The 72,089-nt window shown below is 37.2% G+C and overlaps 7 protein-coding genes across 7 annotated transcripts in view; 4 read left to right on the forward strand and 3 right to left on the reverse strand.

Moving 5' to 3' along the window:
- The first annotated feature begins 12,997 nt into the window (after positions 1 to 12,997).
- Positions 12,998 to 16,446, forward strand: LOC137713239 (quinolinate synthase, chloroplastic-like). The gene is made up of 5 exons (XM_068452523.1): positions 12,998 to 13,600; positions 13,731 to 14,150; positions 14,711 to 14,839; positions 15,156 to 15,440; positions 15,634 to 16,446. Exons 2-5 carry the CDS (start codon positions 14,148 to 14,150, stop codon positions 15,805 to 15,807), a joined length of 591 nt encoding a protein of 196 aa, XP_068308624.1. The 5' UTR covers positions 12,998 to 13,600; positions 13,731 to 14,147; the 3' UTR covers positions 15,808 to 16,446.
- Positions 16,447 to 16,578: 132 nt separating this feature from the next.
- LOC137713238 (phenylacetaldehyde oxime monooxygenase CYP71AN24-like) lies at positions 16,579 to 18,410 on the reverse strand. Its single transcript, XM_068452522.1, has 2 exons — positions 17,453 to 18,410; positions 16,579 to 17,332 (listed from the first exon to the last, which is right to left on the reverse strand). Exons 1-2 carry the CDS (start codon positions 18,383 to 18,385, stop codon positions 16,712 to 16,714), a joined length of 1,554 nt encoding a protein of 517 aa, XP_068308623.1. The 5' UTR covers positions 18,386 to 18,410; the 3' UTR covers positions 16,579 to 16,711.
- A 21,269-nt stretch (positions 18,411 to 39,679) lies between these two features.
- Positions 39,680 to 40,269, forward strand: LOC137712344 (uncharacterized). Its single transcript, XM_068451440.1, is given in 2 exon segments — positions 39,680 to 39,958; positions 39,961 to 40,269. Coding segments are annotated over 2 exon segments (588 nt in total).
- A 3,126-nt stretch (positions 40,270 to 43,395) lies between these two features.
- LOC137712788 (manganese-dependent ADP-ribose/CDP-alcohol diphosphatase) lies at positions 43,396 to 46,173 on the forward strand. Its single transcript, XM_068451950.1, has 2 exons — positions 43,396 to 43,556; positions 44,962 to 46,173. Exon 2 carries the CDS (start codon positions 44,981 to 44,983, stop codon positions 45,986 to 45,988), a length of 1,008 nt encoding a protein of 335 aa, XP_068308051.1. The 5' UTR covers positions 43,396 to 43,556; positions 44,962 to 44,980; the 3' UTR covers positions 45,989 to 46,173.
- Positions 46,174 to 46,316: 143 nt separating this feature from the next.
- LOC137713879 (high-affinity nitrate transporter 3.2-like) lies at positions 46,317 to 48,229 on the reverse strand. The gene is made up of 2 exons (XM_068453229.1): positions 48,002 to 48,229; positions 46,317 to 47,288 (listed from the first exon to the last, which is right to left on the reverse strand). The coding sequence occupies exons 1-2, from the start codon at positions 48,132 to 48,134 to the stop codon at positions 46,810 to 46,812; spliced, it is 612 nt and encodes a 203-aa protein (XP_068309330.1). The 5' UTR covers positions 48,135 to 48,229; the 3' UTR covers positions 46,317 to 46,809.
- A 16,872-nt stretch (positions 48,230 to 65,101) lies between these two features.
- Positions 65,102 to 66,106, reverse strand: LOC137712345 (uncharacterized). The gene has a single exon (XM_068451441.1). It carries the CDS (start codon positions 66,104 to 66,106, stop codon positions 65,102 to 65,104), a length of 1,005 nt encoding a protein of 334 aa, XP_068307542.1.
- A 4,227-nt stretch (positions 66,107 to 70,333) lies between these two features.
- LOC137713513 (uncharacterized) overlaps positions 70,334 to 72,089 on the forward strand; it is a 2,729-nt gene continuing 973 nt past the window's right edge. Inside the window, exons 1-4 of the mRNA XM_068452817.1 lie at positions 70,334 to 70,735; positions 71,359 to 71,598; positions 71,690 to 71,776; positions 71,892 to 72,025. Of these exons, the coding sequence (XP_068308918.1) occupies positions 70,496 to 70,735; positions 71,359 to 71,598; positions 71,690 to 71,776; positions 71,892 to 72,025 (701 nt within the window). The 5' untranslated portion in view covers positions 70,334 to 70,495. The remainder of the gene's footprint in view (positions 70,736 to 71,358; positions 71,599 to 71,689; positions 71,777 to 71,891; positions 72,026 to 72,089) is intronic.

Here is a 72,089-nt window from a genome sequence, read left to right on the forward strand (position 1 = left end):
CAATTACGCTAATGACCTTTTTGACATTTTAAATCAATCAAAACCTAAATTTCTGTTTTTTTTTTCATCAATTAAAACTGATTCAAATCTCAGCATAACTTTTGGTTGCATTTTCGATTTTTCTAAGACATACAATTAATTGAACTTTGCAAGTAACCCAGGTCTGATTGAAGAATCCCAACTGATTCGTATTGCACCATGGATTTGGAAGAAGAAGAGGGATTGTGGGCGTAAGATGATAATTAGATGACAATAATAGTAAGGACTACATACTTCTCTACTCTCTCCTTCGACAAGCCTTTTTTCAAAGAATCAGAGAGATGAGTTTGGCGAGCGAGAGGCAATGAGGGCGGAAGAAATCGAAACAGAGTTTTGGGTCCGCGTAAGAGACGAAGGAGAAAGAGGTCGACTGCCTCGTTTCAAGTTTATGAGATAAAACTTAAAATATAAACTTTAAAACCCCCTAAATCATCTTCAATCCTGGGCTAAAATAAGTCTTGGAGAGAAAATATATCTCTGAACTAGATTTCTCTTAGATTTAAGCCTTGGGCCAAATGTGAGTTTTAAAGCATATATTTTAAGCTTTATCCCCAAGAATTGGAGATGGTCTAAGGAGACCAAATTTTTTAAACTAAATTTGCAAACCAAATGTGATTAAAACTTAAACCTTTGGAGTAAAACTCAAAATTTTAAATTCTAAACCCACCCCAATGTGTTCCAACCCTTGAGCCAAATGTGAGTTTTAACCCAAAATTCATTTATGGTGCAAATTTTGGCTAGGATTCCACACTGGGTTAGTGGGCGGGCCCACCATCTATGAGTGAACGCTCCCAGTAGAAGGCCAGATGCAGAAGTTTAATGCTCCCCAACACCACAACGTGCCACAATAATGAGCTCAATGACTCTTTGGTTTAATTGGACGACGCAAATTCAAATGGGCCATTGGAAAACCAACGGTCCACATTCAAATTTATTTGCTTTTTAGTTTCATATTTATAAATTCATTAAATTCAATGATTGAGATCTAATATGATCAAATCTAACGATAAAAAAAGATCTAACAACCCAAAATTAAATCCAACAGCTAAAACAATTAAAAAAATTATTTAAATCAAAATTGACTTAAAAACTCTATAAAAACCTTTGTATTTAAATCAAAATTATTTAAATTAGAATTGACCCAAAATTGTTTAAATTATATGTATTTCGTGTGTTTGATGTGTTTTATATATGTTTAACGTGTTATGCATCTCTATCATGTGTTTCACATTCTTTCATGTGTTTCATATTCTTTCATAGTCTTCCATGAGTTTCATGGTGTCAGTTTAATGATTTTTTAATATTTATCGAAGTGTAAATATTTTTAGATTAAAATGTTCATAAAATTAAATTAGAATAGTCTACATTTCTAAAATGTTACTTTAAAGAAATTAACCTAAATTTAATTTTTAATAATTTAGGACTAAAAATTTAACCTAGAAGGGTTGGAGTAAAAAATTGTTCCTGTGTAAAAAATGTTAGGCTTTAATTCAAAGGTTGGAGATGATCTAAGGAGATTCTCTCAAAAGTGGGACTCTCCATGATCTCTCTACCACTTCATGTTAGCACAGGAATTAACATTAAGCTGTGAGGTGGCAGATAATTGATAGAGAGTTTCACTTTGAGATAGTCTTCTCAGCATTTCTCCATATTAAATCCAATTTTGCTGCACTATCTTGTATCAACAATTAGTATTAGTTGATCCCGTGAGTCCACACAGAGGAAATCCCAAGAGGATCTCAGTCGCGTGTGAACAAGTGTTCAAGAATTTTGGACTAGGCCTAGCAATTCCTGACACAACCCGATAACCTGACACGACATGACATGAAATTAACAGGTGTTCGGGTCGACACGATAACGAATCAAGTCATTATCCGGTAACCCGATAAACACCTATTAAGATAACAGGGTATACACGTGAGTAACACAATACATGATAAGCAAAATATTAATTTTATAATTTTATAATCCTAAAAAAATACTATAAAAATTATATATATTAATTTAACAATTTTATACCCCTAAAAACTATAATAATTATATATATATATATTAAATTAAATATTAAAAATTGATGACCATTGGATCGGCTTAAACATACATATCATTAAATTTCTTAAGTGTTATACGTACAAAATAAATTAATGTTAGTTTGAATTTAACTTCTTTTGGCATTCTGGGCATGTCGCTTAAGCAATGTTTTAAAGTTTGAGGTCTGATAAAATTATTATTCATGCCGCCTAATTGGTATTGTTGTTGTTAATTATATAAATTCTATGGTATATAGAAATCCCGTACTTGGATGTTATTTTATGTGCATGTTTCTATTAACTGCTTCTTTTATTGAAAAGATGGAGATTCTAGTTTCCATTAAGATGCAGTGATAATAAGTTTGATTATATGGCTGCTGTAATTATTATGAGATCCGTTTGAAGACCATGTTCAGTGTTTGTCTCCCTTGTATGAAGAAAGGTGTCGATTAAGGCCAAGCGAAATAGTAATAATTGTGAGAATATGAAGATAAAAAGAGCTCTAGATCGGTGAAAGGAGAAACATAATAAAGCTTATAAGGAATTGAGTTGTTCTTTATATTACCAATTGGTTATATGTTAAAATCCCATCTTTCTTGAATAGTCATATAAAAATTTTCATTATCTGCAAATCTAAAGGGGCCATAGTGTACTGGTTCGAGGACTGATGCAATGTTTCTTTCTTGGGAAAAAGAAGACCAATATTTTGATTGGGCATGAGGATGATTAATAGGTTTTGTTGAGAAAACCCTTATATTCATAAAGATGTCAACAAAAGCTCTTGATGAAGAGTGAATGCCCAAATAAAATGGGGTTGTTTTAAATTTGTATTGAAACAGTTGAAAAACTCTAGTAGAAGATATGAACCCAACTTCTGTGGTATCATGACTATAAGAGGAGTGCAGATTATTCATATTTAAGTGTCCATTCATGGAAAGAATGGAATACGTATGATGAAAATTGAACAATTACTCAGGCATATATATGTGAACACACGCAAAATTGGGTCGAGCCTTAAGTCATGGTCAGTCATGATAAGAATCCAGAAAGTGGATGAATTTGGCTTTGAGAAGCAACAAAAATAAAATGATAAACTGAACTCATTTTAGATGAGTTAAATATCAACACCGAATGATGCTCATTTAATTATAGGGGTAGAATTATCAAAGAGACGGGCCCTTGGCCCACTTCCAACAACACTAATATTGTCCCCAACTTGGTAATTACCACATGCACAATCCATCAGGTGGTGTTAGTTTGAGTGAGGTAATTTTATTTAAATTATTTTTCTCTTTTCCTTCTAGCCGATGTGGGATTCAACACTTCCTGCACTTGAGACCCCATTTTTATGGGTCACACGTTGAGACCCACACATCTACAACTGGTGTCAAGGGTACCCACCCAACACGTGACAGTACAGATCCACTCCTTGACTCTGATATTATGGAGAAGTTAAGGTTCCATCATAAAACCAATTAGCAATATGGGGGAGTAGCCCAACCTCTTCTAAGCCCATGCAATGTCCCTCTTCCTATCAATATGAGACTCATTCTCAACATAGGTCCAAAACTTATGTTGAACCAAATTTAAAAGACACTAAAGGTGTGGAGAATACTTTGCAATTTTAAGGGTTGCAAGTGAGATTCACAAGTCACATTGTAGAGTATATAGTCTGCATTGCTTCCTATTTAAAGTATGAAAAATGATCGATTGAGCGATAACATTAAAAGCAACCATAATTTTGAAAGAATTGATGGGGTAGATTAAAAGTAATTTGCTAAATGAAGGAGACAATAAGATGTCATCTCTTGTAATGACTGATTATTTAAGGTATATCAAGAATAGAGACATGCTTACAAATACCTTAAATGTGGGGGAAGTCTACTTCCTAGTATTAGCAAATTATTGTTTAAGTCCTAACATATGTTTCGAGGATTTAACATTGGAGAACAACTACTCTCATATGAAATAAAATTTCATAAAATGGATTGCGCACACCATTAAAGATAGTCAACCTAGTAGTGGATCCAATTATTAAAAGTTAGACTAGAGAGAACATGATATCAAGGGGAATGAGGCTAAAACCAACATAACTAATGAATCAGTCAGGCGAAAACCTAATTTAGTTGATTGGAGATCCCATGGTCTAAGTGCAATAGGCAAATTGGTTGGACATGATTCAAAGAAGTTAACACACTATATACCTCATTCTTATGGTGAAAAAAGTGTGTTGTCTGCGCTTCAATGAAAATGAGATGACTAAAATCTCTAAAGCTCTCATAAATTCGGGATTTGTTCAGGACCCAAATGAATACAACCGTATGAATCGTAACATATAAGGATTAGCGATGTATGTCGCTTATTATCTCGATTAACTGTTGTGGTAAATAGTTCAAGATCTTCCACATTCACTATATAATATCAAGTAAATCCGATAAGTATTCACTAGAGTAGGTTCAAATCTAAAATACACCTCTCCCGATGCATTTCTTGTCTTCCTGTACTCTCAAGTTCTTCCTAATTTTTCATTCATGTGGTGAAAAGTTCGAGGAGAAAAATTGTAATCTTGGGAGTACGGAGAACTCTTGAGGAAGGGTGATGAAATAACTTTCAGCTTTCAGTTTTGGAGATTATTTATCTGGGATGGATTGACCTCCTTACAGCATTAGTTTTGTGCCGGAAAGCAACCTTTGGAGCAGTCGATTCTCTTTTGAATCAGGTGCTTGAAGGACACATAGAAAGTCAGCAGTGAGAGTCTTTCAAGAATTTGAACTTGCTCAGGTAAACCTCAACGCAATCTTAATGGTCTCTCTTTCTCCATATAACAATGTTCTCTTGTCTCATATCTAGCACATCAGTTGTCAGATTGTCAATTTAGACTAAATACGAACAAAAATTCACACGATCAATCATCTAGATTCACATTTTAACAACATATTATGTTGACAAAACAACAAATGCAGGACTGGTGTTGGCGAGAAAGCCGAATGTGTCATTGAAGAGACTGCAAGACCACATCCACCAGCTCCTCTCCCTAGACAGTCATCCGTCTCTGCAAGGCTACGACATTGTTCCAAAAACAGAGTGTATGTGAATGCATGGGAAATCCACAGAGACCGCAAAATTTTGGGAGAGGCCAGAGGAGTTTCTAGCAGAGAGGCTTGTGGACAGCCTGATTGATTTCAAAAGCCAACACTATCAGTACAATGAATCACTTTTGGGATTGTTACTGTGGATATGTGATTGCCATTTGCCAACCTCTTATACTGGTCTGTGGAAGATGCAGATTCTGCATTTGAATTTTCCATATATTTTGTACGAGGCCTGATACTCACAAAGACAGACAAAGCCACACACATAGAAAACAAACGTCAAGATTACAAAACAACACAGTGACAACAATTCTAACTGAATCTGGTTTCTCATTCTTTTCACTAAATTACATAATGATATTACACTTCATAGATTTTCTGGTACGCATCAAAGAATAGTATGCATCGGGATCTCTGATTTTTGGATTTTTGTCACTAGATTCTTATCTGTACATCAAACTCTTCGTTGTTCGATGCATGTCATGTACCGAAACATGATAAAATTTTCAACACTTTAGATAAAATAAAGCTCATGAATCCCTACTATATGACAATGTTCCTTTCACTCAACTCATCAACGAGATTTGTCATTGGAAGACTGGCATATTATATACCGGTGGACCGCGGACAAAGCATTCCATAATTCATAACCAAATTAAATCATGCACAAGAAGAAATTGATAACTATGGCATTAAGCCATAAAATCTCCATCGAAGAGCAAGAACAAAGAACAATGAATATCAGAGTAGAGAGAAAGCAATATCTTGCAAATGTTGTTGTATTTACTGAATGAACACAATTGCTTACATTTTCAGTATATATACCTAACCAAACAAAACTTACAGCTGTCAAAACTTAATAACTAAGTTAGCTAAACACTTTAACTACCTAGCTAACTTATACAAAACTATGACTAAAATACCCATGTACATATACTCAGTTAATACTCCCCCTCAATCTCAACTGGGATATCCCAGTCTGAGATTCGTACAATGATGAATAAACAAAGGACTGTGTAAACCTTTGGTCAAGACATCGGCAACCTGAGCTTCTGTAGGAATATATTGAACCTCTAGATCTTCCTTTTGGACCCTTTCTCGAACAAAATGGAAGTCAGTATCCAAATGTTTAATCCGAGTATGAAAAACTGGATTAGAACATAAGGCTAACGTTGAAAGATTATCACAATGTAACAATGGTGCAGAGGGCAGAAAAACATGAAGATCTTTGAGAACTGATCTAACCCAAGCTACATCTGCAGCAGCATTAGCTAATGCCTTATACTCTGGCTCAGTGGAGCTGCGCGACACACTTCCTTGTTTCTTGGACTGTCATAAGACAGGATTTGAACCAATAAAGACAATGTATCCTGTGGTGGACCTTCTGGTATTTATATCAGCAGCCCAGTATGGATCACTATAAGCAAGGAGTTCCATTTTTCCCTGAGCAGAATAAGTCAACCCACACTGCAATGTACCTTTAAGATATCGAAGAATCCTTTTAATCAAACAAAAATGTTCTTCAGTCGGAGTTGTCATAAATTGGCATGCATAATTGACTGCATAGGCAATATCAGGCCTAGTGAAGGTCAGATACTGTAATGCACCAACCATACTTCTGTACACTGTTGGATCAGCCATTGGTTGTCCTTCATCCTTCAATAACTGAGTGTGTGGCTTGCTCGGAGTTGAACAGGGTCTACAATGCATCATACCCGCCTTATTGAGAAGATCAGTAACATACTTAGACTGATTAATGAAAATGTCTCCATTGTCCCGGTAGGCAATCTGCAAACCCAAAAAATAGGTTAACCTCCCCATATCTTTCATATCAAATACACTGGCTAAATCATCAATGACTTACTGTATTAATGTGGAAGAAGACCCTGTGATGATAATATCATCAACATACAATAGCAAGATCACTACATTAGAACCACTGATCTTCACAAACAAACTAGGATCAGAATGAGAAGATTGAAACCCCAAAGTAGGTAAATAGCTTGTAAACTTGGCATTCCATGCTCTGGGAGCCTGTTTAAGGCCATAGAGAGACTTAAGTAACTTGCAGACATGAGTAGGATATAGAGAATCTTGAAAACCTTGAGGTTGTTTCATAAACACCTCTTCTTGTAATTCCCCATGAAGAAAGGCATTCTTCACATCTAATTGCCTTAAATCCCATTTGTTCATTGCTGCAAGTGACAAGACTAGCCTTACTGTGGTGTGTCTGACCACTGGACTAAATGTTTCTGCATAGTCCAGACCATGTTCTTGGCTAAAACCTTGAGCTACAAACCTTGCCTTGTATCGAGACACCTTTCCATCTTGATCCTTCTTAAGCTTGTACACCCACTTGCTGCCTATAACATTTCTGTTTGGTGGAACTGGTTCTAATTCCCAAGTACCTTGTTTTTGCAAAGCTTCAAATTCTTCCTTCATTGCATTTCTCCAGTGCACAGAGGTAACAGCTTGCTTGTAATAAGTTGGTTCTGAAGACTCATGAATATCCAAAATAGTAGTAAAACCACTAAACATAATATCATCATCAGATGATAAAGAAGAACCAGGAGTCATGGATACAGAGGCACAATAACCAGAATAATCTTTCCTTTGTAAAGCTCCACTTTTTAACCTTGTAATCATATTATGCTCAGAAGGCACATTAATTACATCATTATGAATCACAGGATCATTTACATCATGAAAAGAAACTGAAGATGTACCAGCCACAACATCAGGAGAAACAGATGAAATATCAACCATATTGGCAGATGTAGAACAATTATTTGGGGATAGATCTTCAGAGTGAGAAGTTACCTGAATTTGGGAAGGGTTATGGACAGGCAACCTTGGAGAGGAAGGAGTTGGATGTAGAGTAGTAGCTTGTAATGGTAACAATCCTGAACCTGATGCTGTACCAGAAGACTGAGAAGAAACAGAATGCAGCTCCATGTTTGGATTATTGACCACATCATTCACCCCATGTTGCTCAGATTCATGGGACAATACAACCGAAACAACTCTGGGTAACTCTCCTTGTGTTGTTGAAGTAGACACAGATTGAGGAATATGTATGGATTGGGATGTCTTAAAAGGAAATACATGTTCATCATGAAGGACATGCCGAGACAACAATAACTTTTTCGTAGGTATATGAAAACACAATACTTCTTTGTAACCTACTGAATATCCCAAAAATACACATTCATCACTTCGTGCTTGTAGCTTATTAACATTATAGGGTCTCAAATAAGGAAAGACTGCAGAACCAAAGACCTTTAAAGACCCTAAAGAAGGTGATTGTCCAAACAACTTCATATAGGGGGATATCATGTCTAAATTCTGACTAGGCATTCTATTGACCAAGAATACTGCATGACTACACGCATGAAACCAGAACTGTTGAGGTAAAGAAGCTGCACTCAGTAATGTCACAGTAGTTTCAACAATATGTCTATTTTTCCTCTCAGCAAGACCATTTTGCTGAGGTGTATATGGACAAGAAACAAGATGCAAAATGCCATTGGTATCCAAGAAGGTCTGAAACACTTTACTCATGTACTCTCATCCTCCATCAGATTGTAAAGTCTTAATATTTGTTTTGAAATGATTCACAACAAAGGCATGAAATTTCACAAATACAGTGTACACATCAGACTTATTAACAAGTGGAAAGATCCAAGTAAACCTTGTGCATTCATCAACAAAAATTACATAATATCGGTAACCTTCCACAGAAACAGTAGGTGAAGGTCCCCAGACATCAGTATGCACTTTTTCAAAAGGAATACTTGACTTATTACACTTGGAAGTAAATGGTTGTCTAGACATCTTACCCCTAATACAAGCTAAGCACAACTGAGGACATTTATCTAAAGAAACAGAAATCTGAGAGTCTTGAAGCATTTTTAACTGCACCTCATTGGTGGGATGCCCAAGTCTATGATGCCAGATAGATGTCTTCACAAGTTGCCCCAACAAAGCTTGAGGTGTATTATTCATTAGCTGAGAATATTTGTAGAAGTGCTGCTGAGGAATGTAATACAAGCCACTACTACTACTCCTTCCTTTCATGAGGATTTTCTTGGTTGCCTTGTCCTGCACCCAAAAACCAAATTCATCAAGTATAACATAGCAATTATTATCCTTGCATAGTCTATAAACTGATAATAAACTAGCTGCTAACTGTGGAACATGTAACACCATTTGAAGAGTTAAAGATTTAGAAGAGGTTAAAAGAGAACCTAAACCAGTGTTAGCAACGGGAAGTCCCTCTCCATTGCCAACTGTAATCCTGTCATTGCCCTCAAAAGGTGTTACAAGTGTCAAGTTATCAAGGTCAGCAGTCATATGGTGAGTAGCTCCTGTATCTAACACCCAATTTGGCTGTGAAGAAGACACGAAATTCTGCTGAGCTTGGGCAGTAAGTGCAATCAAAGAAGAAGATGGTTGATCACCTTGATATGCATAATTGCCTCTGTGATAATAGTTGAGAGCAGTATGGCCTTTCTTTCCACAAATTTGACATGCCATAACTGGAGGAGCAGAACTGGAACTTGCATCATACCTTGAGTAACAATTAGGAGCAGTATGGCCTCGTTTATGACAAATCTGACATTCAGGAATCAGTGTTGGTTTGGAACCAGTATTGCCATTCCAATGCTGCCAAGTTGAACCACCTTTAGATCCAAAATTAGAGCTTCCATTATTATTTGTGCTTCCAGCAAAGAAATTTGAATTCCCTGAGAACCTGCCATTATTGGTCCCATTATACCTAGGCCTGTTGTTACCCCTTCCATTGTTACCTCCAAAATTCTGATAGCTCATGTTATTCTGAGAATTTGCATTATTTTGTTGATGAAACTGAGGAAGATAAGCCTGAGACACAAATTCTCCAGTTGACCTTTGAGTATTATTCTGAGAATTAGCATTAGCACCACTGACAAAACCATAACCACCAGAAAACTGTTGAGCCGATCTTTAACTCTCTGAAGAATTAGCATTTGAAGATTCACCATGGCAATACATGCCCGACATAGGAAAATTCATTGTAGATTGGGAATCTTCAGCAGTCCTATCTGCAGCCAATAATTGAGCTCGAAACTCTTTAAGAGAAATGGGAGTTTCACGAGCCACAATTACAGTACGGATCATGTTAAATTCTGCTGGCAATCCAGCTAAAGCAGCAACAATAAGATCATTTTCAGATACAACTTCTCCAGCAGCAAGAAGTTGATCCTTAAGAACTTTGATTCGCAACATGTATTTCTCAACACTATCCGAACCTTTCTTAATTGTCAGTAACTCAGTCTTGAGATGATTCACTCTTGCTCTCAAAACAGTAGCAAACCGATCTTGCAAATTCATCCAAGCTTCATGTGCAGTTCGACTACCAACAACGTATTCAACTGCTTCATCGCCCAAGGTAGCAAGTAATAAACTCACAAGAGCCCTATCTCTTTTAATCCACTCTTTATAAGCTGTTGTAACTTCAGTAGTGATACCACCGTCTGCAGTAAAGACAAACTTTGGTGGACAGACAGAGGTACCATCAAAATGATCAAACAAATCATTTCCTTCAAGAACAGATCTAAATTGAAATGACCACTTTACAAAATTATCCTCCTGAAGTCTAATGGTTAACATTCCAAGTAGACTTTCAACCTTCACCATATGCATCGCCATTACTCCACAAAATGAGTAGAACACAGTAATTTCAACGACAAAATCAATCCGCAACAATCAAGAAGCAACAAAGAGCTTCGTGCTCAAACCAATCACCAGTAATCAAGGAGCTTCGTGCTCAAGAAATAACCAATACTGTGCAATTTGATAAAATCAAACAATTATAGGCTTCGTGCCCTAGAGATCAACAATAATCAAGAAACAACAAGGAGCTTCGTGCTCAAATCAATCACCAGTAATCAAACAATGATAGGCTTCGTGCCCTAGAAATCAGCAACAATCAAGAAACAAGGCTTCGTGCCCTAGAAATCAGCAACAATCAAGAAACAACAAGGAGCTTCGTGCTCTAGAAATCATCACATCAAGCCACACATCCATAATTCTTCGTGACGGCGAAGTAAGAATGCCACAATTATACTAAGAAACATCGCAATTTTGAAGATCAAAACACACAGAAAAACCTGATATCGCAACAACGATCAAAGATCCCAATCTGAGCGCCGCAGAAAAAACCGTAAGCCTAATGAGCTAACCAGGATCCTCTTCATCGGTTTACTGAACCTCAGCTCTTGATACCATGATAACTATGGCATTAAGCCATAAAATCTCCATCGAAGAGCAAGAACAAAGAACAATGAATATCAGAGTAGAGAGAAAGCAATATCTTGCAAATGTTGTTGTATTTACTGAATGAACACAATTGCTTACATTTTCAGTATATATACCTAACCAAACAAAACTTACAGCTGTCAAAAGTTAATAACTAAGTTAGCTAAACACTTTAACTACCTAGCTAACTTATACAAAACTATGACTAAAATACCCATGTACATATACTCAGTTAATAGAAATCACCTGGACTTGGCTATCTCCATTGTTGCACACAAACATGGTTACATATCACTGTTGTACACGGTACGCCGCAGCCCAGCCCTATTGTGGGAGAACCGCTACAGTCGCTTACAAGACATCGTATAGAAGAATTTCTCCTACCATTTTTGCTTTTCTCTATTTTGTCCTTTAGACTAAAGATGGAAGAACCCAAATGGACCTCCACCACCGCTTACTTGTATGGAAGGGAAGAGGATCCTCTCCTGAGCTCAGGATAAGGATCTTCCTGACCACAAAATCCGGACCGTTCAATTTTAATCCAACGGCTCTAAACAGGAGGTCCCCTAAAAGTTATAATAATTGCAACTGTTGGATTAAAATTGAACGATTCGAATTTCGTGATCAGGAGGATCCCCATCCTATGCTCAGGAGAGGATCCTCTTCCGTATGGAAGGGGTAAGAAAAGTGCAATTAATGTGGGGCACAATGAGACTTTAGTTACTTGTCTATCAACTTTTATACTTCTTCCACCTTTGGCTACATGGCCACTTGGACACTACACTTTCCTTGTCTTGTGTGGAAAGAGCCAAGAAATTGCTTACAAGCCACACATTTCTTCCATTTTGTAGTGGAAGGAAGAATACTTGTCACAACAAAATTTCAAGTCTAAATTGTTTGGTGGAAATTATTCATGATTTCGTGGTCAATGATAGCAAAAGTTGCATCACCTACACCACTACAATTGTGAAAAAGTGCATCGCCCTTCTTATATTTATTATCTTCTTTTTCCATTTCAATTTTTCTCATTTTTTTTTTATGGCCATGGTTTCTTCTTATTTCTGTCATTCGATTTTTGTTTTTATAAACTCAATCTAAAACTATTCCCAAATATCGTTTTTAAATTTACTGTTACATAATATGTCGTGCAAATTATACAATGTCACATTAAAATAAATTACATGTGACACCGTGTTATTGGCAAGAAACCCTTCCGTTAGTAGCTCCTCCACTGGTGGGATACCCTGATTGGTCATCCTAAAACTGATGACCAATAGTTCAAAGGATGGGCTGCCATATCCTATTATTTTCCTTATTTTAATAAATTGGCGCCTAGTTTCATATATATTGGTTGGTTCTTGCCTTCTTGGTTGGCTAAATTCCCCTATTTACATAAAACTTTGGTCAAATCGGATTAATAGTTTCCGTGATGAGAAGGTATGCGAAGAATTGCCTATGTGGTAAAAAAAAATTAGAATTTAAAACCGTATGATGAAGGTTATTAACAAATTTAACCCAAATGTAAGATTTCTATTAAACTAGGGATAAAAATGTCCAACTACTCTTTTATTTCTGCTGGCCTTCTCTTCCTCTCTGTGTCCGTGTAACCTCCACGCGAGCTGATCGTCGAGGTCTTCCGGCGGCTTGACTCCAAGCCCAGCCGTGATGCCTGCTCCCTTGTCTGCAAGCGCTAGCTCGCCCTCGAGCGCCTAAGCAGCACCGCCCTCTGCATCGGCACCACCGGCAGCCCGGACCTCGTCGTCGGCCTCCTCGCCGCCAATTCCAAAACGTCCGCACCGTTCACATTGACGAGCGCCTTAACCTTTCATCGGTGAGGCTGCATTCTGCCAATGGCTCCGACGACAACGTGCTTGATTTGAACAGTTTATCGGACTCTCTCTCTCTTTTCGAACTCTCTGCCTTCTCACTAAAGCACCATAGCCAAAGAGACCTCCAGGCACTATCACCGCAAATTCCAATTAAATTGAGACCCCAAACCACCAAATACAAGACCTGCGCAACCTGGGGATCCTATGGTACCATGGCATGTTAAATTATGTAATGGGAAGTAGGAGAATCCAAGCAGCGGTTCTCGGTGAGAGTTGCTCTAATGGAATCGAGTTACAACCTTTGAAATTTGAGGTAAAATTAGCTTAGTTTATTTGTAATCTGTTGCTAGTAATGTCTTCACCCCAGCATGGGCAATTGGATATGAATTTAAACTTGCTCAAATTTGGGATTGAAGAAAATAATTTTGTGTTGTCTGTTCCAGACTCAGGGGGTTGAATGCTGTCGGTGATGGTGATGGTGATAATGCTCAAGGCACCTCAAAAGTTAGGAATGGGCGAGAGCAATTGGGCACCAAATTTGCTACTTTTCTTCGAGTCAAGGAGTCTACAAGGCAACGGAAGCGGAAGCGGAGGGAAATTACTGCTCAAGGCGGCACCTGGAAATTACTGCTCAAGGCGGCACCGATGAAACGTAGGTCGAGAGGGAAATTACTACTTCCGTAGAGGTCCAAGAGTGTAGGCACCGGGTCAAAGAGTATAGGCAGCATCTTGGATTAAATCTGGGTCTCTGACCTCTGTCATTATCTATTCTTCACCCCAGCATTCGAATAATGTTATTCCTACGTTTTTAAGATTACAGAGACAGAAAGAGTGAAGAGAGAGAAGGCTAAAAAGAAAGAATGGTTAGACACTTTTATCCCTACATTTAACTGAGGTTTAACAGTAATCTCATATTTAAGTTAAATTTGCTAATAATCTTCTCCACAAGAGTTTAAATCTTTATTTTTTTACCACAATAACTATTTTCCGAATACTTGTCACCACCACAGAGACCAATTTGGCCTGAAACTTTTTATGGCAAAGTTCATGGAAGCAGCAAAATCCATTTAACTCCCTCTCTCTCCCTCTCTCTCCTCCCCAATGGATGCTTCTTCTGCACCAACCATGGCGCTGAGAGTCTTCTCCTCCTCGTCTTCCTCCGCTTCTTTCAAGCCCAATAAGTCACTCCCTTTCAAGTTCACCACTTTCCGGCCTCCTCCCCAGCCCACCCTCTTCAAATCCCTCAAATGCATCCAAACGCCGCCGTCTTCCAATCCCAACCCATTAAAGCATCTGCCGCCGCCTCCCCCTTCTCCTGCTCCGCCCTCACCCTCTCACCGTCAAGACAGACGACTTGTCGTCGCTCAATGTGGGATTGCCGGCCTCGCAGAGGTCTAGGGTTAACACGTGGCATAATGTGCAGGTCAGTATACAGAAAAAGACTAAGGCTTTGGTAGCCCAGCGGCAGGGTACGCCGCCGCTCGAGCCTTTCCCATCGCTCGTCGTCACCGCCGATGGGTTTCGGGCAAAGGGCAGCTTCGCTGAGGCCCAGGTTAGCTAATGGATTGTGTTTCTGCTTGATTTGTATGATTATATTGCGTAGAGCGCGTAAGTACTATTAAAAGTGCTTTTCTTAGAATTAAAGTGCATTGCGAAGTGCTTATCCAGGTGCTTATCCGAAAATGCTTTTATGACCCAGTTCCGTTTATGTTTTGCTAAATGTAGTTAGAAGTGCTTTTGTTTGTCATAAATCACTTTTAGCCATTCAATAGCAGTTCCAAAGTTGTCGTTATCATTTGTATTAGATTAGTGGATGTATTATTATTTTTTAATTGTAACCTAAGTTGGATCTGCATATTAAATTGCAGGCGAGGTACTTGTTTCCCGATGAATCGAAGGTTGAGGAACTTGTTAATGCGTTGAAGGAAAAGAAAATTGGGGTTGTTGCACATTTTTACATGGACCCAGAGGTTCAAGGTATTTTAACTGCTGCACAGAAACATTGGCCTCACATCCATATATCTGATTCATTGGTCATGGCGGATTCCGCTATGACTATGGCGAAAGCTGGTTGCGAATACATTACAGTCTTGGGTGTTGATTTTATGTCGGAAAATGTCCGGGCTGTACTTGATCAGGCTGGCTTTGAAAAGGTAGCTCCTTTGCTTCTATTCCTGTATTAGTAAGAAATGTAAAACATGGACTTTACTTATTATGTTGGTTTGGCTCCGCTATTTACGATGTAATGTGCCTTAATTATAGTAAAGTTTACTGGATCTTGGTTTGGTGCCGCATACCGGTGAAACAGTTGATGAATATTATTCACTTCATTTACTTTGATTGCAGGTTGGTGTGTACAGGATGTCAAATGAACGTATTGGTTGTTCGTTGGCAGATGCTGCATCTAGTCCTTCGTACATGAGCTATCTTGAGGCAGCTTCTAGGTCTCCACATTCGTTGTATGTTGTCTACATTAATACTTCTCTAGAAACAAAAGCAACATGTAATTGCTCGCTCTAGTGCAGAGGCTGAATATCGAGCCATGGCAGCCACTGCCTGTGAACTTATTTGGCTTAAAGAGCTTCTTTTAGACTTAGGCTTGCCTATTACTACTCCCCTGTCTCTTATGTGTGACAATCAAGCAGCCATGCACATCGCTGCTAATCCAGTGTTCCATGAGAGAATGAAACATATTGAAGTGGACTGTCATTTCGTTAGAGCTCAAGTGCAAAGTCAAGTCATTAGGACCATCTTCACGCGAAGCCAAGATCACTTGGTAGATCTTTTCACCAAGGCTCTAGCATCTGCTCCATTCCATCGTTTTTTCGGCAAGCTTGGCTCAATTAATCTCCTCGATCCAGCTTGAAGGGGACTGTTGTTGAAGTGTTCTTTCGCGGCCTCTAGAGTCAGTTACCAAGGGTGATCTCTAGGGTAAATCTCTAGGGTAAGGCTCAATGTATTATTGTAAATCAGTTTTCCCTTGAATTAAGGGAGGTGACTGATTGGTGTTAAAGTCTTTGTGTATGGTTTAGATTACGTAGGCACCATGCCTTCTTCCTTCTTGTCGGCTGCTTGCAGCAGCTATCTCTCCCATCTCTCATTCCTCTCTTCTCTTATATAGCCGGTCTCTTGTACATTGAACATTTATTATGAAATACACAAGGAAGCTTTGAACCAAAATTACCACAAAGAGACACTAAAACTAATTACACGCATTCTCAAAGCGGATTAGGAAATCTAAAATATGTATTATTATAAAACACTATGTATCTGTTACAATATCTACGCAGTCACATTACAATGTCTCGTTGAGGATCACAACATTGTAAAGTGCATAATTGCTAATGCAAATTCAGGTGAAACAGAAACAACGAACGCAATTAATTAAAAGCATATATAAGTATGACGGATCTCGATGGAGGGATCAAGGGTTGTATGGGATTGGGATAAGGTTGAGAGGAGCCTTCTTATGGACTGAGAGTCCGTAAACTTCATCGGTGTCCATGGTCTCGGCCAATGGTTTACCACCACTAGGCAATTTCCAATCAAACCAATATAGAAGGTTGGAAAGCACATATTCAGCTGAAGCAACCGCAAAGCCGACTCCAGGGCACACTCTTCTCCCGGCACCGAACGGGATGAGTTCAAACTCCTGACCTACGAAACCAACGGACTTTTCCTCGAACCTCTCCGGGTAAAATTCATCGGGCTTGTCCCAGACTTTGGGGTCCTTTTGTACCGAGTATGCGCTGACAAACACTTGTGTTTTCGCAGGGATGTTGTAACCTCCCAATTTCACATCTGTTCTTGTTTCACGGGGAAGTAAAAGAGGTCCCGGAGGATGAACTCTCATATTTTCTTTGATGCAACATTTCATGTAGGTCATTTGGGGGATGTCAACATTCTCATCTACAAATCCCTTTTTGCCCACCACTCTTCTTACCTCTTCTTGGGCTTTCTTCATCACACACGGATTTTTCGCAAGCTCTGTCATCAACCATATCATGGCAGTCCAACTAGAATCACTTCCTCCGACAAACATGTCCTGAAATAGTAAATTAAGAAGGCAAATCAATCTTCAGCCATAAATATAAATATACATATATATATATATATCAATTTTATTGTTAAAGAGAGTAAGTTATGGAGGGGGATATATACAGACCAGTAGAAGTGCTTTGAGGTGGTCACTTTTGAGCTCAAATTCATTGCCATCCTTTTGAAGTTGGAGGAGAGTATCCACGAAATCCTTCTTGCGAGGCTTGCCTTCTTTCTCTGCCTCCTTATGTTCGGCAATCAACTTATCGAAAAACTTATCAAATTCAGACCAAATTGATGTCAAATGTTTAATGTGGCCTCTAGCATGGTCGAGCCAACTCATCCTCGGACCAAAGTAATCCGTAAAACTGAAACTCGTGAGTTGGCAGATCAAACCTTTCGTCAGATCAACGAACCACTTGTTCTCTTCGCCCTCAAACTTTTGTCCGAGAATACACCTGCAGATGATGTTGTTGGAGGTTGCCACCAGCAGATCACTCAGAACAATAGGACCACCGCCATTGAGACTCGACGCTTTGCGAATCTTTCCGACCAACTCGGAAACTTCTTCCACCCTTGCGTACTGAAACTGTGACACCTTCTTAAGATTGAGAAGCTCAAGAACACAGATTTTCCGAACTTGCCTCCAGTACTCCCCGTAAGGAGCAAACCCCACATCATGAGCGTCATAGAACAATATTCCTGGAGCAGTGGCTTTCGGCCGGCTGCAGAAAGCAATGTCCTGCGTCTTCATCACCTCCTTGGCCATCTCTGCAGACGAAACAATCAGAGTCGGAACTTTCCCGAAATGCACTAGCATTAAATCGCCATACTTTTTCGAGAGAGCATGGAGAGAAAGGTGCGGGAATGTGCCTAATTGGTGAAGGTTTCCGATCAATGGCAACCTTGGCGGGGAAGGTGGTAACTTGAGTTTGCGTTTCTCATCGCCATTGGACGATGATCTAGTAAACGAAAAGAGAATGAACGCAGAAAGGACGAGAAGAGGAAGAAGAAAGACAATCTTCTGCAGCTGCTCAAACACAAGTGCTAGAAGAGCCATTGCTGTTCTAGCTCTTGTTGCTGGCTTTGTCTGGACACTTAGAATTCTGGGTTTTGCTGGGTTTATATAGGACACAAATCTCTAGAATTTCCAGGTCAAATCAAGGGTTTTTTCTAACATCCTTGCAAAAGATTAAAATTTAAAAAATTTGGTGCTAAATTATATATTCAATTTAATCTACTTTTATCAAAATTTATATTCAATTTTTGTTATTTAATGTGTATTTTTATTTAATATCTCCACATAAAATTTTAATTTTATTAATATGCACATATTTAGTTCTTTAATTATAAATGAACATAAATGAGAAAATATTAAAAGAAATTTATGATAGAAAATATATAAATACATAAGTGTACAAAAATAAATATGCCAAAATACATAAAATTGATTTTTTTTGTACCGAAATATTTGTACCTACATGATTGTACCGAAATATATTATAATGAACTTAAATGTATGTACCAAAATGTATTATATGGTTATTTAGATATAGGTCTATACAACTTGTAATTTTTAGTTTAAAACCCACCTATCTTTAATCATCCAATATAAACCTAAAATTTAAATATGTCGCCACATGAGAAATTAAATGACCTATTACTTCAGATAATTTACAACATATGCCACAACCCTTCTAACGTTTTGTCACACACAACCCTCCAATTTGGCTTCAATCATGCCCACATAATACGGGCATTAAATTCTAATTACTCCTCTTGACGTTTTTTTAGCCACTTATAATTATATGTATTTAAAATAAAGTAATATTTTTATATTTTGTAGGTAAACCATTATATATACATTCATACATACATATATATATATATATATATTCGTCACATTATTACTATGGTGTGTAACATAATTTACCTATATTTATATGTAATATATAGGTAAATTAATTTGCATGTATTAGTACATATGTTAGCCTTGGATAAAAAAAAATGTACATATGTTAGGCACATTTTATTGTTACCATATGTATGTTTGTGTAAAGTAATTTACCCATATCTATATGCAAAATATGTGACATCCCACATCGCCCAGGGGAGTGATCCTTATATGTATATTCTCATCCCTACCTAGCACGAGGCCTTTTGGGAGCTCATTGGCTTTGGAGTTCCCATGGAACCCCGAAGTTAAGCGAGTAGCGCACAAGAGCACTCCCATGATGGGTGACCCACTGAGAAGTTCTCGTGTGAGTTCCCAAAAACAAAACTGTGAGGGTGTGCTGGGGCCCAAAGCGGACAATATCGTGCTACGGTGGAGTCGGGCCCGAGAAGTGGTCCCGCCCGGGCCGGGATGTGACAATTTGGTATCAGAGCCTAACCCTGACCGTGGTGTGCCGACGAGGACGTCGGGCCCCTAAGGGGGGTAGATTGTGACATCCCACTGGCCAGGATGTGACACTAAATCCACACGCAAAGCATGCACAACTGCATTTGAAAGCTATCTCGCTCCATATGTTTGTCATGTTTAATGCGGTGATTCAATAAAGTATCATCATGCAGCATGATGTTGATTAAATAAAAATAAAAATAGGGAATTGTTATTAGCACTAAAATTCTCATTTTACACTTCTAACTTTCTATATTTGGAAAGAAAAATACATTTGTGAGGAATGTAGAATGAGATTTTTAAAGTGCTAATAATATTTTCCTAAAAATATTATGTGATTGTAATTGCATTATTGTCTGCTAGGATTAAATTTGCATTAATGTTTGTCTGACTTGGTAAAGGGTGAATACCATTCCAATTGGATTGTACTTCCTTGATTTCCTCTGTTCATATTCTTATATAAATATAATAAGAAATATTTTTAGAGAAATTCATTTAATATTTAGCTATTCAAATATGAGTATAGACTTCTACTCAAAATTTTTAATATTTTAATCACAGAATTTTGTGTTAGAATCGTTTATACTATTAATCACTTAGTTTTGTAGTAAAACTAAGGTCGTTAAGTTGAATAGCCAAATATTAAATAAACGATTCTAACACAAAACTCTGTGATTAAAATATTAAAATTTTGAGTAAAAGTTTATACTCATATTTGAATAGCCAAATATCAAATGAATTTCACTAAAACTATTTCTTATTATCTTTATATAATAATATGAACAGAGGAAATCAAGGAAGTAGAATCCAATTGGAATGGTAGCTGGGATTCACCCTTTACCAAGTCAGACAAACATTAATGCAAATTTAATCCTAGCAGACAATAATGCAATTACAATTGCATAATATTTTTAGGAAAATGTTATTGGCACTCTAAAAATCTCATTCTACATTCCTCACAAATGTATTTTTTTTTTCCAAATATAAAAAGTTATGAGTGTAAAATAAGAATTTTAGTGCTAATAACAATTCCCTATTTTTATTTTTATTTAATCAACATCATGCTCCATGATAATACTTTATTGAATCACTGCATGAAACATGACAAACATATGGAGCGAGCCGGCTTTCTAATGCAGTTGTGCATGTTTTGCTTGTGGATTTAGTGTTTTTCTCAACAGTTCTTCAGGTTCTTTGCTTTTTTGTGCCGTTTCTAGAGATTATGTGCACATGTTGAGATGCTTTTAATTGGAGAATTTTTTTTAGTGAGGAGTTGTTGGGTGTGAATCATGTGTGATTTCCTTTTTTATTTTATTTTTAATGGATTTTAGGATCCATATGATCCATCCATATAATCCATATATGGAAAAGAAATGGAAGCAAATCAAAATCCAACTACTTCTAAGCAATGATTATTCATTTGATAGAAAACTTCATTTTAATTCTTTAAAAGATGAGTTTTAGACTATAACCTTGTGTAAGATTAAAATTCAATTTTAGTCCTTAGTACATTTAATGATCTCATTTATTAGTTATATTTTGATGTTTTATTTATCTTTTTATTTTTATTTTAATGTATTAATTACATTTAAATTTAATTTTTATTTCATTCATCAAAATATATTTTAATGTCTACATTTAGGCAACTAATTTTTTTTATAATATATATTCCGATAACAATTTTGTATATTCTTCATTTAGGTACATTAATACATTTGAATATTTCGGTATATCCATTGATACAAACATATAGGTACATTAATTCAATATAAAGCATTTTGATACACACATTTGAGTATTGATTTTTAAGTACATTAATTCAATATACTATATTTCGGTACATACATTTCTGTCACATCCTGACCCGGGACGGATCACTTCCCGGGCCCGCTCCACCACCGTAGCACGATATTGTCCGCTTTGGGCTTACCGACCACGCCCTCATGGTTTTGTTTATGGGAACTCACATAAGAACTTCCCAATGGGTCACCCATCATGGGAGTGCTCTCGCGCGCTACTCGCTTAATTTCGGAGTTCCAACAGAACCCGAAGCCTGTGAGCTCCCAAAAGGCCTCGTGCTAGGTAGGGATGAGAATATACATATAAGGATCACTCCACTGGGCGATGTGGGATGTCACATTTCGGTACGTACATTTTGGTACATACATTTTGATATTGACATTTAGGTACATTAATTCAATATAATACATTTTGGTACTTACATTTAGGTTCATTATAATATATTTCGGTACAATCATGTAGGTACAAATATTTCAGTACAAAAAAAGTCAATTTTATGTATTTCGGTACTATCATTTTTGTACACTTATGTATTTATATATTTCTGTATCATAAATTTGTTTTAATATTTTCTCATTTATGTTCATTTATAATTAAAGAACTAAATATGTGCATATTAATAAAATTAAAATTTAATGTGGAGAGATTAAATAAAAATACACATTAAATAACAAAAATTGAATATTGTTGTAGGCCTATATAACGAGCTATCTAAGGAATAGAGAGAGGGGGTGCCGGCGGCAACAAAAGAGAAAGAGATAGAGATTTAATTATAAGGTGTGTATTGTATCACGCCTTTATGCCTTTATTTACAGTAGAATGATAGGTAGAATCCTTACCTTTTTAGGATTACATCTCTTAATAGGTAATCAACTCCTAATAGGAATAAACTAGATACTCCTAGATATACTAGGATTTACAGAATCACATTCCTAATCTGATAGGACTGCAACACTCCCTTTTGAGTGTGTAAATACTCAAACAAAACGTTGTATCAGGTCTTCAACAGATGAGGTAGAACAGTTGTTGAATCCGTCTGGATAACGGGTGAACGTGAGTCTCAAATACAAGTAATTATGCATTGGTAGTAAAAACTCACAAAACCTCACTATGGTAAAACTCAAGGCATGGGGAAACCTCATGGACTAAGGAGAAAAGTGAGAAGTATGCATAATGTCTAATAAAAACGTCATACAGGATGAAAATAGTGAACTTAATGGAGTATGATCATCCCAGGATGGGTGCCTCATTAAAACCTCATTAGGTAGCAAAAACCCAGTAAGAAAAATGTTCCTAATCGTAGGAAAAAGAGTACATTAAGATTAAGTGAGTATGCTTCAGGTTACTCCCCATGAGTTAGACATAACTTACAAATAAGAGAATTACAAGCGATTCAATTCAGATCATTTATGCATACCGATTCCTTGGACGAACTTCTGAAAAGTAGACTTAGGCAATGACTTCATGAATAGGTTGGACAAGTTATCATGGGAAAAGATTTGCTTGACATCAATGTTCTGATGTTGTTGTTGCTGGTGAGAATAAAAGAACTTCGGCATTATGTGCTTGGTGTTGTCTCCTTTGATGTATCCCTTTTTTAACTGCTTGATATATGCTGCATTGTCTTCAAAGATCGTCGTATGAAGGTCAACAATGGAAGAAAGACCACTAGTGCTTCGAATATGTTCCATAACTGCTCTCAGCCAAAAGCATTCTATCGAGGCATCATGCAGGGAGAGAATCTCAACATGGTTCGAAGAAGACGCAACTAGCGTTTACTTTATAGACCTCCAAGATATAACTGTGTCTCCAACGGTAAAGACATAACCCGTTTTAAAACGTGCCCTATATGGGTCAGACAGATAACCAACATCTGCATAACCAACGAGGCATGAATTAACTCGAGGATAGAGGAGGTGGCGACTCATCTCGAGGATTCATGGGTGCAGAACAAGCCCAAATCCGTCATACCTTTGAGGTAGAAGAAAATTTCTTTAACACCATTCCAGTGTCTGCGTGTAGGCGTTTTGTTGTATCTAGCCAAAAGATTAACGGTGAAGGAGATGTCGGGTCTAGTGCATTGAGACAAGTACAATAAAGCACCAATTGCACTTAGGTATGGAACTTCAGGCTCCAAATATCATCTTCATCTTTCTTCGGACGGAAAGGATCTCGTTTAGCATCTAGAGTCTGAACGACCATAAGAGTACTCAAAGGCTTCGTTTTATCCTTATTAAAATGTCGCAACACCTTCTGGGTGTAGTTCGATTGATGTACTAGGATTTCATCCAAACAATGCTCGATCTCCAGGCCGAGACAATATCAAGTTTTCCCAAGATCTTTCATCTCAAATTCCAATTTCAAGTGCGTGACAATTTCCTTAAGCTTTGCGGGAGTTCAGATAAGGTTCATGTCATCGACATAAACTGCAACGATTGCAAATCCGGAATGTGACTTCTTAATGAACACGCATGGGCATAGTTCGTTGTTCACATAACCCTAACTTGTCAAATATTCACTCAGATGGTTATACCACATCTGCCCGGATTGTTTCAATCCATAGAGTGACCTCTTCAACCTAATCAAGAGAGTGTTCCATGGTCTAGAACTATTTGAACCAGTCTATGGAAGTCCTTCTAGAACTTTCATATACATTTCCGTATCTAGATCCCTATAAAGATACACAGTTACCACATTCATAAGCTGCATATTTAGTTTTTCAGAAACTACCAAACTGATAAGGTAGCAAAATGTTATGATGTCCATTACAGGGGAATACGTCTCTTCGTAATCAATCCCAAGGCTTTGAGAGAAGCCTTGCGCTACGAGGTGTTCTTTGTACCGCATTATTTCATTATTCTCATTACGCTTCCTCACGAAAACCCACTTGTAATCCACAGGCTTCACATGTGGTAGGGTAAGAGCTACAGGCCCAAACACCTTTCATTTCGCAAGCGAATCGAGTTCGACTTGGATTGCTTGTTTCCAATTTGACCAATCCGTTCTACGTCGACATTCATCAACGAAGCATGGTTCAATGTCATCGCTAAGCATGATGTCAAAAGCAAGGGTATACACGAATGCATCATCGCCTATCATCTCATTCTGATTCTAAACCTCATCCAATACGAAGTAATGGATTGAAATCTCGCGATTCTCAGGAGGCCAGTATGTTTCATCTAAAACATCACTGTAATCTAGAATAACCTCATGTGTTGGAATAAATAAGTAAGGAATGGTCAAATTCATACTAGGTTCACTAATTTTTGCCGTTTTCCTATTCCGGGCTTGTGAATCCTTTGAACCAGGAGGTCTGCCATGCTTCAGGGTATGAGTAGGTGATTGGATAACCACCAGTGATTAGCTAGCCACCAGTGTGCCATACCATGTGGGAGGTGCGGCTGCCCCACCCTAGGGAACGGTTCGTCCTTCCATGGCGGTGTTACTGCGTACGGTCGGTACGTCCATCCTTGCAAGTGCGTTTGCAGCGGGTATATGTGATCTCGTCACCTTTGCTAGATCAGTAAAATCATCTGGTATGCTTTGAGCTCTAAAGATCTAGAATGCGTCGCACTTTAGTTTTAGACTAAGGTGTACGGGGATCTAAATGAGACATAGTGGGAGTAATTCACAATAATTTGCAGCGTTCTACAGGAACGTTAGTGATCTTATCTCCCCCTAACAACGAGAAGACTGTCTCATCAAAGTGACAATCCGTAAAACATGTGGTAAAGAGATCTACTGTCAATGGCTCTAAGTAGCGTATAATTTATGGTTAATCATAACCGACATAGATTCCCATTTTTCTTTAATGACCCATTTTGGTACGTAGTGGCGGTGTTATTGGCACATAGACTGCACACTCAAACACATGTAAATGTAAGACGTCAGGCTCGTATAAATCAACCAACTGTAATGGTGAATAAGGTTAGGTAGCGGTGGGCAACAAACGGACCAACATAGTCGCGTGCAATATTGCGTGACCCTAGGCAGATACCGGCAAATTGGTTCTCATAACTAAAGTCCGAGCTATCATTGAATGCGCTTTATGAAAGCTTCTACTAGGCCATTTTGGGTATGAACATAGGGTACATAATGTTCAACTTCAATCCCAACAGACATGCAATAATAGTCAAAAGGCTGTGACTTAAACTTTCCAGCATTATCCAGTTAAATCGACTTGATCGGATAATTAAGGTGGTAAACCCTAAGCTTAATCATTTGTGCTAGGAGTTTCACAAATGCAGCATTGTGTGTGGACAATAAGCATACATGTGACCGTTGTGTTAATGCATCAACCAACGCAATAAAATATCTAAATGGTCAACACGTTGGTTCGATAGGTCCACAAATATCCCCTTAAATCATTTGAAGAAATTTAGGTGGGTCGTGAATAATCTTTGTAATGGAGGGTTGTGACATGCTCGACTCTGATATCCTCCAAACACCAGGGTAGGCAAATGATAGCCGACACTCGAAGATGATGAAGCCATACTAACATGCATGATAACCATAAAGAAAGAATGAATATAAATAAAACTTGTAAATTTAACTATAATGAATATGCAATTATAGAACGTGTTTAAAGCATACAACTAATCCAGAACATTTTAGAAGGAATATTATAAAAATGTACAAACAAAGGAAAAGTTCCTACATCGAGAAGACTCCAAGATACTGATGTGGGAGTGCCTTGATGCCGGGATTGAACGCCTTAATTCTAAGTCCTGAGGGAGCACAAAACAAAACATGAGTGGACCAAGTTTATATATAAGTAGTACTAAAACATTTATTCATTAAACGTACTAACCCCCAATTTAGAAAACTCATATAGCATAATAAGTAATAGGTATTCCAAAAATCCTAGCATGCCATAAAACCTTCATAAAACATATATCTTATATATTGTGCTTATTAGTGTTATCATAATCGACCGAAGCCACTACATCACCCGATTGAAGCCAAATATATAAATATCTTCCAACCGAAGCCACTACATCACCCGACCGAAGCCAAATATAAATATTTTCCGATCAAAGCCAAATATAAATATTTTCCGATCAAAGCCACTACATCACCCGACCGAAGCCACTACATCACCCGACTGAAGCCACTACATCATTCGATCGAAGCCATATATAAATATCTTCCGACCAAAAGCACTACATTACTCGACCGAAGCCATATATAAATATCTTTCGCCCGTAGTTACACGCAAAATTTATATTCATGTTTTACATGTTCTCAGCATATGGACTCATGAAATGGCTTGCATCACCCTTAGGTATCGGTCAGCACGTGGCCATCCCATTGTCTTTCGGACACTAGGATCGGGGTGTATCTGTTGTAGGGTAAACACGAACCTAAGGTTGATAAGAATGTCTTCCGGTACCATAAGGTGAATCTGGGATTACAATCAGAATCAATGTTAATTGAGATGTCAGTCCAACGAAATTTTGAATGAAGAATTATGCCAAGTGGTCAAAAGTATAATCCTCACGGACTGGTAGATAATATGCTGAGTGAGTTGATAACAATTACCGAGACATCATCATAGTCTCCACATGTACAAAGTGGTTTGTACAGGAAATCTATAGTGACATTAGCCCATTTCCATTCGCATCCCCTAATGGGTCCTCAATAACCTACAAAGGATAACCATGGAAATTCATCCCACTTCCAAACAGGAATAAAAAGAAATTAAGATAAGCCCGATGACTTCCACCTCACTGCTTCCACTTACCAGTAAATTAGACATTTCCTCACATATTCAGTGATATCTCATTCATACAACACCGGTAATAAAATGGACGAAAACAGTGGTACAATTTAGTACTACCAGCATGCATGGCATATGCTAAAATGTGAGCCTCATCAAGAATCTTTCTTTTTCACAGCTTCATTACCTTAGGCAAAAACAACTTGTTTCTTATCAACAGAGTTCCCACTCCTTGGACTTTCAAATCCCATCTCGTGTCATCTGACACTTGCTCCATCAAACTCATGCATTATTGATCAAACTCTTGGGCTTCTTACCCGAAATCTATTTATACAAGTTTGTCTTAGAAGTGAGCCGACAATACTCATTGTGGAACGAATGCCAAAGTAAAGCCAATTCCTTGACAAGGAAACGATAGTGGGACATGGATAGCTCGAATTGAGGTAAGTTGTCCATGGGATTTCTGACTAAGAGCATCAGCCATGACATTTGCCTGACCAAGATTATACTAAAAATTGCAATCAAAATCACCAATGAGTTCCATCCACCTTTTCTGTCTTAAACTCAACTATTTCCGTGTGAAAACACACTACAACTTCTTTGGTCAGAAATGATGCACACTTTTTGCTGTGGAGAAAAAGTCACCAAATTTTACAGCAAGGGGAAATGGTTACCAGCTCTAGATCAACAATAGGATAAGTCTTTCTATGAGTTTTGAGATGTTCGGGAGCATAGGCGATGACATTTCTATGCTACATCAGAAAACAACCCAAAACATGACAAGGATGCAAAACAAGACACTTAAAACTCACTACCAACGTCAAGAAAAACAAGGGCAGGTGACATGCCCAACCTTGATATTCCCCGAACACCAGGGTAGGAAAGTGCTAGCTGACACCTGAAGGTGATGAAGCCATATTATAATGCATGAGAACAAGAAATAAATAAGACTTATAAATTTAAATATAATTAATTATGCAAATGAGGAACGTGTTCAGAGTATACAACTAACTAGAACACTAAAGGGAATAATATAAATTGAATGATTAAAAGAATGGGTCCTACACCGAGAGGACTCGAAGATGCCGATGCGGAAGTGCCTCTTCAAATCTTGTCCAAACCATTTTGCAGGTTGGTGGGATCAGAACCATTTATCTTAATTGTTTTGGAATTCCCCAATGTCTCTTTCCAAATGCAACTGGCACTCATTTTTTTTTCTCATGGCTATTGTACTTTCGCTAACGTGGAGTTCCTTGTCTTCTGCAGGCTTTTGTTCAAGTGCCAGATGCAAACATATGGTACGGGCCTGATTCCTACATGGGTGCAAATATTAGAGAATTACTCCAGCAGATGACTAAGATGACTGATGAAGCAATTGCTGAGATACATCCAGAACATAATAGAGACTCAATCAGATCTTTGCTACCTCGCCTACATTATTTTCAGGTACGTGTACTTTCATGGCTTGTTTTAGTGCTATTCATAAATTCATTTCATAGCGTCGGAAATCAGTTTTCCTTGCATTTTCTGATGATGGTCCTCTCACTACTTATTTATCTCTACTGTATCAGGACGGGAGATGCATAGTGCATCATTTATTTGGAAATGAAGTTGTCGACAGGATAAAAGAAATGTACCGTGATGCATATCTAACTCCCCATTTTGAGGTCCCAGGAGAGATGTTCTCATTGGCAATGGAAGCAAAGAGAAGAGGAATGGGGGTTGTGGGTTCTACCAAGAACATACTAGATTTTATAAAACAGAGGATTCAAGAGGCATTGGATAGAAATGCCAATGAGCAGCTTCAGTTTGTGTTGGGAACAGAATCCGGAATGGTGACTTCAATTGTTGCAGCAGTTCGTAGTTTGTTAGGTGCTGCAAGATCTGGAGGAGCAGAAATTAATGTAGAAATTGTATTTCCAGTTTCATCAGACTCAGTAACAGCATCAAGTTCTTCCCCAGGCCTTAACTCTGTAAAACTAGGCGATGTCATACTACCTGTTATACCTGGAGTTTCCAGTGGGGAGAGATGTTCCATTAACGGCAGCTGTGCATCCTGCCCATACATGAAGGTTAGCATTCCTATTTTGAGTTTGACTTCGATAAGTTTACAAAGGTTAATATGTTCTTAAATATTCTAGCATGCTATATGTCTGAGATAACCAAACTGTTACAAAATTATCCAGTCTAACGCATGTCTAAATATGGTACATGCATGTGTGTTACATTGGCTGTAGCATCTGCAGACTGCAATGTATCTCAAAACAAACACTAGCCCTGGCGTAGTATTCAGGTCCCTCGTAACAGCGGCAATGTTCAACGCAGGGTCTTCTTTTTATGATGCATGCTTGTTGTATTGTTACATAACCGTGTAATTGGATGATGAAATCCTGAAAGACATCTGAAAATATTTTTTACAAGTATTGGTAGGAGTCAAGGATATTCTCAGAAAGTATGGTTGCAAGAATAGTTAATACCGGGTTCTCTTCTGTAACAGTTTGTCATGGCAATTCTTATTACAAATTAAATCAGTATAGATAAAGAAATAAATTAAATTTGATGATTAGGACATGCTTGAGCTAAGGTTTCTCACATAGCCTTTCGTGTAAACTGTCAGATGAATTCTCTCACCTCCCTCCTGAAAGTTTGCCACCACCTGCCTGCCGGGACGAATAATACCCTTTCCGCATATGAGGCCAGCCAATTCAAACTTCAAACTCCCAATGGGAAGTCAGTAGCGGATGTTGGGTGCGAACCAATACTGCACATGAGGCACTTCCAGGTTAGTTTCTCAGGACAGTAAATATATTACACTACATATAAGGAGCTTAATGAGTTTTTCGATTCACCTCTATGTTGATATCTTTTGCAGGCCTCTAAAAAGCTGCCGGAGAAGCTTATTTCCTAGATCACTCATCCTTCTGGTGACGGAAACTCGGTGTTGTTAAATAAAGTGAAAGCTTAAGCCTACATAAGATCAACCTTCATTGCAAGCAGATTCCGAATCATGAATTTCCAGAACTTTGTAGTGGCATTTCTTCAATTTCTTTTATCACACACGACGATCATGCAGTTTAACTGGTTTAATTACACGCATAGTTCAGTGTTTAGAGATCTATAGAAATGAAAGTTATATTAACATCGATTTTTACGTTGAAACTGTATCGCCGTCAGAACAATGACATTCTTTATTAATTGATGCTGAGGTTTACTGAAAATATTGGATTTTTACTTTGAAACTGTATAGCCGTCAGAACAATGACCATATTCCAGGTATGTCAACATTAGAGTGTGAAGTTGTAGACCATGATTCTTTGTATTTCAAGTAAGAAACGTACTTCATATGGTAGCTCACGCGCTCATGACTTTCGGTTGCTATATGCGCTTGAGCGACTGTTTCTAGCAAAATCCTCTGAGTTCTAATAAACATTTGAGGCGGCCTTATGGGTTCCATTCTCAAATCGTCAAGGACTCTAGGCCTATTATTTTCCCAATTATTGTGATGAAGATATGCAACAATATGAGCCATGTGATCCAGTATCAAAAAGTCTTGTTTGATATTGTTTCTGAAATGGATAAATGCATTTTTCAGACTATAAAAAAGTGTTTCATATGTGCTTTACAAGAAACGAGAAAATGTTTCCTCCCAATATTTTTCTAACAAGCATTTAAAAATTTAATAAAAGTTTGACACGTTTATAATAAAACACTTGTGGGAGAATAGTTTTTAAGTTGCTGAAATTATTTTAAAAGTAATTTTTTTAAAAGTTGAGGTTAAAATTGTATTTGGCAAATGGAAAAAAAAAATTGTTTTTTGTCAAAATCGTGGGTCTAAAACAGTAGAAAGCAGAAGTAGTTGTACCTTTACTTCTAAAAACAACGTTTTTTTTTTTTACAGCACAGTAACCCCAAACTAACCCTTATTTATAGCTACGCCCCCTAGAACTTCATTTTAATCTCACTTTGCTCTCTGTTAACTCAAAATTCATTACTTTACTTCTCTAAGCTCAAAATTCGTTCTACTTGACTTGTGGGTTCTCTCTTCTCCCATAAACTTATAGATCGCCTCCTAAAACATATGTGGGATCCAACTCCCAATAAGATTATGTTACACGTGCAATAAATTTTGTTATAAATCTCCATTATGTGTAAACATTCAACAATCAGAGAATATTAAGTTTAAAAGAAATTGAAGAGATGAAAAAAAAATAAAAAATAAATTGATTAGCCTGGCTCACCCAAATCAAACTCATATAAGAAATTAACAGATCTAAGACAATGTGGAGCGATTTTAAGTTTTATAGAGACGACTTTCAAGTTTTAAGGGGCAAATTAGGTTCAAAATCGAGTTTCAGGAGGCAAAGTAAAGTGAATTTTGAGTTTCAGAGAGTAAAATTGCGACTTTTGAGTTACAGAGAACAAAGTGAGATTAAAATCGAGTTCCAAAGGATGAAGCTAAAAATATCACAAGTGATGCTAAAATATGCCCAATAATAAATAGCTCCTAATTTCGTTTTAAATTTCTAAAATTTCCTAAACAATTACATTTTACCAATTTATTTGATATACTCACTTTTTTTTTTTTTGAAATCATAATTTCTCAAAAGTTTAAAGGAGGGGAGGCTACCCTATCTTAGGTGAGGCCATAAGCCTTTTTGAGGACTTATAGGTGGGTTTTAGCCTTTTTTTTTTTTTTTTTTTTTTTAACAGATCATTCGTCAAGAGTGATTGTAGACAACATGACTCAAATTTAGGCCTTGATCTCGAAGAGAATGATCCCACAACAAAAAATTATGCTTTAAATCTAATCTAGGACTCGTTCAAAAGTGATTTTGAAATGATTGAAAGCGTTTTTGATGAATTTTTTTTAGTTCCATAAGCACTTGCATTCTTGCATAAAGCATTTAAGTGGTTTTTTGGAATTCACAGAATTTTTATTGAAGATTAGTTCCAAAAGCACTCTCACAAAAGTGATTTAAGTCATTTTAAAGAGTAATGCTATTCTTACCACAATTTTATACCACATTTCTTTACCATCTTAGATGGAAGATGAGTTGAACAAGTTACGTCATTTAATTTCAATCTTTTTATTAATTAAAATACTTAAATGATCTAGGTGTAAGAATAAGACTCCTCATATACCACAATCATCATTTAATTAACAATATTTTATTAATTATTGATTAAATGCTAATTAATTTAGATGATGTGATTGTCCAACTCATTTGCCATCTAATATGGTAAAGAAATATGGTATAAAATTATGGTAATAATAGCATTATTGTTCTTATAAACCTAGAGTAGAGGTATACACTTTAGGTGCTCATTCATGGAGAGAGATCGAGTGTGATATCGATTGTGATGCCTTGCTGATCCATTCCACTTATGTCTACTTCAAGGGATTTTTTGACTGGTGTTCTGCTGAAGTACCATGGACTAAGAGTATCATCCTTTCCTTTGACATGCATTGTGGAATGAAATACCAGATCCATATAGTACCCTTGAGAGAGAGAGGGAAGATATAGTAGACTTGCGTTGTGGAATGAATCCGTCGCTCTTTTTTCTTACCTGGAAAAATCCATAACCGGGATAATGTCTTCGATATGTGGGTGATGGATGACTCTAGAAGAAGTTGGAGCAAATGGTTAACGATCAAAGATGTACCAAGTATTGAGCTTCCGTTGGCATTTTGGAAGAGGGACGAGCTTATTATGGCAGCCGCTAATAGACGTATTGTCTCCTACATCCTAGTCACACGAAAGCTCAACAATCTTCTGATTCATCACAATGAACATCGAGCATATAATCAAGCTATTGTTTATGCAGTGAGCATTGTTTCTGTGAAGAGGGACAACAAGAAGCTTAAGGGCATAGAGCTAAACCGATTGGTTCTCTCCGAGTGTTAACTACATTGTAATGTTTGGAAATTGAAAGAAAATCAAGAAGAAAGCTGAAGAGAAGAAAGATCAACACAGAGAGTTTTAGAGAGATAGATTTAGAGAGAGAAATATGCTTTTGTATTGATTGATAGAATGAAGGTTACACAACTGTTTTTATAAGGGAGAGCCTAACTACTCTAACCAACTTACTAACTGTATTGCTAACTTGTATACTTAATACTCCCCCTCAATCTCAACTGGGGAAACCCAGTTTGAGATTGGAAGAACATCTACAATCACTGAACACAATGTTGAACCATCTGCAATCTTCCATCTGCCTCTCGCAGGAATGTCAATCGAAGAACAGCCTCGTATAAAATTGTAACACACCCTCAGGCCGGTTATAACAACTTCTTGCAGGATTACCCTTCGTGGGATTTACCGTCAACAACTTCATTTAACATTGGCTTCGGCCTTTAAACAGACAAATAACAAACTATAGTGTGGCATCGGCCTTAACTATAGCACCACGGGATCGCCCTTTGTGGATTTTACCAAAATACAACTACTCTTAACAGTGGCATCGGCCTTCACAATTTCAACTACAGAAAATCAACATCAATGTAGGATTACCCTTCGTGGGATTTACCTACTTACATCATGGAATTACCCTTCGTGGGATTTACCGTTTACAACTTCATCAAACTTCATCGTATAACCGGACTTACTGTAGATTCATGCTAACAATTGAGTTGGTTAGACTCGACATTATAGGCTGTAATAAGGAAAATACTGCACCACTCCTCAGTTAGCTGCTGAACAATCTTCTTAGACAGTACATTTCTGAATTTTGACACAAACCATAATCGGAACAACCACAAAATTGTACATACCAGAATGCAAGAATTCACACGCATTTTTCCAATAACCTTGCAGACTATCAGTGAAGCAGAGAAAGAACTTCTCGGAAAGCTGCACCACCAAGATGAATGAAGAAGCAGATTTACAATCCACTGAAATTGCCAATGGGTTGGGATGGGAAGCCCATTCCCTACTGGCTGTATAAGCTTCATGGTCTTGGTCAGGAATTCAAGTGCGAGATATGCGGGAATTACAGTTACTGGGGGCGTAGAGCTTTTGAAAGACATTTTAAGGAATGGCGCCATCAGCATGGTATGCGTTGCCTAGGTATACCAAACACGAAGAACTTCAACGAGATCACATCAATAGAGGAAGCTAAAGAACTATGGAAGAGGATACAAGCACGGCAAGGTGTAGACAAATGGCGCCCGGATCTTGAAGAAGAGTATGAAGACAGAGAAGGTAACATATACAATAAGAAGACATATACCGATCTGCAGTGACAGGGGCTGATTTAAAGAATGTAGCTAACCCAGCAAAAACTGAGAACTTGAATCTTGAAACCCATAACACACTGTTCTTACTCCGAATTTCTTCCTGACCAAAAGTCACCTTCTCCTTCTCAATTGCAGTTTCAGATTCTACCAGTAAAACTCTCTTCACAAGAGCTTCCATTACATCCGTAACCATCTGAACAGATTTAAGTAGTTCACCAATATTAGCCGCATCTTGTTCATCCAGAGGACCATGCTGGTTGCTAATCCCAACCCAAGTCTCTTCATCTAGACTATCAAGGGAAGTAAGATCAACATTCCTAGACCAACCAGACTACCAGAAATTGAACCAAAACCAAATCTTTAAGCCTCCACAATTAACAATTCTTCAAGAAACCGACAAGCAAACTAGTTGACGATGACAATCGGCCTTGGAATTCATCAAACATAAAGAAATTCTCACTGACACAAATCAACAAACAGGTAGAATGCACAGACCTTTACTTTACTGAAACCCCATAATTCTAGAACCAAGAAACTCCACCAAGAACCAATCAACTACAAATCAAGCGACGGAAGAACGGGAATTCCAAGTGCAAGGAACAGCAGAAGCCTGGAAGAGGAATTACCAAGCAGAACACGATAAATTTCTGTAAATACAGCTGCGCCAAGACTCGCGTAACCTTTCAGAATACCAGCAACTATGCCACGCTGTAGAGGAAAGTTTTTTTTTTATGTTGGTTACAATCACAGCCGTGGTAAACCAAGCACTACTATTAGCGGCAACACAAAGGGCAATCCATAGCTGCAATACCATCCAGTAAGACAGGGGCAGAATGGTGCTGCTGACGGTGAGCCAGATGATGTCGTAGCCGAAGAAGCAGGCGAGAGCGCCGATCAAAAGAATTAGCCACGGCGGGTGCTTCTTGGAAAGGAATCCGGGGATAAGGTCGAAGTTCTCGCCGATATCATTGGCCACACCCAGCATGGTGAGCTACTTCTGGTTGAAACCCAGAACCGACTTCAGGGAGTGGGAATAGAGCGGGAAAGTGAAGGCATTGCCGGCTGCAATTTGCACCCACAACCCTTTTTCGCAGTTGAGATTTCTAGGGTGTCTTGTGAGGAGAAATCCGAGCTCCTTCTGTGTCTTTCAGTCGGTCGACTCCGTCGTCGTTAGAGCTACAATCAGTGGTGCCATGGAGCAGCAGAGCAATCAGAGGACTGCCCAGCAACAAGACGAGCTCGAAGCCCTAGTCAAAATTTGCAGTGAAACCCAGATGAAATTAAAGAAAAACCTATGCGAAATCTCAGAGAAGTTTACATAGAAAGAAAGGAAGAAAGAGCACTTGTATTACGAATAAGGAAATACGCGGAAACGAAAGAAAGTAATGAAGAAAGATAGAAGAGGAATCGACCACCAAGATCCATGGCGTGAGCCTTGGTGGCTCTGATACCATGTTAACTACATTGTAATGTTTGGAAATTGAAAGAAAATCAAGAAGAAAGCTGAAGAGAAGAAAGATCAACACAGAGAGTTTTAGAGAGATAGATTTAGAGAGAGAAATATGTTTTTGTATTGATTGATAGAATGAAGGTTACACAACTGTTTTTATAAGGGAGAGCCTAACTACTCTAACCAACTTACTAACTGTATTGCTAACTTGTATACTTAATACCGAGATGTTCGACAAACATAGCCAGAAAAGGAGAAAGGTCTACATGAACCAGAATTGATAGGAATTAATTTTATTGATGTTTAATTATCTGCGAATAAATAGTGGAAGTCCTATTCTTCTCAGTTTGGAACTTCGGATTGCCTACAGATTAGGACTATCTCGTTTATTTTGAAGTATGTCGATCATGGGATTAGTTGTTCCATGTTTTTAGCTATTGTTGTTATTTCTACGTGTATTTATGTTGAAGTTTCGGTCAATGATTAAATTCTTGAGTTCAACCAATTTTCATACTCTCAAGCTTTCAATTCTAGTCTTTACTTTTCAACATCTGGCATCAGAGCCCCCACTGGGGCCTAAGAAAGAAGCAGCAGCCTTCTTACTTGCAGCCGCGATCAATGGCATCTGTTCTTGAGAATTACGTGTAGTCGGTGATTTCTCGCTTCGATAGTCACTACAATCATTGGAGTATGTTGACGAAGAATTTCCTGCGGTCTGAGGAGTTTAGGGATCTTGTGGAAATGGAAATTGTCGTACCTGAAGGTGAAGAAGCGCTGACGCAGGTGCAGAAAAAGAGTTGATGAACAAAGGTTGAAGAATGAAGAACTATCCGTTTCAAGCGAACGACCGAGCAATTGCGGAGATCGTTCTTGAGAAACATACGTCCAAGCAAATCTGGGATTCCTTGAAAAAGAAGTATCAGGGCTCCGCAAAGGTGAAACGCTCCCTGTTGCAGGCTCTCCATCGAGACTTTGAGATTCTACAAGGGGCAAATCAATTATAGATGCCACTATAATCACAGGTAGGGTCATTACAAATATGAGTGCCGTGCTAATTTACCTGATCACAAGGAAGAAATTGATAAGTTTGCAGAGAAACAGGATGAAGCCACTCTTCTCATGGTCTGTCAAACCATGGAAGAATCTTGCAAAAATGTGTGGTACTTAGACACGGGATACGGTAATCACATATGTGGAGAAAAATCCATTTTTTCCACTTTGGATTAGACCTTTAAAACTACTGTCAAGTTTGGAGACGACACCAAGGTTCCTATGATGGGGAAAAGAAACGTCAGAATCCGGACCAAAGAAGTGTCTTATATGTTCTAAGTCTCATTGCTCAGGCTTTCATGAGAGCAAATCGAATGTTTCCTCCGTACATTCGGCATGATGTTTCAACCTGTTTCACTATAATTAATACCTAAAAATAAAAAGAAGGGTCTCACAACAATTAATAGACAGAACTCACGTTCATAGTAAGACCCTTCTTTGAATCGCATCAAAGATTCGCCATGACTTACGGACGCATTTGAATCGCATCAAAGATTTAGGTGGCAATCTTGTCAAGATTTCCACCACCACCATATCTTCCATTCGAGCAAGTTATCAGAAGATGTGGTGGTGGTGGAAATCCTGTCAAGATTGCCACCTAAATCTTTGATGCGATTCAAATGCGTCCGTAAGTCATGACGCAATCTGACCAGTAACCCTACCTTTGTGGCCAAGCACCTTTCCAATTCCGATTCCGAGTCTTCCACAAGCGTTGTTGTCAAACGTAGTGTCTTCAATGATACCACTGTTAACAATACCGAGGGTTATCAGAAAAAGAACGTTCTATTGTCGTTTCTCAAGGTTTGTAACGACGTCACTAACGGCTTTCATGACAGTAATAAGGTTGACGATCTTAGGGTTGTGCATCCTTCGTTCGCTGGTCCATATTACACTCCTCCGGACATTGTAGGTCATTGTGATGGGATTATTTGTCTAAACTTTTCCTTTTATGATGAGTCCTATCCCAACAACGACGACATTGTTTTATTCAATCCCGCAATCAAGGAATCCGAGCTGCTTCCTGAGTCTTGCCTATGTCGCCCTCCCCAGCACAAAGATCATGTTCGAGTAGTAAATCTCCATACTGTAGGTGTGGGGTTTGGGTACAATTTCAAAGCTAAAACTTACAAGGTTGTAAGAATTGATAGGGAATTTCCGGGGCCTGGTAATCGTAGAGAAGAGGTATATACACTTTAGGTGCTGACTCATGGGGAGAGATCGAGTGTGATAGCGCTTGTTGTTCCTTTTGGCATTTTCCTTGTTATGTTTACTTCAAGGGATTTTTTTACGAGAAAATATGACTTTAGCCCTTCAAACTCAATTTTTTTTATATAAAACCCTACATAAATTTTTTACTCAAAGAAAACCCAATGACTAGGATCCACATAAGCAAATTCATTAACTTCATATTAATTCACACATTTTACATTTTTCACATGCCTAAAATACCCCTATTACATACTTGATGTAGACAATTAATTGTAAGGAAATAGTAAATGATTTTGCAACAAGAAAAAAAAAAGACATTAATGTTAAAAATTTATTGCATATTAATTTTTTAGAAAGGTATTGAATTTTCATAAAACTATTCGATTCAGTTTTTTCACCCTACTCTTGCATACTTTTGAATTTATCCTTTTTTTATTAATATATTAGAACATTGTATTTCATTATTTACATGCACATTAATTTACCTACGAACAATTATACCATGGGTGTAATTCGATGTATATTAAGAAGAAATGTAGTTCAATGTATATTAAAAAGAAGAAATAATTTACCTATATTAAGAAGAAATGTAGTTCAATGTATAGTATTAAAAATACTATGTTACACCCCTGTTTATACAACAATAAAACGTGCCTAACATATCTAACAATACATGAAAAATAATTTACCTACAAGTTAGAGAAATGTTATTTGGTTGGGTGTAGTATAAATTTTTTTAATAATTGGAAAAATTAAATATAGCTAGGTGTAGTGTAATTTTTTGTATATATAATTAGAACAAATTAATTTACCTACCTACTCTTTGAAATGTTCATTACCTAACTACAAATTAAGTTCCAATAATTTACCTACAACAATTATACCATGGGTGTAATGTAACATCTTTCTTTACAATGATACAAAATATTGTATGTACCAATAACAAAACTTGCCTAACATAAGTACTTGTACATGGAAAATAATTTACCTATAACAAAAGAAATGCAGTTTGATGTATAAAATCAACAATATTATGTTCCACTCATGTTTATACAACAACAAAACATGTCTAACATATAAAACAATACATAGAAAATAATTTACCTACAAGTTAGAGGAATGTTATTTGATTCAAAATATATAATATAGGTGTAGTATTTTTTTTTTTTAAATAATTGGAACAAACTAATTTACCTACCATTTAATATGGATAAAATTGCTACAAAATATATCACGAAAAAAAAAAACTACTTTTCTAGTTTGACATAGATACGGTTAATGCAAACACTTTTTTCATTTTATTTCACTTTTTCTACTACTTTTCATTTGGCATAAATTTAGGAATTTAGAAAATGGACCATAAAGTATGAGTGGCATGAGTGTAAATAAATTGTATTAATAGGTCAATAGTGTTCCTATATGTTTGCAAATTTTAAATTTGGGCTTAAACTGAATCTTTAAAGATAGATGGGTTTTTATCTAGAAATAATGAATTGTAAGGACCAAAATCTAAAGCACCCATTTTTTTACTGGTGTTCTACAGATTTACAAGGTAGGGATGCTGTCCTGTCGTTCGACATGGGTGAGGAGGCGTTTCATAGTATACCGGCTCCATATGAAAGCTTTGAGAGATGTGGATGCTACAACAGCCTTGCAGGGTGGAATGAATCCGTCTCGCTGTTTTCATATCAGATGGAATTAGATAGTGGAAGGTATGGGTATGTATTTGATATATGGGTGATGGACAACTCTAGTGACCAGGTGAAAAATAAAGTAGATGGAGTGCGAAACTCTTAACGATCAAATCTGTACCGAGATTTGAGTGTCTGTTGACATTTTGGAAGAGCAACGAGCTTCTTATGGCAACCATCACGGGACGTGTTGTCTCCTACAACCTAGGCACACGAAAGCTCAAATACCTTCCTATTGACGGGTTTAATGTCGATAAAGTACTTATTCAAGCTGTTGTTTACGTAAAAAGCATTGTTTCTGTGACGAGAGGCAACAAGAAGCTTAAGCGCATAGAGCGAAACAGATTGAATATCTCCAAGATGTTCCAAAAGGTAGCCAAAGTATGAAAAAGGTCTCGATGTTGTGCTTGGACAGGAAAATGCTGTTTTGATATATATCTCTCGATGATACAGAAAATTGCAAATTAACCAGTTCCTATGTTGAGGTGGACTAAATTTGAATCATGTCGTTAGGCTAAATCGTGTAGATGGAGGCAAATTTGTTCGTGGATGTTATTTTTTTTAATATTAAGAAAATATGAAAATTTGACTGTTTGCGTGTAAGGAGCTATTTCACTTTGTAGTTAAATTACGTTTTGATGATGTATAAACTTTATTTTTTGATGATTTGAATGAGTTACCTTTTGCTTTTTGCCTGTGATCGAATTGTTCAAAATCTAAGAGAGTATCGACAACTAACTAATGTTGGAACCATATTAGGGGGAACAATATTAGGAAATATGAATATAAATAATAGAGAAATTCAACAGTACTAATTATAAAATTAAAAAAAATATATCAACATCAATTGTGTATAAAATTAATATAAACAACAGTACTAATTATTAAAAAAATCACAACATCAATTGTGTATGAGATTAATATAAACAATTAGAGAGAAAGTAAGAAATACTGACAACATAAGGATGTCAACTGTTTGATTTGAGGACGGAAAAGTCATATCCATCTCCATAATCACGAAAATTAATCATATCCATAACCACAAATTTATCATCAGGGATTATCCATAACTATACCCATCGGATAACGAATTCTCATCGGTCAACAGTTATATAAATCCATCATCGTCAATGCAATAACATTATCAGTTCAATGGACAGATTATAATTTAATAGATACTAATTATGTCATGGAATATCCACATCAACTCATCTAAAACATACAACACTTTAGATACTTTCTAGAGGTATTCATGATAAGCCAAATATGATAGCAAATTAAGACAAATTGGTCCCACGAAAAAAAGAGAAGGGATGACAAAAGCAAATACAACAGCCACTACAGAAGAAAGACAAAACAAATTATCAAAAAATATTCACAGTTTTCTTCATATCCAGAAAATACTTGAGTTTTCATCCTGAAATCCGCCACTTTCCGGCGATTATCCGCGGTTATTAGGTTTAATGGGTTAATTTGTCATCTATACTAGCAAACCTGGAGATTGAGGCTTGCACAAATGTAATGTCTTAAAGATAGAATTTCACCTATACTTTTGTGCTTGTGGAAGACGTACGTCTCTCAGGACTCAACAATACATAATCCGAAGTCGAAGCACCACAATCTTCGGACTCTAGCGAACTTTATATATTTCGTACTCTCAAGACACGACTTAGAATTTGACAAAGAAATAATGAATGAAAAAAAAACATAATGGAAAAACTATATTTCTCAAGAATAAAAATTAACTCTAGTTCTATGAAAACTTCATTATTTAAGAGTGGAGTGTGCTTGAGTTTATATAAAACTCATGTCACCCTTTCATAAATTATGTGTCAAACCGGCACCTTTTTATTATTAAGGTGTACAACTAATCAAAAGGTAAGTTATAATAATAATAAAAACTAATGAAAATGGCTTGAAAACTTTAAGTTTTAACAATAAAGACAAAAGAAATAGTAAAGTGAATAGTACCAAGATTGACATTTTAGTATAAAAATGTGATTTTTTGTTAAAATAAACAGTACCAGAAACTTTTCGTTAAAGTTTTCATAATAATAAGGTGAACCAGCCTCTTCAAAAATGTTGACACCAACCGTAATTTTAAACAACAAAACCATGCATTGCATCCTCTACTATGGATGATCCCACCTCTTCAGAAAGGTTGACACCAACCATAATTTCAAACAACAAAACCGTCTCAATGAAACGGTGACAACTAGAAAATTTTCCATTCACACTTGAAAATTAAACATTATAATAAAAAAATTTCAACAACTAATTTAATGAAAAAGTTACCACTAGTATTACTGTTTGGCGAGAAATTTCAAGCTCAACTAACGTAGACGACAAAACGTACGCATATGTACTCAGTTCGATACCTTACAACTGTTGACTCATTGAGTGGATCAGCAATGAAAAAAAAATGGCAACGTTCAAACGAAAATGATATTTGCATTTTTTTTAATCATACATACTTCTGTTTATTTATGTTTATCATGTTGAAATCACTTTTGAAGTTAAAATACACTAGTTTTTTTACATGCGTTTTTGAGCATGAGAAATAATCTTTTTTTAATAACGGCGCGATACTACCGTTACGTGTGACTTAAATGTATTTATTTATGTTAATCATTTCACTTGATCACTCTTGTGCGTGGAACTTGTCGCTTTTTTTTACCAATCGCGTTGATAGTGTCCCACATGTTTTTATTTTATTTTTGTGTGTAGCTATCAATTTAACAAAAAATTGTGTGCAAGATTAACATTACACTTTTCTAGCAATTAAGTTTTGAATTAGCTTTCGTGCCTGCCATAATTTTCTTTTGTTTTATTCATCACGATATGTACCTCTAAAAGTTCAGTAATTTTGTGTGAAGAAAGTGAAGTAAGATAGACATCGTGGTTTGTATATTGTTGTTCAAAATAATCATTGAAACAGTAAAATAAAATAAGGGACATGGTTTCCTATCCACAAAAACACAATTGAAGACAGCAATTTACGTTGTCGGTTTAGAATGTTACAGTAACGTACCGAATGTAACTCCGTCGTCCTCCAACGACAAGAGCAATGTGGGGCCCACATAAACCACGTGATTTTCCCTACGTCGGTGGTGGTGTGCTGAGATGGAAAAATGGCAAATCTGGTAATTCCACCAGCAGTCAAAAAGATTATTTTCACGCGCAAGCCGTTTGTTTGGAGAGGATTTTTTAATGTGATCGGCACACGAGGTAATATATCATGTGTTATTATACAAAATAATGAGATATATGTGTTAAAAAGTTAATAACTTAAAAAATAAAATTTTTCACCATTTACATAAAAATATGTAATATACCACTCGTAATCTCATCATAATAAAATATTTCTCGTATGTTTGCCGTGTTGTGCTGTCTTGGTTCCTTCATGCCCAATACAAAACTTGTATTCTTTCGAGGGGTTTATACATAATTTCAGTATTTATTTTTTCTTTTTTTAAATTAAAAGGAAAAAAAAAGACAAAAAGACTTTTGGTTGAAGATTGAGTGTGAAGAGAAGAAAGTGGGTGCACATTTGCGTAACCCAACAAAAGCCAAATCCGAATCCGATTCCAACTTCCTCGTCTTTGCATATAAGACGGCGTCGTACTGGGTTATCTTCCTCGTCTGTCCTTTCAGTCTCCAGAATCTCCCGCCTGGTACGTTAATCTTCCCCGTTTTCTTCTTTTCTTGTGAAATTTTTGTTGTAATTTAGAAAACCCGTTGTTCAAATTTCTTTAACAATCTAATGTACCATTTAATTTTGAGGATTAGGCGATTAAAATTTAAAATTCATTTAAAAGTCGACCCAATTACGATTAGTTTAATTCGGAATTATGGGTTTTTTAATTATTTTTTTGGGTTGCAGCTGCTGGCAATGTGTAACGTTAATTGTTTTTTGTTCTTCTGATTTGTTATGTAATTTTGGGTCTGAATTATGATTGGTTTGTTTCTGAAGCTGTGAAATTTGTCATTGGTTCAGTCAAATTCTGGAATTTTAATAACGCAGAAACTGAATTTTGCATTCAAAGACAGATTCTGAGGTTAAATGCAGTGTGGGTTTAGGTCATATGCCTGAAAGATTTTTCAAAGATACAAAATATAGGATTTGTACCCTTTTGGTTGATTAGTGTTACCAATTACAAATTCAGTATCAAACTTTGGTAACTAATTACTTGCAACCTATGTTGAACGGATATGGATACGGATAACCACTAGGTGGGATCGGCTATATGAATCCTAGAACGTCATTGCGCTCGATTCTATGTTATGTCCTCCTTTAGATCCAAGTACTCTAAGTCTTTTCTTAGAGTCTCTTCCAAAGTTTTCCTAGGTCTTCCTCTACCCCTTTGGCCCTAGACCTCTGTTCCGTAGTTGCATCTTCTAACCGGAACGTCAGTTGGCCTTCTTTGCACATGTCCAAACCACCGTAACTGATTTTCTCTCATCTTTCTTTCAATTTCGGCTACTCCTACTTTACCTCGGATATCCTCATTCCTAATCGTATCCTTTTTCGTGTGCCCACACATCCAACGAAGCATCCTCATCTCCGCTACACCCATTTTATGTACGTGTTGATGCTTCAGGGTAGGGGTAGTACTCCGATACGGCAAATTTCTAACATAACAAAATAGAGCAGGATATGGGAAGGTATTGTCGGGATCTAGGTATCCGAGACTCACCCTTGTCTAAATTTGAAGTTTTGGTGCAACATAGCTTGCAACTTACAAGTTTAGACAAGATGGAACTCTTAGCTTTTCAGTTGCATCCTCATTCTCATTGAGTGAATCTGCGTGCAAATAAACTGATCTGGAAATTGTTTCCAGATATATGAAAAAAATTTCGGATTATGTAGATGATGGAGAGGTCATGTTTTGGACTCGCAACTTGCATAGATGTTTCACGTATACGTTACTTCTGCTAACAATTTATGGTTATCATAGTTGATTATGGATTTAGTCAGTGTGGCAGAGGATAACAGCTAATCTACTTTAGATATTTATTGCACATCCAATGTGTTTGTAATGCATCGAGCTTCAATAATTTGTTCATTCTGTCTAATAGGATTGTGATACGAGCTTACATGATGGGCAGCACAAATGGCTTAACAAGTGTGCGGGGGAATCAACCTCTATTTTCGTTTGGGGTAATTTCTGACGTTCAGTATGCTGATATTCCTGATGGCCGCTCTTTCCTTGGTGTTCCACGATACTATCGTCATAGCATTGCTGTATTGCAAAGGGCTGTCCAAAGATGGAATGATCAAAAGAAGCATAAATTTGTGATCAATTTTGGGGACATTGTTGATGGTTTTTGCCCAAAAGACCAATCCTTGAATGCTGTAAGAAGAGTTGTTGACGGATTTGAGGATTTTAATGGCCCCGTCTATCATATGATTGGTAATCATTGCCTGTACAATCTTCCCCGCAACAAATTACTTCCGATATTGAACATTCGAAGTGTCGATGGTCGTGCCTACTACGACTTTTCACCAGCCCCAGAATTCAGATTTGTTGTTTTGGATGGCTATGATATCAGTGCTATTGGCTGGCCTCAAGATCATCCATGTACAATTGAGGCTTTGAAATTCCTTCAAGAGAAAAATCCAAATTCAGATAAGAACAGTCCGTCTGGCCTGGAGGGCCTCGAGAGAAGGTTCCTTATGTTCAACGGAGCTGTTGGAAAGGAACAATTAGAATGGTTAGACGGCATCCTTCAGGAAGCAACAAGTTTGCAACAGAAAGTAGTGATTTGTTGCCATCTGCCTTTAGATCCCGGGGCATCAAGCAAAGAAGCACTTTTGTGGAACTACGATGAAGTCATGAGTGTGATACACCGGTACAACTGCGTGAAGGTTTGCCTAGCTGGTCACGACCACAAAGGTGGCCACGCAGTTGATTCCCATGGAATACACCATAGAGTTCTTGAAGCTGCCCTTGAGTGCCCTCCCGGAACAGATGCTTATGGGTACATAGATGTTTATGATGATAAGCTTTCACTCAATGGTACTGACCGAATGGCGAGCACAGACATGCTATTCAATCCTCAAGCACACTTACAAGAAAAACGGCATCAAGAAGTTCGTAACTAATTCTTTTGAACTTTGTGTACGTTATTTGGAGATGTATGATTATCGATAATAGTTACGCCAGAAGCTCAAAAGGGCTTGTTAACCATTTCCCTCTGCATTGATTTGGGAGAGTAGGCAAGCTTCTCATGTTCTGTAATCTGTACTCCCATGGGAACGCAATATACAAATTCACTGTTTGACTGTCATTACATGTGTTGTTGCTTTGCATTTTTGTTCTGCAAAAACTTGGTCTGTTCCCCGAGCACCAGCTACACTGTTGCTGTAACTTTGATACGAGCTATGTTGTGGGAGACGTAAATCGAACATAGGACCTCATTCTCATCCCTCGCGTCCCTCGGGTGCAAAGGGAAATGCTCTTTAAGACAAATTTCTACCAGCTGACCTTTGACTAAATAGTTTCATACTAATTTCCACTATGTTCGTACATTCCAAGTAGACAGGGAAAATGCAGGTTGAGAGGCACGTCCAATCTTGCACACTTCGCAAACCAGTGGTGAACAACTAAACTGATTACAATTTTGATGGTTCATAATTTTTTAACCGTTGATGTATGAGAATCGCACTATGTGATTAACACATGTCAAAGATCAATAATAGCATTCATGACATCAATCAATTCTTGTAAAAAAAAAGGACTTGTTACATGCATGAAAAAGATAAAAAACACAAACTACTAGCGTTGGAAGAGTAATTTAGTAATATCTTGTACATGTAAAGAAACTTTAAGTGTCCGTGGCACCGTTAGCACACCCTCAAAGCTGGTCCTGCCCCAACCTTAAGCGTCTACTCTTATGACGACATGAACACTGCATATTTTACTTTTATGACGACTTTGCCCTTCTCTTCTCTGCAATAAAGAAACCAGCCAGGGACAAAACCGAGAAAACACTGAAGACAACTGATGCAATGTCAAGCGACACGTGGCGGCCGCTGATTCCCTCCACCACAAACAAGTTGGCGGTCTTTTTGGCGTTCGTAGTCTGACCATACGCCACCTCCTGACCCGCGGCGTTGAAAGCGTAGGCGCGTACGAAGTACGTGGCGCCCGGCACGTCGCGCTCGATGGTCCACTCGACGGTGTCGTTGGACTTGCTGGTGTACGACCTTTCGACGATCTTGAACAGGCATGTCTTGTCCTTGGCGAGGTTGTCGACGGTCTTCCTCCACCCGCGGTCGACTTGGCTCACCGGCGCGTAGCATAACTTGACCTTGATGGTCTTGAAGGTTGAGTCGGTGCCGGCTTCGTAGCTCTGGTTTAGCCCCCATGAAACGGTGAGCTTGTCTATCCCTGCTTTCATAACTGCAAAACAATCATGGATTAAGATTAATATTGGATTTATTTTGCTAATTAAAATTAAAATATAAAGAAAAACCGGTTGGGAAGTTTGGTTTTTGGGGAGGAACGTAGGAGACTTTTTGTGTATTTGGCTATTTGTTTATCTTCGCATGTTTTGGGAAGTGTAAAATTTGCAAATTTAGGAAAAATGAGAAAAATTTGCGGAATTAGCAGTATGGATTAAAAAGGTGGAGATTTTCACGCTATCGTTTTCTTTTCAACCGTGGATGAAAAAGTGCAAAAATCATTTTAGTATTCATGAATTGCAATGAAAATATAAAGAAACCCTAATGAAAAAGAGAAAAAAAAGTGTTTTGGACCAGAAATTTAATATAAAAAACCCAGTTGCAAAATAAGGAGGTTGGACTAGAAAGTTGGGGGACTTTTAGTATGGATAATAATTTTCACACTCGGTGTTTTTATCTTCTGCACTCCTCTTATTTCGTGTTTTGATTCTCTTTTGATTGAATAAATCGAAGAGGAGAGGAGAGGGATGGAGTGCAGAAGATAGAAAGAGTGCGGAAATCATATTCCTGGCGAATTTTGTTTACCTTTCCTAATTTGGAAACTGTAAAATTCATGACTTGCAATGAAAATATATAGAAACCCAATTGAAGAAACAAGATATGGGACTGGAAACTTGGTAAATTTTCAAGAAAAATATCTGTACTATTTACCCTGGTTTTCTGTGTGTGAAGCAGTAACAAAGAGACTATCCTTGAGAGAAGAAAAGAGGACAATCCCATAGGAAGTTTGGGATAAGCAGGAGAGCAGAAGAAGTGAAGACAGCAGAATCCCATGAGATGCCATCTGATAAGTTTTACTTGCAGATCACCCAAAGATTGAAATTTTAGAGAGAGAGAGAGAGAGAACACTTTAGAATCTGATTCTGGAGGTGATGATATGAACTGGCACTAGGGTTCCCTTTATATACAAGTCCCAAAATTCAAAACTAAAAAAGAATAATATTTAAAAAGTGAGAAATTGGTTTTTGCAGAAGAGGTCGAAAGACTAAAAAGACCCAAAGTATATGCTGGAATATGTGAGGTTAGGGATCCAAAACATGCGGATAATTTAGTAAAAAAATTGTTTAAATATGTGATGGGAATGTTAAACGAATGAGGATCTCTCTGGGTTCATTTTGTGAGGATTCCGAGAATTCTCTAATTCTGTTCATTCATCATATATTGTGTGGTCAGAAATTATTTAAAATTTTATTTAAAATTGAATACAAATGGTACCTGATAAAAACTAATTATATAATTTATGATGAACGAATACGATTAAATAATCCTCTAATAACCTCAAAGAGAATCCGAAGAGGGTTCTCTCTGTTAAAATGGCCTTAAAGTGCACTGAAAGGGTGGGGTTGTGAGTTTTTTTGTATAATTTTTGGGTATTAGAGTATTGAGATGACAAGGTTTCTGGGCTGGATGTGTGTTGGGATTTTGTTTATAGATTGACTTTGAGTAGGATTATTTTTTTTTTTTTTTTTTAATTTGTTCCAAGTTGTGGTGGGAGGTGATAAGAGAAGATTTGCAATGGTGGCCCAATGTCTTCTTCCTCTTTGTCCTTTATGTCTTGTAAAGGGCAAACAAAACAAATCACCAAGTGACCGCTCAAAAACACTTTTCGGGTGGGAAAATAAATTGCAATTTCATAGTCTCTCCTCTGCGAGAGTTTCTTTCTCTCAGCTGTGAGAGTGCTTTTGTGAGACCTTCTTCCGAATTTTTCGGTGGTACCAATCCTAGCTTCAGTTGGGGTCAGGTGCTCCGTTCTCTTCTCCCTTTTCTTCTTATTTTCTCTTTGCATCTACTGTTGGTTCTCCTTAATTTTCAATTCGGCCTATCCAATTCCTTCAACTCTGTGGGTTTTCTTCTTCTTGGTTCTTCCTTGCTTCATTTTTCAGCCATGTCCTCTGTCGAGTTCGTGTGTAAAGTTCTGACGCTTACACTGGGTCGGGTGTTTTCCACACCACAACGTTCTCCTTTGTGTCTACCACTTGCGACATTGTTGCTCGGGACTTGTTCTGAGCTTCCACCTAGTGATTGGACTCTTTCGTTTGCATGCTGATTACCCCTAACTTATGGCTGTGCGCAGGAGAAGTCAGTGAAGCAGATGATCGATGGTGGTTGGAGAATCGGCTGGTTGGCAATTCCTTGGACCGTCGGTGGAGAAGGCAGTGGGTGTTTCTCGGATGTTCCTTGGTTTTAGGCTTTTGGGCTTATTATCTGTTTCTGTTGTTTTTTCTTTCTGTTTAGGCCCTTTTTGGTTGTTTATAGGTGTTGTTGGGTCTTTGTCTGTTTGTAAGTTTGTGTTTTAGTTGAAATAAAATCTTCCCCTTGACCAAAAAAAAAAAAAAAAAACGAATCACCAAGTGGGTGGCAAGAGTTTAGATTAAGAAATTATAAACACACATTTTTCTGGTTAATTTTATTGGTTAAATAATTAAAAATAAAAAGAATTATTTGAGATTAAAATAGGTGTGTGAAAATTAACTCTCTTTGCAATTATAGGAAATAGGTTAAAGTTTGCCTTTTTTTTGGAGAAACTAAATCGCTTGTTTTTTTATAACTACATGTGCTTATGAGCAAAGTCGTTTATCATACGATGCCTTACTCTTACTTGTAAAGAAGATATTTTGACGACTCGAATCATAATTTTTCGATCACAAAAGAACAACTTTTCTGTTGTACTTATAAAAAAAAGTTGTGCACCAAAATAAAAATGTGTGCACAAACCATTTCCGTTGATAAAAATTTGTTGTGGTTCCAATAAAAATCAAGAATAGTTTATGAGTAAAAATTGATTCTTGCATAAGCACTTCCAAACCAACGTGGTGATCTGATAAACTCCATACTATATAATATTAATTTCAATACTTTTAGAGTCATGATAGCTAAATTGAATGTTATAGTGTGCATAGCTGTTCAGTGGCAGAAAGCCTCCAATTTTAATATTCAAGGAAACTCTTTTGCTCTCAAATTGTGCAACCAAGTGAGACAATCAAAAGATGTTTATGCACACAATTCTTGAAAGTAGTCAACTATGTACTTTTCTCAAATCAAAGTCAACGAAATTGCTTCATGATTTCGCAAATTAGTTTAAGAGATTATATCCATGATCAAACTTTAATACAGCTTATGCAAGCATAAGATGAGATTAACATATTTTTCTCTTTAATTAGATTCTAGGATCAATGAGAAGGATTAGAATAATGAAGATATTTTGGAATAAATGTAATCAATTTGGGTCATTTGTAGGTGAATTTAGAGAATGACCCTTTTGATCAACTTGGGTCATTTGTGGCTGAATTTTTAGAGATGACCCTTTTTGAGTTGACGGTTGATATATGTCTTGTTAGCGTTCAAACTCAAGATTTCTGAGGGTGTTGATCACTTATGATTAATTGTTTTCTTTATTTATAGAAATAATGAAATAAATACTATGAAATGATACGTTCAGACAGATAGACTATTTAATTTATAACAGAGACGTGAAAGTTGAGAACAAATATGTCATCTTAATTAAATACAATAACAAAAACAAAAACAAAAATATGTATATATTAATCATATTTCATATAAGAATTGCCACAAAAGTGGAGCAGATGTTTCTTGAAGCCAGCCCCAATCAAGTAGGTGTTAAATATTAACAGAGTTTATGGTGGGCTAAAATATTTAAAGCCCCATATGATCATTGTTAATGGATATCAATTAGGCCCCATAAAGTATACTAATTGCTTGAACATGGATCAACATCTCCCAGACCCTTTATGCAAAGGGATCCTTATTTATTTATTTATTTTAATGAGGATTAGTTGTGGAGCTCACTCAATATCAAATTTCAACAATCCGAACGTCTATTTTATAAGTCTCAATTCATAGATCATCCTTGCAAAAATTCAATTCAATCCGAAACTGTTTGCCTATTTAATTATCAAGATAAAGTTTCATTGTTTCTTATATAACAAAGTATTCGTTAATTTCTTTGAACCCAATTAGATGTCTTAAACATTTCCGATTTGGCTAATATTTTGCAAGAACGGTTCGAGTCGTTAAAGTTCGATGCAGTGTGGACCCCTCAACTAATCCTCATTTTTATAAAAAAAAATAAGAATCCCTTCCCTTAAAGATTTCCCAACATCTCCTTCACATAAGTAGTGCAAGTTTGAACATGTTTTGATGGTTTTGTCACAAGCTCAGGATATTTTTCTAGTTTTGCAAGAGGCCTTAAACATGGTTTTTTTTTGGGGCATCAAGGCTGGGTCTTGATCGTGTTTAACGGTAAAAGCACAACTTCCTCAAGAGCAAGTTTTCTCAATGTATCAACTAAGTCAACAATAAGTTTTCATAACTATTGTTCATGCATATCTTCCGAGAAGCCAATATAGAAGCTAATGTTGTGGACTATGTCATCCTAATGGTTCTCAAAGTTTTCAGTGACATTGATGCCTCGTCTACTAATTCATAATCAGAACGAAAGCAGTTACATTGAGGAGGAGTTAGAATAAGGTAGAATCATAATTGCTTCATGCTGAAGCTTCTCCAACAGCAATTGGGAAGGAGAGATGGGTTTGTTGGAGGCTATAGGACTGTTCGTTGGAGTTGGACAGGTAAAACTGCAACGAGTGTTTTGGAATTAGCAAAAACCATGGGCTAATATTGGTACAAAATTGGATTCCTGATGGGCTTGATTTCGAGGAATCCAAATATTACCTCAATATCAAGAATCCAATTTCGGAAGTTTAAAGAGTCTGATTCCCCATTTTAAGTGTCCCGTATATATTTTTCTTCCCCAAGTTTTGATAAACACTTGAATTACTAAAAATAAGTGCAATTCTCTGTCCTCTCATTTCATTCCCCATACATAAACACGACATAAAAAATACATATGTTATTAAGTGTATGTAAAATCACCAAAGGATATTCGTTTCAGCTTGTTCACAAAAACAAAGTTTGAACATGTTTGTCAAAGGCATAGTTTGAACATGTTTGTAAAAAACACAAAAAAGGTGTGCAGCATTAATTTTTTTTGCTAATTACATTTTGGACACCAGTGGTTTGGGTCATATAGCAATTTGGTCCACATATTTAGAATTTGACAAAAACAACTCTTCGGTTGCGTTTGGTATGCTCGGGAATGAGAAAGGTTTTCTCATATTTGGCAAGTCCAAGCTTGAAAATAATTTCCTGGCCCATGAGAAATTAGGGGGAAAGTGAATTCCTCCACCCGTTGGTATTGATATAATTTTATGATAAATATATCCTCGTTGACAATTAGAAGTGCACATTATATCCCAAAAAGGTGATATTCCATGCCTACATACATTGCTAATGTAACCAAACATAACAAAAGAATTTGCATTTCCCTTCTCCTAAAAAAATACATGGAAAATTATTTATTTTCACATATCAAACACAACCTTAAAGTTATAAATTGGTAGCATCGCAGTTTCATCAATCTATTGTTCATGGAAGCCAAATATTACTTGAAAGTTATAATAGGTTCTTTTGATGCCTCAATTTCTGAGTGCAGAAACAAACGTTTTAATAATTTGAAGTACAAAATTCTTGCAGGATTGATGAACAATTTGTTTTTTTTTTGGTTTTATTTAAGACATCGGCCCTAGTTGGAATTCAATGCTGGTTGAAAAGCTAGGTGACTAGCGAGTCTTTGCAGAGTTAATTTTTGGGCGGGTCTCGCTAGCAACTCCCTTTTAAATAATTTGAAGTGAAGTAAGATCCTCTCTTCTCCCCTTCTCTTCTCTCTCACTTTTTTCTTTATTTTTTTTCTCTTTATAAAGAAGTCAACACAAGATATTGACGTAACTTAATCGTGACTGTTCAAATAGGAGGTGACTAAAGAAAAAGAAAATTTGGAAATAAGAGAATTCTACTCCTTTGAAGTATTTTGAGCATGATTAATGAAATAGTAAGAAATTAAACTACCAATAAAAAAAAGTATTTGTATGAGACAAATAGGCAAATAGTTTTGCCAGCAGAGTTTGGCATACATATTATACACGCCCCACAAATACAAAGCAAGAGACAGTGACCGGAAAATGCCGGCCAAAACGTTCAAACTTTCCTTGGTACTCTCTCCATGTCCAATCCAACGAAAACACTCCATATTTATATACAAATCTCCAACTCCAACACAAGAGAGACGACTCTGAGCTGAGAAATTAACAGCCATGGAAAGGAGAAGATTCGGCAGAGAAACCGGAAACGGGGGGCCGCTTTTAGCCATGCAGCACGATATTAAGCAGCAACAGCCGGTTGTTACTGCAGAGGTCCGCCGTAATAAACCCCAACAAGTGGCGGACCTCACGGACTTCATGAACGACATGTTCTTCGGCACCGTGAAGGTCGAGAACAAGTCGTATAACCTGACTGGAGACGACGTGGACGACGACGATGATGACAGCCCCAGATCCACCACACCCACTACGCCTACTAGCAAAATGACTCAGGAGTGGTTACAAGAGGCCAGGCGTATTGTTGCCTCGTCGCCGACTCGGAGTGACTCGCCCTCTCGACTCGCTGCTGGCTCACCACGGTTCGCAGCAGGTCCACAGGGTCATGTTAACCCAAGATTGTCGCTCTCTTCCGCCCTAGATCGACGGGACCCAATGTCTAGGTCCGCCAGAAGGTAGTGTATATGTCGTCTTACATCGAAGTTCAAATTTATCTTTTTATAAATTATAATAATTTAGAATATTGTATTTGTCAAAAAGAATGAATACGATCATATGATCGAAAGTGAAAATTCAAACTATACCTTGTTTTGGGGTAAACAGGTACCGCGCAACGGAGACTTTTAGTGGCGAGATTCTATCCAAGTCAGCCAAGCACTCCCGAAACAAGTCTGACGTGCCGCTCCCTGACTCGCCCACATCACCAGCGTCGCCAGCGGAAATTTCACCGGCTTCTGCGGTGCATAAATGGTTTTCCAACATCCTCAAGCCCAACTCCAATCCCTCGCGGGCCCAACAACCCAATCTCCCTCAGGCCCAACAACCCAATCCTGAGCCTGCAGCCCAAACTATCGCCCCCCGTCAACCGGTGAGCCGCAGGTCGCGGTTCCAAAACGATCCCTCCTCTCCTCGACCGCATGGGATCCCGATCCCTTCTCGACGGACATTCCAAAGCCCGACACCGTTGCCTGACGCCCATGTGCTCTCTCCGCCTAAAAATCTTGTCCCGTCGGCCCGTCGTAGGTCCATATCGTCGTCTACTTGTTCCATTGAGAAGAGTGTCTCACGGCCCAATGTAATTGGATGGCCTAATGATGCAGCCCAAAATGAAGCCCAAGCCCAAGACTTTGACCTTAATAGGTTTCTCAAAGTGCAAAGGACCAAGGTTGAGAAAGTCTTGGATGGCCAAGTTAATTCCAAGGCTAAAATCGTACTTTCCGACACCTCAAATAGTAAGCTATTTCGAGTTTGAATAAATCATGCTAAAGAGATCGCATTTCTAAATCGCAGTAGGAGTGATACAATAGTAACCATACTTGCGACATAAATTACCATTTCAATTAACTAATATGGTTTACAGTTCCTTGCGATAAAATGAAAAATGCTTTATGAACTGCTCATATTATATATTTGTTTACAAATTAATATCGCAAATCTTTAATTAGAAGTCTAATGAGATGTCACCTTGTTGATAAAATTGGAAATGTAGGTACAAGTACAATGGTAGCAGCAATATGTTATGCATGGTTGCTTGAGAACAGGGTGAAGAAGGAAAGTAAGAGCAAAGGGAATGGGGAGGAGGAGGAGTATGTGGTGGTTCCAGTGATGAATGTGAAGAGAGGGAGGATGTGGAAACAAAGAGAGGCTGCTTGGCTATTTCACCATGTTGGCCTTGATGCCACCTCATTGCTCTTTGCCGATGAGGTACTTCAATTCCTTTATATATATAATTTTTGTGTGTGTGTGTATCTTCTTTTGCAATGCACTCTCTCTCTCTCTCTCTCTCTCTCTCTCTCTCTCTCTCTCTCTCTATATATATATATATATATATATATATATATATGCACACAACAAATATTTTTCATGATTTGGGGATTTTTGTTGATCCAATTTGGTTTCAGGTGGACTTGGAGAGTCTAATGATGGCCGGGAAATTAAACATTCTTGTGGTCGGACAAGATGTTCTGACGAACAATGGCGAGGTAATTGGAACATACATGTTAGGTAGATTATGCGGTTACAAATTTTGAGTAAAAAATAGAATCCGGCGATACAAGACTTCCAATAAGCCGTATATAAACCACGGTTTAGTGTTCTTTAATATTATATTGTATGTTTAGTGTACGCTCAGCTCTATTTTCTAGCAAAACTTCACTTAGACACAAGACGTGAACTAATACAGGTGTGTATTGTGCATCTTTCTTTATTAGGTTGGATCTCAATGCACCATTCTGACAGATAATTACTGCGAAGATGCCTACGATCTACTTGAAAACCCTTTGCTGAAGAAACTTTTGGTAAATCACAAAACTTTTAGTCGTCCAAAAACGCTTTTAATTCTTTTGTTTGAACCTGGATTAGGATTTTCAGTGACTTCCACTGTTGCAGCTTGCAGGTATTTTGTTAGACACTCAAAATTTGAAGCCGTCCCTTCAACTGTCCATGACAAGAGACGCCGAGGCAGTTCAGTTGCTACTGGTGGGCTTAGCCTCCAATTACCGGAATTCACTTTTTGATCAATGTAAGTACGCCTTTTTTTTTTCGCTCTCTAGATCATCGACGAGAATGTGTTTTTGTACATGTGTAGTAAATGTAATACTCCAATTTTCTTTTGGTTATCCCTATCAGTGACACAGGACCAAAGAGATGATTCCTTTCTTGAAGCTTTGCTGCAAAATTATGGGAAGCCTCCTAATGAAAGTAAACTTACTATTTTTGTGACTATACCTATGGTTGCACATTAGGGTTAAGACCCTTGACAGCCCTTAGCTCTACTTGTGACGATTTCAGGTGGGGGTGAGAGCAGAGAACGTGTGGAGCAGAAGGTTTCCGAGCGAAAATCAACCTCTATTTCCCGCAACCAACCCACCATCCAAAACTCAGACAAGAGTCCTAACGATGCAAGAAATGCCAAGGGGGTTTCCCCAAAATTAGGTTCGATTGCAGTACCGCTTTTCTAGCTATCAAAAACACCTCTAACTATCAAAAGTACTTTCCAAAAAGCAATTGGTTTCATAATAAAAGATTTGATAAAAGTTTTGAGCACTTGGTTTTATAATTAAAGTTTTGAACAAGAGTCCTAACGATGCAAGAAATGCCAAGGGGGTTTCACCAAAATTAGGTTCGATTGCAGTTAAAACCGCTTTTCTAGCTATCAAAAACACCTCTAACTATCAAAAGTACTTTCCAAAAAGCAATTGGTTTCATAATAAAAGATTTGATAAAAGTTTTGAGCGCTTGGTTTTATAATTAAAGTTTTGATGTGTCATTCCCAGCATAAACGTTGATAAGTAGAAGTGCTTCCAACGTAATCACAGTTCCAAACGGACCTGTGTATAATCTATTGATAATTTTACAATACCTTCGAAAGTATTATTACATTTCCTTTATCCCTAAATCTTTGACATCTTTTCTGTTGTAGCTAAACCAAGCTCTTCGCCTGTCAAATCCCCTTCACCTGCAAAAGCCGCACCTGATGCCTCCCGAAAAAAGAATAAGTTCTTCCTGGCACAGTGGTTTGGTTTTGGACCAAAGTGAGGACCAATATCTGTTAAACTGTAAATTGATATAGAAGAGAGATTCTCAATTTGATCTCCTTACAAGAAACAAAAAGGAAATCATTTCCTAGATATCTGCTAGTTTCGTCAAACGGACGCGATTTTTGTTCAACGAAATTGTTTGCTGTTCGTTTTTGGAAGAGGAAGAACTGAAACTACTACACATAAATTTAGTAATGGATTAGTACTTTTGTCTCAGACAGTAACGGTTGAAGTTGGTAATCGTTTTGTATCTGCTATGGTAACAACTTTCTCATGCAGTAGTTTTTTGAACTCTCACTATTGTTCTTGTACACGATAATGCCGACATGCATTATGAATAAGATAGTGTTTTTCATACACTCAGTTTTTCGTTTGCACTTTTCTTTTGTCCAAATATATATTTTTATTTATCAAAGTGTGAGGAAACCATTAAGGATTTGTTTGGTACTCTACTTAAATCTAATTTTTTAAACTCAAAAACACTTTTCAAATTTTAGGCATTAAAAACTTGGTTGGTAAGACTATTTTTTAAAATTGAACTCAAGACTAACTTAAAAATATAGCTTATTCTCAAAACACCAGAAGTGAGTTTTTAAAATTTTTAAACTTAAAAGAGTTTTTAAACTAAAAACCACTTATTTCTTTTCCCTCTCTCCTCCTCTCTCACTCCAAATCTCTCTCTCCGTCTTCTATTTTTTCGTCTTCTTTCTCTCTCCTCTGATCCCCTCTCTTCTCTCTCTCTCCTCTTTCTCTTTATATCCTCTCATCCTTTCTCTTCTTTCTCTCTCATCTGATCTCTTATTATTGCTCTCTCCTCCGATATTCCCTTACTTTCTTTCATCATCTCTTCTCTTTCTGCCTTCACTGCGACCCTTCTCTTTGGATCTCTTTGTCTAGTTTAAGTTTCAAGGTTTAAAAATTGTTAATCTCATATCAAACAAGTTTTTTAGTCTTAAATAAAATTGTTTTCAAGAGACGTTCTTAAGAATTGTTTTGAGAAATGATGAATTTTTTTTAATAGGATACCAAATAAGCCCTAAGATTTGTGACTATCTTGTTTCTTCGAACTAGGGGTGGGTTCAGTTACAATCAGTTTGGTTTTTTGCGAAAACCGAAACCAAACCGAAAATTTCGGTTCGGTTTGGTTTGGTTCAATTTTTTTTCAATTTTTATTCAGTTTGGTTTAATTTTGGTTCGGTTTTTTTCAGCTCAGTTTCAGTTTGGTTCGGTTTTTTTATAAGATATATTTTTTTTTAATTTGAAAATTGGTCTATGCTCTACAACTTTGCTTACAATTTTTCCATTTCAAAGAAAGTAAAGAAAGAAAAAAAAATAGAGAAAGAGAAAGAAGATGCAAGAAGAAACAGAGAGAGAAGATGCATGGAGGGTTGGGTGGGGAGAAAAAAAAAAGGAAGAAAGCAGAGGGATGGAAGGGGAGAAAAAAATTGGAACAAAGAAGAGGGTTGGGTGGGAAGAAGAAAAAGGACTTGGATTATGGGTTAATGGTTGGCCTAAAACAAAAGCTTAAAACTTGGGTTTAAACTTAAATTGGGTTTGTAATATAAACACTCAAATATTAAATAAATAAATAAACTTAATTAAATTTAACTCGGTTTGGTTCAGTTTGATTTGGTTTTTTAATCATCGAAACCGAACAAATAACTTTTGTTTCGGTTCGATTGTTTTTTTGGTTCATGTTTTTTCTATTTCGGTTCGGTATTTTTCGGTTTTCGATTTTTCCATCCTATCCGTACTTTGAACTAGTGAAAAGACAAGCCGTATTTGCCATAATTTTGGTTTGCTGAATATGCTTCTTGATTTGGTAGATGCCATTTGAGAGGTGAATATGTTCCTTCATATGCTATGAAAAGCAGTGAAATGATAAGATTGATAAGTTCTTTGGTAAAAAAGCAAAAAATTGATCATTTCTATTTCTCCTTTGTCTTTGCAATGAGAAGGGGTCAATACTATTAAAAAATTTCGATAACGTAGTTTGATTAGGTCAATTTTTTTATTAGGTGAGACTAAGGAGAGTATGAATAAACTTAAGGAGTAATTAATTTTCTATATTTTTTCTAACTTGTTTAGACTAAACATCTGTTTCTTTATAAAATTTGCTTAAGATGCTTTGATCAATTGTCAATTCAATATTTTTCTATGTACTTAATATATGTCACATCCCGGCCCGGGGGGATCACTTCCCGGGCCCGCTCCACCACCGTAGCACGATATTGTCTGCTTTGGGCCTCCAGCACACCCTCACGGTTTTGTTTCTAGGAACTCACACAAGAACTTCCCGATGGGTCACCCATCCTGGGAGTGCTCTCGCGCGCTACTTGAAGGAAAATTTGTGAAAAACAAGTTCATTTGAGCAACATCAACAACATGCAATTAACAATTAAAAGGCGGAATCATGTTTATATGCACTCAAAAACAAAACTTAACCCATGAACTTCAAAGCCTAGTAGATAGGTGAACCAAGACTCAACTCAAAACAAAGTGAGTTGAGAAATCAATACCTTTGTAGATTCCTCTTTGCATAAGCAAAGGCTAATCACCCAAAGAGAGGGCCTTCATTCCTTGCATCTTAGATCCATGGATTTGGATGGATGAAAAGGTTTCTCCAAGTTCCCAAAATTGAGAACCTCTAAGTCTCCACACCAAGGCAAGATTGAAGAAGAAATGAGTGGCCTTGAGGAAGTAAGATTGCTAGATGTTTTCCTCAAGAGTGGCCGGCCATTTTAGAGAGAAAGGAGAGTTTGTTTTCATCTTTACTCCTTAGAAAAACCCTATGGATGAAATGGCTATAAAGATGTCTTTATACCACCTCACAATGGAGTGGCAAACTTGCAATTAAGCCAAGTTCACTACCCTCCTCTAAATGGCCGAATTTAAGGGGATTTATTGGGCTATTTGGGCCTTTGTGAATCATTATTCATTAAGTTGTCATACAACTTAAGTCAATGGACTTGACGTTCGAAGCCCATTGGGCCTTAAGGTCCAAAACTATCCCGAGGTCTTTAACGAACTTATTCGTTTGATTAATTAACATATTAATTAATCCTTGCCATAAATAATTAAACCATTTAATTATTCTTACTCATCTCCGTTGAATCTTCAATCTTTACCTTACACGGTGTACGATCCATTAGGTTCCTTTTAGCGAGGCAGTGGGCGATTCAAACTCTTTCAAATCGATTGTGAATTGGAACTTACTTTCAATTCTCCCGTTAGTGATAATACACTTTTAGGGCTTCCACAAACCATGGTTGACGCCTAGCAGCATGTCATGGTTACCCAAGCTAATCAGAAGAGGTGGAGAACCTATTCAGTTTTAGGATTACAAATGCAATACGGTCTTTCTCTAATACAATACTCTTGACCACATTGTTTGGTTTGATAGTTTATTCATGTCTACTATCCAATGTGAGTCTTGTGCTTATATGATTACCTTGAATGTGATCTGGAACGCATTCCAACATCTCATTCATACTCTGGCCAGAGATTCTAAATCATATCATAGAGTATTCTCCCTCAAACAGTTTGAAGGTTAGAGATCCCTTGTTGCGCATTCACTTGCCTCCATGGCTAAGTGGCTTAACCCCAACGATGCCGTGGACACCCTCCTGATGGAGTGACTTTGACATAATCAAAGATTAAGGACCTAACCACAAGACAACTGTGATGCCTCAGGTCAAAAGACTAATTTGCATTATCCCAACCATGAGTTCTCATGTGACATGAATATGAGAACTCTTCGTTGATCGTGTTCAGTGAACTCATTCTCTATTGAGCACCTACGTACTTGTCTTGATGTCACACACACCAATGACTCGAGACTAGTCACTCTCCCTGAGAGAAGACATAGCACGTATTGATCTTAACGGACTGTCAATGCCTAATTGACAATCCTATGATCAGGAACGTTTAGGATGTGTCAACGAAAGAATGGTCTCATGAATCTAACTTCTTTAGATCGCATTCTTCCAATCACATATTCCTTGGACTTATCGTTTAAGCATATAACATTTATATGAGACGGCTTAAACAATAATCTTTGCCCTTTACATTTAAACTACATTAGTTTGAAATGTCCGTAAAGTATCATCATATGATTGGTTTTAGGGCACATTTCCAACACTACTTGCTTAACTTTGGAGTTCCCATGGAACCCGAAGCCAGTGAGCTCCCAAAAGGCCTCGTGCTAGGTAGGGATGAGAATATACATATAAGGATCACTCCCCTGAGTGATGTGGGATGTCACAATCCACCCCCCTTAGGGGCCCAACGTCCTCGTCGGCACACACGCGACCAAGGTTAGGCTCTGATACCAAATTGTCACATTCCGGCCCGGGGGGATCACTTCCCGGGCCCGCTCCACCACCGTAGCACGATATTGTCCACTTTGGGCCCCCAGCACACCCTCACGGTTTTGTTTCTGGAAACTCACACGAGAACTTCCCGATGGGTCACCCATCCTAGGAGTGCTCTCACGCTCTACTCGCTTAACTTCAGAGTTCCCATGGAACCTGAAGCTAGTGAGCTCCCAAAAGGTCTCGTGCTAGGTAGGGATGGGAATATACATATAAGGATCACTCCCCTGGGTGATGTGGGATGTCACAATATACATCCACTTAAGTTAGCTAACAACTAATTTTCTACAATCTAAAAATTTTAAATCTGTAGCTTTATTAAAAATATAAATTTAATTAATTCTTCATTCTCATTAAAAATATTTAGTATTACCGTCTAGTAGTATTCTTCCTGACTTTTAAGTGAGAAGTCTTAAGTTTGATTCTCCCCAAGGTGAAGTTGGACCATATTATTATGGCAATCCCATTATAAGGCTTAGCCCACTCTCTCACCCCCATAGTGTAGATACTATTTTTCTTTTAACAAACGATATTATCTACACTAAATGAACGGAGGAGTTAACTAAGCCTCATAATGAGTTTAGTGTAGATACTGTTGGATGTTAAAAAAAAAAAAAAAAAAAAAGAGTAAACTTTTATTTATGTTATTATATTTAGTTAGTCACTTTCTTCATTAAAAAAGTCATTAATACTTTTAAAGAAAACTTCATTAATTTTTTAAAATTTTATGCATAGTTATATAAAAAATGTATTTAAAACTCATGGTACATTTGAAAATAAAAGTACCGACTTTTGGTACGTTTAAATTCTAAATGTACCAAGAAACAAAATGCACCAGAAAGCCAAATGTGCCATAAAATCAAATGTACCCATAGTATGGATTATCAGATGTACCAATATAGTCAAACGTACCTATAATAAAATTGTAGAAAAAAATGTATGATCAAATTCATAAAAAGAACAAATGTTTAATCAATGAAATTGAAAAATAAGGTGCCTATATCAAAACATCCCTAAAGGGGTTCTTTAGATATAGACCCTTACAACTCTTATTTCCTAAATAAAAACCTACCTAGTTACAAACATCAAAATAAAACCCAAATTTGAAAATGACTGCCAAGTAGAGAAGTAATTAACCTATTATTACAAAATATTTACAACTTGTACCACAATAATCAAAATAAATCAATAAATGTAATTACTCACCTTAATTACAATGAACAAATAGTTATTGCACATATTATTACCCCTAACATATATATAGTACTACTATATGTTCAAACATATTAACTAATTAATCTACCTATATGTAAATTTATGATGAGCAATAACGTATATTTTGTAGGTAAATTGATATTGAAACAAATAACATTCTTTTATTTTGTAGGTAATATATTTTCCATGTATTATTACATATATTTGGCACATTTTATTATTATAAGATATATGTACAAATAATAGGTAAACTAATTTTGAATCAAAATAAAATTGCTTTATTTGTAAGTAAATTAATTTTGAATCAAATAACATTTTTTCATTATGTAGGTATTTTATTTTGTATGTATCATCATACATATTGGATGTTAAATTTCAGGTAGACGGGATGAGGGTCTACTCTAACAACACCGATATTGTCCCCATTTTACCACCTGCTCAATCCATCAGGTGTGGGGCTTTAATCCAAAAAGCCTTGGTGTTAGTTAGAGTGGGGTAATTCTATTTAAACTGATTTTCTTCTCTCCCTTTGTCCGATGTGGGACAATGAATTCTAACACTCCCCTGCACGTGAGACCCCATTTTATGGTTCACACGTGGAGTTCCACACATTAGCAGCCACGTGGAGCCAAGTTGGGGCTCACCCATTCATGCGGGGCTAATTGGGGGGTGGGGGGACCCATCCATTCATGCGGCATTTCTTGGCCTACATGGAGCCAAGTCGGGGCTCACCCATTCGCGCGAGGCCAAAGGGGACCCACTCGTTCACGTGACAATACAGGCCCGTCCCTTGGCTCTGATACTATGTTAAATTTCAGGTAGACCTGCCATGGGCCCACTCCAACAACACTGATATTGTCCCCACTTGGCCACCTCCTTAATCCATTAGGTGTGGGGTTTTATCACAAAAGACCTTGATGTGGGGTTTTATCAAAGGTAGACGGGCCAATGGCCCATTCCAACAACACCGATATTGTCCCCACTTTACCACCTGCTCAATCCGTCAGGTGTCCAAAAAGCCTCGATGTTAGTTAGAGTGGGGTAATTCTATTTAAACTGATTTTCTTCTCTCCCTCTGTCCGATGTGGGACAATGGATTCCAACATTGGACACATTTTATTATTATATGTACAAATAATAGGTAAACTCATAGTGAATAAAATAATATTATTTTGTATGTAGGTACATTATTTTCCATGTATTTTGGGATTTACTTTATTTTGTAGTTAAATTATTTTGCATGTACTTTGCATTTATTGGGCAAATTATTTTGCTTTTTTTGAGCAATCTAACATTTTAAATTTTGAAATCTAACATCTTTTTGGACTAAAAAAAAAAAAAAAACATTTTAAAAGTTGAATGGTAGGTACACTGAATCAAATAACATTTTTTTATAGGTAAGTTATTTTGCTTGAATTTTTACATATAGCATGCATGTTTTTTTTTTTTTTTTTGTTATGTGTGTGTGTGAAATAATTTACCTACATTTATATGTAAAATATAATTTAATTGACTAAACTATGCATGTGTTATTACATATATTAGTCAAGTTTTATTGTTATTATATATTAGGCAATGAATTTATTATTATTTTTATTTTTGTAAAATCATTCATTCTCCTTTACAATCCGTATAGAATTAATTGTGTACATCAAATATTCAAATAGGGGTATTTTAGGCATCAAAAATTTTAAAATGTGTAAAGTCAAACATAATTAATGAATTTACTAATGTGGAATCTAGTCAATGAGTTTTATTCAAGTAAAAAACTTATGTCGGGTTTCATGTGGAGAAAATTAAATTTTTGGAGCTAAAGTCATATTTTTTTGAAATTAAAATACAAAAGAATCTCATACTTGAGTAAAAAACAATATGAAAAGCAAGGAAGGGAAAAAGGCAAATAAATAAAGTTATATATATTCATATAAAGAACTTTGGAAGACAACACATTCCCATATGCACATGCTGGTAGGAAAAATTTGCTCAATTATCAAAGATTAGATCAAGAAAGAGGGAAAAAAATATATATAACAGGTGGAAAGATGCCTCTCTAGATTGGCAAATTATTGAGCATGTATGTGTATTGTGTGATACAATCTGTCTTCCTCCAATCATGCCCATTTGTTCATCCCAGCTGTAACTAACCTCCAACCACCCTCCCTCTTGGGTCCCAACCCCTCGTTTTCCAATCCAATCTTCCAACTCACCATCCAATCTGCATCCTCACCATCCCATGATGTCCCCATTCCTTGATGTCCCATTTCATTTGCCACCCTAGCTCATTCTCTTCTGGTGGGGCAACAAGGTGGATATCTAAACCAATCACGTACTGTCAAGTAAAAAAATTAATACATATAAACAGTCATAGTGCGTGATTGACTTGAAATATTATAACGGATGTCATCTGATGATGATGATGATGATAGTCTACCAAAGGATAGATATAGTTTCTCATTCAACTTTCCAGGCATAAAGAAACAAGCAAAACTCAGATGAACCGGCAGAAGTTACATTGTTAATCCCTTCTACTGACCCAGAACTAGTCTGAGATGACAATGGAGTTGATGCCAATGACGAAAATGGCGGCGAGGACGACGAGGTTCTCGACAATGGCGACAGAGATGTACTTGAAGCAGGCAAATTTGGCTTGAAAATAAACAATGCATGCCTTAATCCAGGACTAAAAAGCCAGTCATGGACATCCCAATAAACCTCAATTCTCAACTTGTTGATATGAATGGACTCATTACCTCTAAACTTCCATTGAAGATGCTTCACATGAACCACCAAATGCCCATCAACCCTAATCTCCAACTCCGGCTCCACCGCATTTAGAGTATTTCCACTCCCAATGCTCCCGCCGCCGCCGCCGCCTCTGTTTTTGCATTCAATTGCAATTTCATGCGACCTGCCTCTCTCATAAAACTTAGCTTTTGTGGAAAACTTTTTCTTACCAAAAATGTGCTCCTTTTTGGAAACCAAAGTGGGATCAGTCAGGGCAGGTCTAAAACCTGTTTTTCTATAAGCATCTTTTTTGAGATCACCAAGAACCAAAACAACTTCCTCGTCACAAACAACCGCCACGTAGTACTCCGATTTGGGCTCCGTCCCGCCGTTGAATTTCGCCGCCTTGAGGTCCCAGAAGATTTCCACTGCTTTCTCATCAACCACAAAGCGCTTGGAGCCTTGCTTCCTCCAGAAGTACCACGGCTTGAGCTCAACTTTGCAGGTGTGCTGCTGGGTTTGATCTCCATCCGGGCCCTCCACGGACACCGACAGGCCGTGGAGGAGCAGGTTTTTGCACCATGTGATCGTGATCAAGCGGCTCTGACCGGCTATCTTGGCTCTGTACACTGACATGCACACACTGTGGCCTGACCTAGTCACAGCCGAAGCATCATCACTTAACTTCTCACCTGATGAGAAGCAAGCAGGAATGCCAATGTGGTCTTGCATTTTCACGACCAGGACGGATTCGGGATTTGAAAATAAAGGACGCCGAACTTTTCACCGGGGACGGATCCAGGATTCTAAAAGTGAGTTGTGCTAAACCCTTATTAGCAGCGACGGATCCAGGATTTGAAACTGAGGCGTATTTAACGGACTTTCCGAAGCGGAAAGTTTCTCTACAGGACGAGAAACTGAGGAGTGGAAGATGAGGAACAAATTGGAGGAAGGAGAGTTGGGGGGAGAAGGGAATTTCTAAGATGGTGGAAGAGAGTGAGTGAGAGATCTTACTCACAAGGTGTGTTGAATCACAGATGCTGCCAGAGGGGTGTTTGGCAGCACTGATTGGAATAAACAATTATTTCCAAACTGGCAGATAGACTGGCAGTGAGTGAGAGTGAGTGTAGAACCACCTTTTTTATTCTTTTCTTTTTCTTTTTTAAACTATTCAGTTGTCTGCACCAATGCTAACCTCTCTCTTACCTGGATTTCAATTTGTTTATTTTGTTAATATTTATTTTAATTTTGTTACCGTTTTCTTTTTTAACATTGACAACTTTATTGAATCCGAGGTGGTTTTGCTTCTGCTGCACTTAAATTACATATTTCCATGCGTATTTAAAAGCAGCAATTGACCATTTGTCAAGAGATTAGGGTTCAGATTTTTACACAGAGTCAAAGAGCATGTTTGACAAATGATCTGTAGAGCGGGAGAGTCATAACGTTGCGTAGTGCTACTAGTTAACGTATTGTATGTTTGATGACATAAATGAAACGATAACAGCTTATGAAAAACGACTATACAAAGTTAAAGACCATCTCCAAAAGACATATTAAAATGTCAAAATCAACAATAACAATAAAAAAAGACAGCTGTAATATTTTCCAACCGAGAAGCCAAATCTGATGTGGTATGACATGGAATAGCAGCTCTCCCTCTTGCTGTCAAATTTGACAGCAGTTTCAAATATTCTTTTAATTAATTTTTAAATGTTATTTTATTAATTTTTTTATCAGCCCAGAAACTAACCTCACGATCTCAACCTAAAAACCTCCATTTTGCACCGTTGCTCAAACAAGAGCTCTCGAATCCTCGCTGCAATGCCTCGGCTACAATTCAAGGAAGATCGTCGCTGACGGATTGCAATCCCTCGGCTACAATTCCTCCACCTGCAAATCGAAATGGGAAAAATCATCGTCTTTCCCTGTTGGTAATTTAAAATCCCACACTTTCTCAGCATCCAAACATATTTTATAAAAAATTGAAATTAAAAGGTTAAAAAAATTTTGGTTGTGACCTTTGGATTTTAGGTGAGTTTGAGTATATCGATGTGATGGTAGAGGGTGATAGGTTGTTGATGGCGAAGAGAAGCAGGTATACAAAGATTCAGAAAATAAAGAACAAAGATGATAGGAGAAGTCTAGAAAGAACAGGTATAAAATAATAGTTTAATAAAATAAAAAGAAAAGAAAATAGTGTAATAAAATAATATTTAATTTGACATACTGGGTGGAGAGGAAAATTTTGAAAGATGTCAAAATACCACGCAGGTTGTCAAATTCAAATTTTATATTTAAAATTTGACATCTTCTTTGAAGATGCTCTAAAGATGAAAGAATTGGGTATTTGGTTTGCTTTCCAATATGGGTCTGTGGAGTTTTTAATTATTTGAATATGTGTTCATAAAGTTTGCATATGGGAGGTGCAACTTTTTTCAACTTGGGGAGGGGTAGCTGCTGCAGATCTGGTCCAGCTAGCTCCCTCCTTGCATTGCAGCCCTAAAGCTACCCACTAATGGTTGCTTAATAATGCTTGGAAAATGTTCTCTTTCTTATAATTGTAGATAAAATAGAGTTTGAACGAAACACTTTTGGTACTATTCATTTTTAACGAAAATGACATTTTTACTCTAAAATGTCACTCTTGATACTATTCATTTACAACACATTTTTGTCATTTTGATTAAAACTCAAAGTTTTCAAACCATTTTCATTAGTTTTCTTTAAATAAAATGGAAGAAACAAACACATAAGTTTTGTGGGGGCAAAGACTTTGTATGGTATGGTTCTCATTCACCTTGAGTTTCATGTGTCTTTTGCACACTCACACGGAACTCACCCTTAAAAAAGGATAGTGTTATTCATACACTCATTTTTATCTTTCACACATTTTTGTTAATGTTTTACCATTGATCTTCGTCCATTCATTCGATCTGATGGTTGGAAATTGAGAAGGGTGTGAGAGAGGTAAAAATGAGTGTATATACTAGATAGCACTAACATTGAAAAATGATAAAAGTGGTCCATGAGTTTGTCTATCGTAAATCACTTTGGTTATTCCATAAAAAATCTATCAATATCTTTGTCAAGTGGAGAAGAAGTTGGTTTGACAAAAATACCTTAAAAAGTTGGTCACGTGGTCATTCACGTGACAATTTAACGATGATATTGACAAATTTTTCACGGAATAACCAAAATAATTTACGGTGGACAAACTCAATGAACACTTCTTCGATTTTCATTGTCATTGACCAAAACAAATAGTTATATCAATCTCATAGACCATTTTGGCTAAAAAACCATTAAAGAATCTTACCTATAATTGAGATGTGATTATAACAATATTTTAAATCAATCAAAATATTATTAGATATTTTAATTTTTTCACATGACAGTACTAAATTCGCTTCAATTATCGCAACATTGATACTCTAGTTATAGCTATGTTCATGTCCTTAATGGGAAAGAAGAATAAGGAAATGAAATTCTTTATGGTAAAGCTTCATCAAATGGAACCCAACTGTCTTAAAGGAAAAGAAGGTGAAAAGTATCATCGTGTGGCGTTTTCCACAAAATAATTATTAGAGTTGGTTTACAACAACTATCATTTACTCTTTTCATCGAGGAAAAGTTCGAAGTAAAAAAAACAGAAAATATTATACATTGGTGAATTATTTTTTCTATTTCGTAAGGACAAAATGGCTCGTAGTGATAAGATATTCAAAAGATAATCTCTGTGATAAATTTAGGATTTAAACCTTTGTGGTAAAAACTGTTAACAAAACTAACTCAAAAGTAAAATTTTCGTCCACTAAATGCGACGATAAATACGTACTTTTGTCGAACCTCAAGCTATCTTTTTGTTCACGTTCTCTCTCCATCTCTGTTCTCTCTCTAATCTGTATCTCCTTTACCAAATACACCATCACAGATTCATATTTCTTTCTCCTTGTCTCCTTGTTCTGATTTTCTTTGTATATTATCACATTTGTTTGTCTGTTTTTGTTCTTGGGCGACCGGGTGTTAAGGCGGAGGCATTATTATGTTAGATATTGTGTCTTGTTAGTAACCGAATGGAGGCATTGTGTCTGTTATGATGGAAATGCAGATGGTTGAAGATGACAACCATGACTCAAATGAGCGCACTTGGGACAGAGAGAGGAAGGGTAACAGAAAGAAAGAGTGGTCGGTCATTTTTATCTCTTCATCTAACTGAGATTTGACAGAAATCTAACTTACGGTTAAATTTGCTAACAGGTTTCACCACGAACGTCAGGTGGGTTATCTTTCAAATACTTTATCACCATGGAACCATTAATCCAATTTGGCCCTTCGTAAAGAAGGAAAAGGAAATTACAAGGAGAAGAACGAAGTTGAAATATTACTGGCAAAGAATGAACCCAACCTATCTCGTGTAATTGAGAATATATTAGCAAACATCAACCCCCAAAAATGAGAATGAGCTATATATTCGTAAAATTAGTAAAGCTAGTTGGCTTTATTTAAAAATTAATTAGAATTAACATAATTTAGCTGTCATTCTTGACATATCTTGCGTGCACAAGAAATGAAAAAACGGGTGAGTTACACGTTGAAACTAAGTATATCTTACGATTCATACCTATACAACCATGTTTTTCTTTTCTGTTCAGTTCACAGCTTCATTTCAAACCACAAACAAAAAGAAAGAAAAGAAACAAGAAACAAGGAGAGCGTCTCATACCTGAACAACCAGATATCATTTTCGTTCTTCACTTTTCTCACACTTGCCTCATAAGACGAGACATTACAATTAACGTTTATAGGCCCAAAGTCCATTACTGGGCCACTCAGGTTGTTGATATAGGCCCGTTTCCTTGGTCCCAAATCGGAGCCCTAAATGCCTTCGAAGCCACTGAGGGCATTTTCGTCTATCTACCCTGCACATAAACCCCAATTCCCAAACGACCGCGGGTTTTGGGTACTGTCACTGGGATTGTTGTCACCGAGCAAGACCTGGAGCTGGGTAAGTCACCGATCATCCCTCCCCGTTTGGTTCCCTAGAAAACCCAATAGAAAATTGCATCCATTTTCTCAGAAACCAAACAGGAAACTTGATTGCAGACCCACATCGTAAAAATGCAATCTTTAAGTGCGAGCGTCCGGTTGGTCCGAAGGCAAAGGGTCGACAGCTCAAAAATTGCTCATTTCAGATCGATTGGAGCTTACCAATTGAGCGGCGGTTCTGGGTATAGCTCGTTGGCGTCGGATCGTTTGGCCTCTGCCAAGAAATTGGGGGATTTATCGGGTTTTGGGCCTTCGAAAAGTTCCTTGTTTCAGTCAGTTTCCAAGTTTTCGTATCGATCTTCGGCCCCGTTCGTATGTTTTCGACTCGCTATGCGCTCTCTAATAGCATTTTAGCATGTTTTGTGAGCTATTTAATCTGAAGAATACATTTTGAACATGTTTATAGTTTTGAATTTTACTCTGCATATGTATGTAATTGTGAATTTTAGGTTTTTGGAATTGAAAAGCCCAATTTTTTTAGTATAATTGAGCGGTTTAGTTTAAATGTTGATACATTTACGAAAAGACGATTTCTTTGTTAAATTTGAGGTTTTTGATGCAATTGAAGCCTAGAAATTAATCTAGAGGCCAGCTTGCATTTTACATTTCGTCTTGTGGAATGCCACTCCGGCAGTGTTCACCATGGTCGTAAGTCATGACATTTTGTATAAATGGGGAATCGGGCGATTCTATTGATACTTACGAGATGTAAACCAGAAATGTGATAGAGAAGTAAGTAAAATATGTTCTTAAGAGATTTGGATTACGATAGAATTACTGTACAAATAGGAAACCGGAAGACGGGCCATCAACACTAGATGACATGTCATTAACACCTTTTTTGTTTTATGGTGTATAATTCATTTGGAGAGCAATATTTTGTCTTTCTTTCCAAATATAGCGTTTTTCTGATGCTTGTAGTGTTATTCTACCAGACAACACTGAACTCTCAAACTGCGGCCCCAACTTCTTCCTGTAATTCCAACTTATTCAAGAGTGCTCAACTAAGCTTTTTTCGATGTGCGGCAGTTTCACCTCCTTTCCCGAGAAGGTGCATTGCAACAGGGGGAAATTCTGTTCAGTCGGCTACTCAAGATTCAGGAATGTCCGTCTCTGATGTAGCTCCTCGCATCAAATTCAAGAGGCTTGATAAAACTGCCCACCACATAATGCAGGCATGTGTGTATCGGTTTGTATTCGTGACAATACATAACACCTTTTCTGTTCCTGTTGTTATATGTATATTAGTTGATTTATATGTCACAGATTCTAGATAAGGAAGCTTTAGAGGAAGTGAAGGTGCAGAGAGAAATACCAGATGTTAGGCCTGGTTATATGGTGCAACTCAGAGTGGTATGATGTGTTCTTTTCGGAAAAAATGGTGTTATAATGCTCCTTATGCTGTGGAGGGAGTTCCTCATGAGATTGAGTCCATATTTTTTCTCAACGCTTTTCCGTATGTGAACAGGAAGTACCCGACAACAAGCGACGTGTTTCAGTCGTGAAAGGTGTTGTGATTGCTAGACGTAATGCTGGTCTAAACACTACAATTAGAATCAGGAGGCAAGTGGCTGGAGTCGGGGTTGAATCTCTCTTCCCATTGTAAGCAATTCTGATGTTCATTTTCCTTTACTATTGATGGCTCTAGTCGTCTTTGACTCCCTGC

The sequence above is a fragment of the Pyrus communis genome, chromosome 13, assembly GCF_963583255.1.
Source record: "Pyrus communis chromosome 13, drPyrComm1.1, whole genome shotgun sequence".
Classification (NCBI taxonomy): domain Eukaryota; kingdom Viridiplantae; phylum Streptophyta; class Magnoliopsida; order Rosales; family Rosaceae; genus Pyrus; species Pyrus communis.

What these genes read in the sequence shown, in the direction of transcription:
- LOC137713238 (XM_068452522.1), bottom strand. Translation starts at nt 18,385, where the DNA reads ATGGCTCTTCTAGCACTTGTGTTTGAGCAGCTGCAGAAGATTGTCTTT. An exon ending in ACCTCAAAGCACTTCTACTG is followed by an intron (nt 17,333 to 17,452) that starts GTCTGTATATAT and finishes TTACTATTTCAG; the next exon opens with GACATGTTTGTCGGAGGAAG.
- LOC137712788 (XM_068451950.1), top strand. Translation starts at nt 44,981, where the DNA reads ATGATGGGCAGCACAAATGGCTTAACAAGTGTGCGGGGGAATCAACCT.
- LOC137712345 (XM_068451441.1), bottom strand. Translation starts at nt 66,106, where the DNA reads ATGCAAGACCACATTGGCATTCCTGCTTGCTTCTCATCAGGTGAGAAG.
- LOC137713239 (XM_068452523.1), top strand. An exon ending in GCAGCTTCGCTGAGGCCCAG is followed by an intron (nt 14,840 to 15,155) that starts GTTAGCTAATGG and finishes ATTAAATTGCAG; the next exon opens with GCGAGGTACTTGTTTCCCGA. An exon ending in ATCAGGCTGGCTTTGAAAAG is followed by an intron (nt 15,441 to 15,633) that starts GTAGCTCCTTTG and finishes CTTTGATTGCAG; the next exon opens with GTTGGTGTGTACAGGATGTC.
- LOC137713879 (XM_068453229.1), bottom strand. Translation starts at nt 48,134, where the DNA reads ATGGCATCTCATGGGATTCTGCTGTCTTCACTTCTTCTGCTCTCCTGC. An exon ending in TTCACACACAGAAAACCAGG is followed by an intron (nt 47,289 to 48,001) that starts GTAAATAGTACA and finishes ATTGTTTTGCAG; the next exon opens with TTATGAAAGCAGGGATAGAC.